A 61,399-nucleotide genomic window follows, 5' to 3' on the forward strand; every position below is an offset into this window, starting at 1 on the left:
TCGCTTGCTATCAATCCTTTACTTATCTCTAAAATAAGGGCAGCAGTGTTTTTTGACTAACCAATAATTTAGGTTAAAAAATTATAGTACAGACACTAAAATGGAATAGAAATACGTACAAGCCTATACAAAGAAAGAAAAAAAATCAAGAGTATTCAATCACATGAGGCCCATAATTCTGATCTCAATCTTGATTTCGACATTTGAACCAAACACCTCCTAAATGGTAAAAGAAGAGAAGACTGAAGACTTATTCATGTTTTTTAATGCTCTAACTGTCTCATACCACAAGGGGCCCTAATTTGTCTAAGCATACTATTATGTGGAAAGAAAAAAGTGTCACCAAAGAACTTCTGACTCAGTCTCAAGTCAAGAATTGGCGCATTATTCATTTATTTGTGCTATTTCCTTTCAAGAAAGACCGCAATCTGAGAAGAGAAGCCATTAAAAAAGTTTGTATTTTCAAATTGACTCAAAAGGCATTAGACTAGAATAATCTTGTATGAATCCAGTTCATGTTTCACCTATTAATTTGGTCCAGCGAAGAAGAATATAAATTCTTCATGTTACCAGAATTTCCTCAAATGCTTGAAAAATCTTACATTCGCTTTTCTGAGTTCATTTGAAACAGAATTAGTGCGAACGTCTTTTGAGAAGTATTGTACGTAAACCATGTTGTTTAAACAAGCATGGGATTGATTGCAGTTTATACCTCTAGAAAGTCTATCTTTTTCATTGCACACTTTCATTGTGTTATTTCAGTTAATTTGTAGCCTAAAATTATTTTTTTTCATATGTTTCAGTTTTGGCCAATAAGTTTACACAGTTGACAAGAATTCATTGTAAAACTATCAATACCTTTGCCAAAATTAACAAAATAGAAGTATTACTAAACACCACCAAAATCCATTGAGAGAATCCTTTACAAAATACTAAAGCACTGAATGGGCTCACTTGAATTCTATAACACGAACGTTTCTAAGTAACAAACAAGAAATCAACCATTCATAGATCCATGGCCCATCCATGCATCAGGCATCAAATACCAGTTGTGTCATGGACTCTATAGATTTAAGTCATGAGTCCCAAAACTGAAAATTAAATCTTACAGAAATGCAATGAATAAAAACTTATCCTATATTCCTGACAGGTGTCCAACCTGTGTAATAATAATAATAAAACCCAACTACCATCAAAAGCAGTCAATAATCAATTCTAGGTACTGGAGCAGGGACTCTAGGTGTGTAATGGGTTCCTTGATTCACCCTGTTCCCGAAGAGTTTGCTTAATCCGATATACCAGAATTAATTAGCTGACTAAATTTACTAACTAGTAGACAGTGGCAAGCAGGGTCGTCTCCTCAGGGACTAGGGAGAATTCGTTTCTTCCAGAGTTCAGAATAAGGGGGATTTTTAGAAAATGTAAAATAACTAATTAACCAACTAATAAAATAACTAATAGAAATAAATAGAAATTAATCAATAACTAATACAACTCTAGCCAAAGGTACAATTTTTTAGACACGGTCCATTCAACTGATCATCGATGCAAAAATAATTCAATTACTCGTTACTAGATTGGTTATAGCTATCAACAAGCTTTGATAACCAACTTTTTCTTACTTTATCGATAGCCAAGGTACGACCGTTGACTATTTCTTTAATTAAGAAACAACCCTAGGTACGACTGTAGGATTTAATTCCTCGATTGCATTAATAATTAGAAAAGCCCAACCCTAACCAACAAACATGCTAGGAGGGTTTGTTTGAGTTAGATCATACTTTTCCCTAGCATGAAACCAATCACGCTAGTCGCCACTGGTATTAATCAATTAAATAATTACGGATTTAATCAATTAATTTGGCATTAGATCATCAGGTTAATTTGAATATCGGGTCCTTAACATAACAAGCACAAGCAATTAAATCAGGAAACGTACAAATACTAATGAATAAAAGAAATAAACAAAATTAATTCGATCTCACAAATATTTTGAACCGCGCCTTCAAGTTGGCCTTCGACTAGAAGTAGAAATCTAGTTCATCTTCGTTAAGAAAATCCCATACAAAATAGTCTAGCTCTTTACATGGATGAACTCCCTGCAAGTGATATATATATTCGAAGTACATCAAAAGAAAAATGTAGCAACAATGTTCTAATTGTTCCCCTCGGCTTAGGCCCGAAATAAATTAAAAGAAATAACCTACTACTCACTGTCCCTTTCCAAACGTGAAAGAAGGAATAAAAAAATAGACTAGCTTCCTTTTTTCTTTCCTAAGAAGTAGTAATCAAACGGGAGCTGGCCTTTTCTTTTCCTATTTTCTAGTTTCCCAAATACATTAAACTTCCTAATTTTCCTAAGAAGAAGATATTTCCTCATAATCTAAGATGTTTCCCAATTGTATTTGAAAACATGCTTCGTAAGTCTTCGGCTTGAATTAGGAAACTGCCATGCGTGAATCCCGTCATCTCTAGACTTGACAGTAATTCTTGGAAAATTACCCCTTTTATCACATTTTGTTCATTTTCCTACAATTGGCACCATTATACCAAATATAAGTAGAATCAATCAATTAAAATAATATTTGGCTAAAATCAAGGGAAAAATGATTATTAATTTAGCAACAAATTATGACCTATCAATTCCTATTACTGTCTACTTCAAGGCGTGATATCTTTGATAAACTGAAGTTTGATCTTCTGCAATGCTCTTAGAACTTCTTTCAAGTTTATTCTCTACTCAGGAGCATCTGTCGTGCAACTTAAACTAAGTTGCAAGATAGATGATATGCATTCAATCTTCATTTGTGCCGTTTTATCTTCTGGATGAAGCAAGTCTGCGTCTATAACCTGAATCACAGAATCTGGTGAGCATTCTTGTATCCAACGCCTGAGGTTTAATTCTTCTGTAAACATCTCATCCTTAGGCTTTCTTTTTGTAAATACCTCCATCAATATAATCCCAAAGCTGTAAACATCACTACTTGTTGAAATCAACCCTTCTAGTCCATACTCTAGCATCAAAAAATTTGAAACAAGTTGTTAAAATCAAGTACTAGTTCACCAATTTTACATTTTTTAAAAATTTTTAAATTTCACATACTGTACTAGCCATTAAAAGTTGAAACTTTAATTTGAATGACATAAAAAATTTGAAATTGGAATCAAGAAAAGTCACCTGGGGCAATATATCCAAATGTAGCAAGAGTCTTTGTTTGTATCACAGATTCTCCGTCTCCCAACAACTTTGCAATTCCAAAATCGCAAATATGTCCAACCATGTCTTCATCTAGGAGAATATTGCTAGGCTTCAAGTCACAGTGAACTATAGGAGTTGAATAACCATAATGGAGATATTCCAAACCACAAGCCACATTTATCATAACATCCAATCGTTGCTTGATGTTTAAGAAATGAGGGTTTGAATGAAGCCATTTCCCAAGGCTTCCATTGGGCATGTATTCGAGCACCAAAGCCTTAAAGTCAAGGCTACAGCAAGCAGTAATTACTCTAGTTAAATTTTGATGACGAAGGCAGCTTAAGACTTCACATTCTCGATCAAAGCTTTTAAATGCACCTTCTAGCTGCAAATCGAATACCTTTATGGCCCAAACCATCCCATTTTCGCGAATTCCCTTGTAAACTGAACCAAAGCTCCCCGAGCCAAGTAAGTTACTCTGGCTGAATCCATTTGTTATTTGTCTAAGTTCATGGAAGGATGCCCTTTCAAATGTCGGCATGGGACTCAAGTTCTGAGTCGGAGCTAGAGTTTTCTTTCTCAACTTTAAGCGCATCAAAAAAATTGAAATCACCAAGGCTAATATGACAGAACCTGATGCCAACAGAACAATCATGACTATCTTTTTTGTCCCTGATTCTTGTTGAAATGTACTTGCACAAGGTTGGAGCCAAGGAACGCCACACAATGCTTCATTTGAGAGGAAAGACAGGCTCGTGAAATTTGCGAACGGCCCTTCGTGAGGAATCGGTCCTCTCAATCTGTTGTAAGACACATTAAAGTATTGGAGATCTGATAGTACCTGCAATGAGTTGGGAATTTCACCTTCCAGATTGTTAAAAGATAGATCCAAATGCCGTAACTGCAACATATTCTTGATGGAATCTGGTATCAATCCTTGCAGTTTGTTATGTTCCAAAGAGAGTTCTTGCAAACCCTGTATTGCTCCAATAGTGCTGGGTATCCCACCCAAGAATTGATTATTTGAAAGGTTCAAATAGACTAATGCCTTGAAGGTTCCAATTTCAGCAGGCAAAGAACCTGTCAAATAATTTCCTGACATGTCCAGCTCCAAAATATCTCTAAGGCTCCAAAAGCTTGTTGGTGTCATAGAACTTAAACTGTTAGAATTGAGATAAACATATCTGAGTGTTGTAACGTTTCCTAAACAAGAAGGCACCATACCAGAGAACATATTTTGCCCAAGTCTTATTTCTCCTAAGTTCAGCAAATTACAAAACTCACTTGGAATAGCACCTAGTATTTGATTGTCGCTTAGATCTATCCTCTGAAGCTTCAAGAACCATTTGATTGTAGTTGGAATTAACCCTGTCAAACTATTGTTGTCAAAGAACAGGTCTACTAAGTTGCTCAAATTTCCAAACGAACTTGGAATTTCACTTATGATTCCACAATTACTGGCAGAAATGGATTCGAGTGAGCTAGAAAGATTTCCAATAGACTTTGGGAGGAAGCCATTCAGAGGATTCTCAGCTATCCACAAACTTCTTAAATGTTTGCAGTTTGATAGGGAAATGATGAAGCTCAACTCTTTGGATAGCGAGGCCTCAGAAAAATCATTTCCCGATATACCTAAATGTTCCAGTAATCTCAAGTTTCCCAGAGAATAAGGAATTGCACCAGTAAAATAGTTCGCATCAAGGTCTAGGATTCTGAGCCTAGAAGCATTTGAGATAGATGTTAGTATAGTTCCAGTGAATTCATTTATTCCAAGGTAGAGTTCCTCAAGATTGGGTAAGAAAGCACCTATAGTTGATGGAAGCTCGCCTGATAAATCATTGTCCGCGAGAGAAATAACTCGTACAGTTGAACTATTGAAAAGTTTCAGCGGGATGGGACCTCTCAACCTATTCAACCCCAACTTAAGTACTTCCAATTTGCTAAGATTACCAATCTCTTGAGGTATTATACCTGACAAATCAAATTGGTAAGAAAAAAAATGTGAAGATTGTTTGTTGTCCTACTTCTAGAATAGACAATGAGAAGTTATATATTGTATTTACACCTATTAAAAAATATTCTTAATTGTATCTCTATATAGTTTAGTCAATATGAATATTTGATTTCAAGCATGTGTACATTAGTACGAATACCAATAGCATTACTAGATAAAGGGCACATTCAATTTACGTGCAATTTAAAAAAAAAAATCACGTTTTATATGGAAGAAATTTGTATAAAATTTTAATAAACAAAAAAACTTTGATCTTTTAAAAGCTTTTTTAATATTATTTTAATGAATTTGGTAATTATATTGTTTGTGGTTAGTTATTGGTGAAAGTTTGCTGTGCTATTGGTTGACAATACATAGACAACATGTTAATCAGATGATAAAAAGTATAATTAAGTGATTGTGATGATAATGTTGAAATTTTAAAAGTGAAAAATATGATCTAATTAAATTTCCCCTATATGCACTCTGGTTATTATGTCATCAATTCATTTGCATTAATTTGGTCTAATACCATTACAAATGCAGTTTTTAAAAATTTCTTTATGTTATACCTGCAAATATAATGAACAATCATGCAATAACGTCATATCATTTCTTCAACAAATATTCCATCTCAACTAATTAATTAACCATTCGTTTGCCCCTTATTAATTTAATAATTAATAATCATTCCTCCTACCCGTGATTGGTTTAATTGTCCTCTGTTTTAACCACTAACGAGTTACACTTTCCCCTCTTCAAGCATTCACTCTTTCTATCTCTTTGTACCCCCTCTCTAAGTGCTTCCTCATCTTCCTATTTCCCATTGTATCATCTATTAGCCCCCTATCACTATCTCTATTTTTTAAGTGCAATCAATTGGAATTTGAAATTGAGTTATAGATGTAGGCTGTAGCATATTGAGATCAAGCTGATCAAAATCGTTTTGGCTTATGCAGTGCACTAGTATGACTGACCAATTGACGTATGGAAAAGAGTCCAAATTCTAATGATGGAATAATGAAATAGATCTCATGCCAAAATGTATCAAGATTTTTACCTGTCACATTAGCACTTATTATGCCTAGTTCCTCCAAATTATAGAGATTGTCAATGGCTTTTGGAATTTCACCTGCTCAAAAATCACGGCATCATGATAAATATAATTCACGGCACGGCATAATTATATGTATATAATATATATACATTTCAGAATTCTAAGGATCTTCAGTTTAGTTTCAAACAATATCATGTAAATCTCTCATAAATATTGGCAAAATGACGATTACATAAACTCCCAAAAATTGGTGGCAATCTATATGCGTATGTCAATGGATTTTTAAATGTATGCATAAATTAGAAATAAAATTGATATAAAATCTAAATATGCATATTGAAATTAATACATTTTACATTTTCTTTCATAGACTGTAAAGCCATGAAATTTCAAACGTCCAAAAATATTAAGGGGGAATTACTCAAAACCACCCATGTGGCTTGAAAATATACTTTTAGCATCCTTATGCTTTGGATTCAAAGGCAAGAGAGATGTAATCCATCAAAACCAATGGTTTTGTACAAAAAGACAACTTACATCCTCCTTTCACAATTTTATTTCTTACATCAAACAAAATTGTGTGTTTGGCATGGTCATTAATCCCGGCCTAGACATCAACCCGACAAGGCCATTCGTGTAACAAGTTAGCGGCTTAACCATAGATTTACTGATCCAACTATTTCCTTCCTCATTCAGTCCAACTACTAATCCAAGATCACTAAGTTGACCAATTGAACCATTGGGTTAGGTGAGGTTGGGTTTAGTAACTCTGTGTTGGCCATGCTTTGAGTTTTTTTATTTCCTAACTTTTATCTTTATTTTGTTGAAAACAAAAACTTCTTTATTCACACGAAGTTTGCACCAATACTTAAGCAGTTAGCAATCATCAGAAATGGTGTATGTGATGTAAATTTTTCATGCAATTATGATTCTAGTCTCAAAATCCTTTAAACCCAATGAAAATTTCTCAATGGGTTAAAAAGGATTTTGAACAATTTTCATTGGGTTATGATGGATTTTCAGTCTTAATTTGTACTCTACACAATAAACTTACATAAATTAGTCTTGGATGACAATTGCCGGCTATAACTAATTATTACTTTATAATGTTGTTGCAAATTTTGATTGATTAAGGAAGAATATTTTAAATTTTACTTTTTTTGACAAAATAAAGATGAAAAAGTTGCAAACTAACAAATAACAATTCAGTTTGAAACAAATAAAGATAACGTACAGAATCTGTGATCTATTGGTGCTTGAAGTTGGCAGCTTACCTGTCAGGTCATTCTCACCCAAACCTATTGCTTTAAGCGTGGTTAGATTCCAAACTCCATTTGGTATATATCCTCGGAATTTGTTGTAAGACAAGGATAAAACTTGGAGTCCTGAGCATTCTCCAATGCCTGATGGAATTTCACCTTCAAAGTAATTCCGTGATAAGTAAAGCCCTTGGAGTTGTGGGAGATAATCGCAGATACGTGCTGGAAGGTAACCCGATAAGCTATTACCCGTAAAACCAATCTTTTGCAATGAGGAGAGGTTAAACAGTGCCTGTGGCAGAGGGCCTGCAAGTTGGGTATATTCAATTTCCAAAAGTTTCAATTTTGGTAGAGCGCTGAATTCTTCTGAAAGACTTCCCGTAAAGAAGTTAACACCCAACCTGATGGTCTCTAACTTTGTGAAGTTAGAGAGCCTGCCTGATAATGAACCGGAAAATCTGTTGTATTGGAAGTTGATGTACCAGAGTGCACTCAAACATCCCAACCATGACGGAAGTTCCCCTTCAAAGGTATTACCTTCCAAGTTGATGTACTTCACTCGGCGCAGACGAGATAGCTCGGTTGAAAGGTGGCCATGAAAGCTGTTATTTCTAACATTTAGCCAGACTAGGAAAGAAAGATTTCCCAGTTCTGGAGGTATGGTTCCCGCAATTCCCATGTAAGAAAGGTCAATGGCTGCGACTCTGTGATGACAAGCATTACAAGTGATTCCAATCCAGTTGTAAACAGAGGTAGAAGTGGACCAGTTGGTTGGGATGATCCTTTGGGGATCGAAAATTGTGGATTTGAAGGCTAGAAGTGCATTCAGATCAATTGTGTTGTTTTGGTTGTTGGCAACACTTGCGCCAGCTGAGCTAGTTGTTATAAAGTGCAACAGTACCAAGGCTCCAGCGAAGAGAAAATAAGTTGTCTGCATTGCTTATAGAGGCAAATAAAACTTGAGGAATGCCAAAAAGGTAAATAAAACATGAGCATACATTGTGACATTGAGTTAAAATGTTTCCACGAGGAAGTGACAAGGTTTTGACAAATTGAAGATCTCACGGTATAAGTGGGTTAATCACGTTTAATCACATTTTGTCAAAGGCCGCCTTTCCTCTCGTGCGCATTCAATTCAAAACTGCCACACTATTACACAACCTTCCGGTCAATTGGGTCTGTTTCAATGGTGAAGATGATGACGAGAGGACTTCCGTTGTGCACTGAGTTTTAGGGCTTTTTTTAATTGATAATTGTGATTTTGTGGGGCAGTTATTATTTTAATCGGTTTTGGTCTGCAGAGATTAAAGGTTTTTTGCCCAGTTAATCGATTAATCAGTTTAACATGGTTCGGGTTGGGTTGTTTGAGAGTTTGGTTTATCAAGGGACACTTGGCAAGATTAGAAGAGGTGGGATAGGATTTGGTACAGGATTTGGGACAGAAGATCCGTTGCGGTATAAGTGGGTTAATCACGTTTATCTTTTGGTTAAATGACCAAATGAGCCCTTCGGTTGACCAAATTACATTTACCCCCATATGTGATTGTGCTCAAGCCCAAGTCACGGAATCAAATAAAGCGAAAAATGCACTATTAATCATCAATGTTCGGTTCGCGTACCAAATTGGTCCTAATATTTCAACTAAAACAAATTAGATTCTCAATGTTTCTGATTTTACCAATAGTAATAACCAAATTGCCATTAGTCATCAGTTTTGACTTTTCAATTTTGGTCTATAATAATTCGAATTTGGATCATTATAGTACCTCAAGTTATAAATACTAAAACTAAGAATTTTAAAATGAAATGATTTGCAAATTAGATTGAAATTGTGTTAGATGTGTAGTAGGAATTCTGTAATAGAAAACATGCAAAAACTGATTAAACTTATTTTTCTTCTTTTTCTCTCACTTTTTATTTCATTTATTCATCCCGTTAGTTTGTTACAGGCTTCTTAAATTTTTCATAGCTGTTCTCAAATTTCGCATAATATTCAAATTTATTATTTTGCACCATGAATAATTAATGTCTAAAATGTTCTATTTATTTATTTATTTATTACTTGTATTAATAATTAAACAATTTAAAATAAAATAAATATGTGAATAAATGGGATTTTGGCACCGTAGTACTTTCTTAGTACCTTCTGCCCATTTTGTCTTAAAAGGAATTTAGCCCAAGCAACCAACTAATAAGAAAACTTGGTTTAACTCGTACTGGGTATTCGTCAGCTTTGATCACTATCAATTGAAATGCAACAATTCTTGGATTAAATAATTAATTATAGGCCATCTAAGGTATTCCACCGAGATGATGCCAAAGTCTTTATTTTGGACGAAAGACTTCAACAATAATACTGAGGACTTGAAAACGTGGAATTTATAGTACATTGCATGACCTCAGTCTATTGTATGATCAGTGCGTTTAGGTTAATTAGACTACACTAGAGCCAGTTTCATTATATTTATTTTCGATTTCAGATTTAGAAGGTTATCAGTGGAGGATGAATCAAAGAAAAGAGAGGGGATAAAAACAATGAAATTCTACCTAAAACTAGAAAAATAAACTGTCAAAGAATCAAATAAGTGCATAACGAACCAATTGCTTTTAACTGTAGAGTTAGGTAATGACATTTTTAGAATAATTATTATGACACTTTCTTATGGCATGATGTACGTGAAAAAAATAATGATTGAGATAACAAAAAAATTATTAAAAAGTTTATTTGTGATTCAAGTAAAAAAAATTTCAAATAATAATGAATCGAAACATGCTTGTATGTGTATGCAGCGACTAGCAAGAAATAACCTACAGCCAGTGCTATCTATTGATATATCTTAAAGAAAGAAATCGACCAAAATAAATTTCTGTTTATAAATTAATTTGCTCAGAGTCTACGTGCATTTCAATCATTTACTTGCTAGACATTACCTGCCTACCAAGGAAGATTTTTTCCACATGTTGGACTTCGTGGTAAGCGGGTTCTTCTTTCCAGATAGTGATATAAAGTTATGGAGAAATTTAAACCCCTTTTCTTATCATTTGAGTCTATGTTCCCCTAATCTGAGGTGATAGTGATATTAAAGTCACCTAATATTGCCATCTTGACGAAGACTACAAGGGTCGAAATCTATGTCTCTTCTTTTCATCCAATTATTCTAAAGTGAAGTGTGGAGAAAGATAAGTAATTATTTGAGTTATCTTGACTTAGACCCGCAGCAATTATTTTCTTTTTTCTTATATCCTTCCTGTTAATTGGATGGAAAGAAGCGAGAAATAGATTCGAGACTTTGACCCAAGACCTAGACCTGCTACAGGTGTTCCCCTCCCTCCCCCACCACCCCCTCGGCACACAAAAAAAAAAAAAAAAAAAAATCTACGCTGTAGTTATTATCTTTTTTCTTACATGCCTCTGCAATTTCAAGTTCCAATTGCACCATGAGCTCTCTAGCATCACTTGTGTTTTTACCCCCTGCATGCACCCTTATTTCTTTCTCTTTGTAACCATACTTGGTTTTGATACATGTCGAATCACCAATACACGAGCTTTAGGATAATCTTATTGTAGTGAATGACTATGTCTAAAAAGAAATCGTAACAGCTGTTCTTGCTTTTACATCAAATGCAGTCATTTCTTTTTCTTCGAATTTTCTTTAAATGCACTATGCCCCCTAAAGTTTGGAATGTTTTACAACATAGTCTATAACAATAATTTTGTGACATTTTAGTCATTCTGTAATCCAACTTTGTCTTTGAGTAGTTGGTGTTTTTAGAATTTCATAATCAGGTCTATTTTCAAATGTTCGAATCTTCAGACAAATATAACGTTACTTTCTATTTGAAAACTCATTTTTTCCTCTCGTTTAGTCATTCTTCTCTTAGCTTGAGTAATCAATATATCTTTCAATTTTTTGTCTCATACCACAAAGGGCCATAATTTGTCTAAGCATACTATTATGTGGAAAGAAAAAAGTGGCACCGAAGAACTTCTGACTCAGTCTCAAGCCAAGAATTGGCGCATTATTTATTTATTTGTGCTATTTCCTTTCAAGAAAGACTGCAATCTGAGAAGAGGAGCCTTTAAAAAAGTTTGTATTTTCAAATATTGACTCAAAAGGCACTAGACTAGAGCAATCTTGTATGAATCCAGTTCATGTTTCACGTATTAATGCGGTCCAACGAAGAAGAATATCAATTCATCATGCCACTAGAATTTCCTCAACTGGACTTTAGTTATCTTCTGTACCTTACAAATGCATCAAAAATCTAACATTCGCTTTTCTGAGTTCATTTGAAACAGAATTAGTGCGAACGTCTTTTGAGAAGTATTGTACGTAAACCATGTTGTTTAAGCATTCAAGAGTATTGTACGTCTTTTGATTGCAGTTTATACCTCTAGAAAGTCTATCTTTTTCATTTGTAGCCTAAAATTATTTGTTCATATGTTTCAGTTTTGGCCAATAAGTTTACACAGTCGACAAGAATTTATTGTAATACTATCAACACCTTTGCCAAAATTAGCAAAATAGAGGTATTACTAAACAACACCAAAATCCATTGAGAGAATCCTTTACAAAATATTAAAGCACAGAATGGGCTCACTTGAATCTATAACCGAAACGTTTCCAAGTAACAAACAGGAAATCAACCATTCATGGATCCATGGCCCATCCATCCACCAGGCATCAAATACAGAAATGCCTGGACTCTATAGATTTAAGTCACAAGTCCCAAAACTGAAAATTAAATCTTACCGAAATGCTATGAATAAAAACTTATCCTATTTTCCTATTACTATCTATTTTAAGGCGTGATATCTTTGATAAACTGAAGTTTGATCTTCTGCAATGCTCCTAGAACTTCTTTCATGTTTATTCTCTCCTCAGGAGCATCTGTCGTGCAACTTAAACTAAGTTGCAAGATAGACGATATGCATTTAATCTTCCTTTGTACCGTTTTATCTTCAGGATGAAACAAGTCTGCGTCTATAACCTGAATCACAGAATCTGGTGAGCATTCTTGTATCCAACGCCTGAGGTTTAATTCTTCTGTAAACATCTCATCCTTAGGCTTTCTTTTTGTAAATGTCTCCATCAATATAATCCCAAAGCTATAAACATCACTACTTGTTGAAATCAATCCTTCCAGTCCATACTCTAGCATCAAAAAATTTGAAACTAGTTGTTAAAGTCAAGTACTAGTACCAGTTCACCAATTTTACATATTTTCAAAAATTTTAAATTTCACATACTGTACTAGCCATTAAAGTTGAAACTTTAATTTGAATGACATAAAAAATTTGAAATTGGAATCAAGAAAAGTCACCTGGGGCAATATATCCAAATGTAGCAAGAGTCTTTGTTTGTACCACAGATTCTCCATCTCCCAACAACTTCGCAATTCCAAAATCGCAAATATGTCCAACCATGTCTTCATCTAGGAGAATATTGCTAGGCTTCAAGTCACAGTGAACTATAGGCATTGAATAGCCATAGTGGAGATATTCCAAACCACAAGCCACATCTATCATGATACCCAACCTTTGCCTGATACTTAGGACATGACGGTTTACATGAAGCCATTTCTCAAGGCTTCCATTGGGCATGTATTCGAGCACCAAAGCCTTAAAGTCAAGGCTAGAGCAAGCAGTAATTACTCTAGTTAAATTTCGATGACGAAGGCAGCTTAAGACTTCACATTCTCGATCAAAGCTTTTAAATGCACCTTCTAGCTGCAAATCGAATACCTTTATGGCCCAAACCATCCCATTTTCGCGAATTCCCTTGTAAACTGAACCAAAGCTCCCCGAGCCAAGTAAGTTACTCTCGCTGAATCCATTTGTTATTTGTCTAAGTTCATAGAAGGATGCCCTTTCAAATGTCGCCATGGGAAGCAAGTTCTGATTCGGAGCTAGAGTTTTCTTTCTCAACTTTAGCCTCATCAAAAAAATTGAAATCACCAAGGCTAATATGACAGATCCTGATGTCAACAGAACAATCATGACTATCCTTTTTGTCCTTGATTCATGCTCAAATGTACTTGCACAAGGTTGGAGCCAAGGACCGCCACACAATGCTTCATTTGAGAGAAAAGATAGGTTCGTGAAATTTGCAAACGGCCCTCCATGAGGAATCGGTCCTCTCAATCTGTTGTAGGACACATTAAAGTATTGGAGATCTGGCAGTACCTGTAATGAGTTGGGAATTTCACCTTCCAGATTGTTAAAAGATAGATCCAAATGCCGTAACTGCAACATATTCTTCATGGAATCTGGTATCAATCCTTGTAGCTTGTTACGTTCCAAGGAGAGTTCTTGCAAATCCTGTAGTGCTCCAATAGTGCTGGGTATCCTACCCAAGTATTGATTATTTGAAAGGTTCAAATAGACTAATGCCTTGAAGTTTCCAATTTCAGCAGGCAAAGAACCTGTCAAATAATTTCCTGACATGTCTAGCTCCAAAATATATCTGAGGCTCCAAAAGCTTTTTGGTATCATAGAACTTAAATTGTTAGAATTGAGATAAACATATCTGAGTGTTGTAACGTTTCCTAAACAAGAAGGCACCATACCAGAGAACATATTTTGTCCAAGTCTTAATTCTCCTAAGTTCAGCAAATTACAAAACTCACTTGGAATAGCACCTAGTATTTGATTGTCGCTTAGATCTATCCTCTGAAGCTTCAAGAACCATTTGATTGTAGTGGGAATTAACCCTGTCAAACTATTGTTTTCAAAGAACAGTTCTACTAAGTTGCTCAAATTACCAATCGAACTTGGAATTTCACTTTTGATTCCACAACTACTTGCATGAAAGGATTGGAGTGAGCTAGAAAGATTTCCGATAGACTTTGGAAGGAAGCCATTCAGAGGATTCTTACCTATCCACAACCTTCTTAAGTGTTTGCAGTTTGATATGGATATGATGAAGCTCAACTCTTTGGATAGCGAGTCCTCAGAAAAATTATTTTGCCATATAGCAAACTGTTCCAGTAATCTCATGTTTCCAAGAGAATGAGGAATTGCACCAGTAAAATGGTTCATACCAAGGTGTAGCATTCTGAGCCTAGAAGCATTTGAGATGGACGTTAGTATAGTTCCAGTGAATTCATTTCCCTCAAGGTAGAGTTCCTCAAGATTGGGTAAGAAAGCACCTATAGTTGATGGAAGCTCGCCTGATAAATCATTCTCCGTGAGAGCAATAAGTTGTACAGTTGAACTATTGAAAAGTTTCAGCGGGATGGGACCTCTTAACCTATTCTCTCCCATGTGTAGTACTTCCAACTTGCTAAGATTACCAACCTCTTGAGGTATTATACCTGATAAATCAAATTGGTAAGAAAAAATGTGAAGATTTTAGAATAGACAATGAGGAGTTATATTTTTGTATTTACACCTATTAAAAAGTATTCTTAACTGTATCACTATATAGTCTAATCAATACGAATATGTGATTTCAAGCATGTATACATTAGTACGAATACCATTAGCATTACTAGTGATAAAGGGCACACTCAATTTACGTGCAATTTAAAAAAATCATTTTTTATATGGAAGAAATCAGTAAAAAAATTTAATAAATGAAAAAACTTTGATCTTTTAAAAGATTTTTTAATATTATTTTAACAAATTTGGTAATTATAATGTTTGTGGTTGGTTAGCGGTGAAAGTTAGTTGTGCTATTGGTGGACAATACACAGGCAACATGTTGATCAAATGATAAAAATATAATGAAGTGATCGTGATGATAATGTTGAAAATTTAAAAGTGACAAATATGGTCTAATTAAATTTCACCTATATGCACACCAGTTATTATGTCATCAACTCATTCGCATTAATTTGGTATAATACTATTACAAATGCTTTTTTTTTAAAAAATTTCTTTATGTTATGCCCACAAATATAATGAACAATCATGCAACAACATATCATTTCTCCTACAAATATTCTGATAAGTGCTTGTTTTGCATATTTATGTATGGTTACCTATGTGTATTTTAGTGTGTTTTCATTCAAGTTCAAGTCGAATAACTAGGTTTTTGCATTTTGGTGGTTAAGTGAGAAAATTTGCATTTCTATGGACTTAAGTGCGGAACTTTCATGTTTTTATAGATTTTGATAATTCAATCATCAATTGAAGGGAAGTGAGAAGATACTTGCATGATTGTTGATGATTTTAAGTGGAGATCATGTGACATGAAGGAGCAAGGGATGAAATGCAATCAAGAAACAAGAAGAAAAGCATTGGCAGCAAAGATGTATTTTGGTACATTGGCTATAGCTTGAGTTACAAAACTTGAATTGAGATGATTTTTAAATCATTTTAAAGCTAAGAGGAAGGACTACAATTCTTATGCGAACTACAAGATCCAGTTCTCATGTTTTCATAGCGAAAAATCCGAATTACTGAAGTGCTTTTCTCATATAATGATATCTAACCAATCATTAGTATTTTCATCATAATTCAGTTCCCAAATCTCAAAATGACTTGATTCTTGAGTCATTGGAAAACTATCAAAAAGGGCTACAAATTTGCTTTTTTAAACAAAAGCTAATTGAGCTTTATTCAAGTAGAAATTTCCACATGAACCTGGGCTCGGATTCCTGCAGAATGAATTGCAGGCAGAGGGCAAAAGACTAATGAAGAACAGAGCAAAAGGATGGATCTGTGAACGGATCCGTGGACCTCAGGTCCATGGATCACCTCGTGGAACCACTTTGGAAGTATTTTTCCTGCAATTTTTCAGCATAAACAAGGGAGCAATCTAGCCGACTCCAACAATCTGTGCACGGATTGTCGGCCGGATTTGAGTCAGAAAAGCAGCACAACTTGAACGACTTGCATAATAATTGAGCCTTTCCTTTTCCCTATTTGAGTAAGTTATTTAGTACTTTTGATTCTTATAATCAGGATTAATTGGCTATTAGTTGTGATTATTTAAAGATATTGGATTATCAATAAAAGTTGTAATTCAATGTTAGTTCAAGAAAGTACTAAATTTAAAAAATATACTTACGAGAGTAGATGTCTACCTTTATGACTTGCTTTATAGTAATTTCATAGAAGCTCATGAAATTGTAACGAATTTCACAACCACAAGAGTAGATATAGATTGGTTATAAGTATAGTTGATTCACTACAAAAATAGATTTCACGTGCATAAGGAAATTAAGTCATAACTAACCAAGGTACTAGTGTTCAATTGCCCAAGTAATATTGCTAGCTAAAAATGGTTATGAATTCCATTCCCTAGGAGCTTTATATTATTGATTTATTTCCTTTTTATTATATGTTTGTATTAGTGAGCGTCTAAATAATAAAGGAGTTCATCTTCTATCGTTTCCGGAAAAAAAAATAATAATAAAGGAGTTCGAATAGTATCGATAATTGATCACTCTTATTTGTGTGATCGATTCTTAATATCATATACTCAAATATGATCTGTATACTTACAGTTGTGTATGAGGTATTTAGAAAGTTACAAATTTAAAACTTGAGGTTGAGATTATTTATATATACACACCCCACGCGTATCATATTCCATTTCAACTAATTAATTAACCATTCGTTTACTCATTTACAATTTATTAATTTAATAATTAATAATCATCTCTCCTATGATTGGTTTAATTAATTGTACATATTAATTTACGATCATTTTCCTCCTACCCATGACTGGTTTAATTGTCCTCGTCAAGTGCTTCAACGACTAACAAGTTATCTTTTTAATTCCCCAACTCTGCCCACCATACTTAAAGCCCTGCACTTTCAGTTCTTTCAATCATCTTTATGTTCAATCAATTTGGGCCCCACAACCCTATCACAACAGCACCTTGGTACTCTTAACTTGTACTGAGCCTTATGTCTCTCGATAAAATTTACAGCTCGTGTGCCTGATCGAAACCACTTTGACATCAGTAATTGTATTTGTGTCTTCCATGTACTTGATCCGTACTCATTGGTACAAACTGCTATACCATTTTGTAGAATTTTTGCCTAGATGAGTAGTAACCAAAGCATGACAACATGGCAAAACTTTTGTATCTCACATATCTAAAGTCAAGTAGCTAAATTTAATGAAAGAGGAAGCATGCCAACTAATTCAGGGGTAAAGACTGGAAAGCAAGTGGTATAATTCATTGACAATTTTGGAAATGACAAAACATTTTGAGACAATGTTGCAAACGAAATAACATGACATTGTCAAAAGGGGCAAACGAAATCCAGACCAGTTGACCCTGTTGAACCTCGACCATGTGTACCCTCTCTCTAAGTACTTCCTCATCTTCCTTTTTCCCATTGTATAATCTGTTAGCCCCCTATCAGTATCTCTATTTTTGAAGTGCAATCAATTGAAATTTGAAGTTGAGTTATAGATGTAGGCTGTAGCATATTGAGATCAAGCTGATCAAAATCGTTTTGGCTTATGCAGTGCACTAGTATGACTGACCAATTGACGTATGAAAAAGAGTCCATTCGTTTTGGCTCAAATTCAAGTTTGAGAAAAGTATTCTAATGATGGAATAATTAAATAGATCTCATGCCAAAATGTATCAAGATTTTTACCTGTCACATTAGCACGCTCCATGGCTAGTATCTCCAAATTATAGAGATTGTCAATGGCTTTTGGAATTTCACCTGCTCAAAAGTCATGGCATCATGATAAATATAATTCACGGCATGGCATAATTATATGTATATAACATATATGCATTTCAGAATTCTAAGGATCTTCAGTTTAGTTTCAAACAGTATCATGTAAATCTCTCATAAATATTGGCAAAATGACGATTACATACACTTCCAAAAATTGGAGGTCATTTTGGTGCCAATCTCTATGCGTATGTCAATGGATTTTTAAATGTGTGCATAAATTAGAAATAAAATTGATATAAAATCTAAATATGAATATCGAAATTAATACTTTTTACATTTTCTTTCATAGACGGTAAAGCCATGAAGTTTCAAATGTCCAAAAATTTTAAGGGGAAATTACTCAAAACCACCCATGTGGCTTGAAAATATACTTTTAACATCCTTATGCTTTGGATTCAAAGGCAAGAGAGATGTAATCCATCAGAACCAATGGTTTTGTACAAAAAGACTACTCTACCCCATTAGTATACATATTGTTAATTGATCCTTCTTTCACAATTTTATTTCTTACATCAAACAAAATTGTGTGTTTGGCATAGTCATTAATCCCGGCCTAGACATCAACCCGGCAAGGCCATTGGTGTAACAAGTTAGCGGCTTAACCAAAATATTTCAAACATCCCCATGTAATCATTGATGAACAAAGAATGCAAAAAGAAGGAACCTTTGCTTATATTCAGTCTGCTTAAACATTTAAGTTTGAACTTAATCTACTTAAACATTAAGTGTTTCTCCACACCCTGCAAGCATTTAAATCTGTGATCAATTGGTGCTCGAAATACACAAGAATTTTTCCCACCCAAAACAAAGTCAAGTCGGCACTTACCTGTCAGGTCGTTCCCACCCAAAATTATTTGTGTAAGAGTGGTTAGATTCCAAATTTCTTTTGGTATATATCCTCGGAATTTGTTGTAAGACAAGGATAAAACTTGGAGTATTGAACATTCTCCGATGCCTGATGGAATTTCACCTTCAAAGTAATTCCATGATAAGTAAAGCCCTTTAAGTTGTGGGAGATGATCGCAGATATGTGCTGGAAGGTAACCCAATAAGCTATTATTCGTAAAACTAATAATTTGCAATGAGGAGAGGTTAAACAAATCCCATGGTAGAGGGCCAACAAGTTGGTTATGTTGAATGTCCAAAACTGTCAATTTCGGTAGAGCGCTGAATTCTTCTGAAAGATTTCCAGTAAAAAAGTTGAAACCCAACCTGATGGTCTCTAAATTTGTGAAATTAGAGAGCCTGCCTGATAATGAACCTGAAAATCCGTTATCTCGGAAGGATAAGTATTGGAGTGCAGTTAAACCTCCCAACCATGACGGTAGTTCTCCTTCAAAGGCATTATCTTCCAAGTTGATGTACTTCAATCGGCGTAGACGAGATAGCTCGGTTGGAAGATGTCCATGAAAGCTGTTATTCATAACATTCAACCTGACGAGAAAAGAAAGATTACCCAACTGTGGAGGTATAGTTCCTGCAATTCCCATGTAAGAAAGGTCAATGGCTGCAACTCTATGATGACGAGCATTACAAGTGATACCAATCCAGTTGCAAACAGAGGTAGAAGTGGACCAGTTGGTTGGGATGATCCTTTGAGGATCGAAAATTGTGGATTTGAAGGCTAGAAGTGCATTCAGATCGATAGTGTTGTTCTGGTTGTTGGCAACACTTGCGCTAGCTGAGCTTGTTGTTATAAAGTGCAACAGTAGCAAGGCTGCAACGAAAAGAAAATAAGTTCTCTGCATTGCTTATATAGAGGTAAATAAAACTTGAGGAATGCCAAACAAATATAGAACATGAGTACATTGTGACCTTGGGCAGCACTTATATAGGCACATACTTGCGGTTGACTTAATATTTTTCCACAACATGTCGTCGTCGTATTTCAATTGCAAAACTGGATAACCAGGTTGAATAAAAAATATAGCCTTGACTCTATCTCTGAGACATATGTTTTCAATTTTTCACAATTTAAAACTAAGTTAAATACCAACTATTGACTCGTAAGTGTGAAATTGTCATTTGTACCCCACGGCTGACAATTGTCATGGTAGATTTTCAAGTGTATTCTCGATCTCTTTCATTTAGCATTGATGGAATGTAACCCAAGCAACCAATTCAAGTGTATTCTCGATCTCTTTGGGTCTTTCCCAGTATTTTTGGACAATTTAAGCAGCTTGTCTTGATGAAGACCACATTCACTAAGGACGCTGTCTTGATGAAGACCTGCTGCTCTATTCTCTGGATACTGATGTTTTGTTGTCCCTTACTTGCTAGGAATTAAATGCCCACTGGGGGAAGATTAATTCCTCTCTTTGGACATCATTGGGTTAGTTCCAAATAGTAGTAATAATGGGTATGGAGAATTCTAAATTGCTTGTCTTGTCACGTTAGTGCATGCTCTCCTAGTCTATTGGTGATAATCACATATCATTACAATCACTACCTTTAACAAGACTTGGTCAACCTTGAGGATGCTATCTTGACAGAGAACCATGAGAGTCCAAGTCTCAAATCTATTGGGTGTGTTTATTGAAAAATATATTTGTTTATGGTTTGTAGTTGATCCACCTTGAGGATGCGATAAATACAAATTCGTTTCTAGGTTTCAAGTCATTAATAACAATGAACTAACAAAATAGAGGGATAGGAAGTTGTGCAGTGTTAGACTAAATACAGAATTGCCAGGCATGTATTCTAGATGATTTACTTCAATACTTTCAAAATTAGTTATATTATTTACAGACTAAGGTCTTGTTAAATTTTATCATTTGATTGTAGATTATTACAGAATGCTTTTCCAAGTATTAAAAACACACTTTAATTACTGCCCAAGATTACAAATTCTCATTTATCATCCTATCCTATTTTTAGTAACATTCTCAATTTTAACCTTCTCAATTTCCTCAGACTAGTTTTTATGTATTTTTCTTCAACTTTCGTTGTTATGTTTTGTAGAGTAATTGATATGACAAGCAATTCCAGTGTTTCACCATTCTCTGTGGCATTTTGAGTATAACAATTTTCAAGGAATGATAAAAGGTATATACTACTCCAAGCCAAGCTAAAATTATTATGTCTCTGAAAACTTCAATAAGAGAAAGAAGAGCTAAAAGCTTGTTGTCCCTTCATTATTTTGTGGACGGACAATTTTATTCCTTTATTCCATTAGTTCAAACTGCAAAAATTGATAGAAAGTCCAAAAGTTTACACGTTAAATTGTTTGGTGACTTAAATGGTACATATTATAGCTCGGGAGCTAAAAGTGTATAAAAATGACATCTTAGGGAGTTAAGAATTATGTGACTTTATCACATCCACACAATTGAATAGAGTTTTTGTATCATAAATTATGTGATAGGGTGTTAATTGTTAGTTATTTTATTATTAATTTTCCCTTTGTTCTTGCCAAATAGTATTTTAAATTGTTGATATATACTTATATTTGGTATTTGGACCTATCTACAGGAAAGCAATTTGAAAAGTGCTAAAAAAGGGACCTGCAGAAGGAAATTGCCCCACACGTAAAAGAGTCTAAAAAGCCTCACAAAACTGGCCTGCATGAAGCTACAACGGATGGCATTTCTTTTGGCTGATTAGAAGAATTGCTGACTAGGACTCTTACTAGGAAGTCTTTGCCTAGCAATAGGAAACAAGAAGGAGAAAAAGTCGGCAGGGCTTCAGTTCACGGACGAGGGCCTGGACGGTTGTCAGAGACAACCGTTCCAGGCAGTTCACGGCTTGTACTCTTTTACTTCAATTTCGGCAGGGACCACGCGGAAAAGATTGATCATTAGTGATTCTTTGGAAAAGAAACGTACAGGGATACCTTTATGGTAGGAACGCGTTGACCGTGCCTATGGTAGGAAGGCCTCCAGAGGCCGACACGTGTTGCAGGTGGATGGATTGCAAACGGAGATGTTAAATTGTTGGAGAACGCGTGAAGAGCAAATCTCAAATTTTGGTCTTTGGCCAGAAGCAAAAAAAGCACAAGTTCGGACTTCCGTTTTCCAAATCAGTAGGTTGGGGCAGGGAAGGGTAATTACACGTCAGAACCACTGGCATTTATGCATTTGCAGTTGTACCCGTTAGGAACGGAAAAATATTGGAAATGCCTTGGACAAAGAAATATGCGTAAAGAAGGTACTTAAGTTTTAACAAATAATAAATGTAAATGTCACACGTGTCAGGGATAATAACTTGAAAGAAGGAAAAGTGGAGCAGAGGTAAACGTAGTAGTTCAACAGCAACGCGAAACACAAAGATATTGAAGCCTTCAATATATTTATATACACATATAAATTTAGTACCCAAGTGTTCAGCTTAAGCATCCGGTAAAATGGTCTCATAACTATCGTTACGGTAAACAAAATAGTTTTAGACATGATGTAATTGGTTATAAAAATTTTAGCGATCATTTGATAACCCGTTAGACCTATCCACTTGAATAGGATAATAGGTAAAAATAAGGGATTAAATTTCTCATCTAAAATAGTAAGTTAACGTAATAAATTAGTAAGTTTTGCAATCGAAAAGGTAAATTGTAAGTAATATGAAACATACTTTTTAAAGAGATAAATTACAAAAGTATATCGCAAATATACTTTTGACTTTTGAGGGTGTAAGTTTATTTGAAGTAAAAGTTTGTTTGTATACATAAATAGTGATTTTTACTGATAACATAGTTAATTTGATTAATGACAAAAATATGCTAATGTATGGCTAAAATATTGTATTATGCTTAAAAAACTTATACGAAGGCCATATTTTAGTGTTATTTGAAATAACACTAAAATGTATTATTAATGATTAAAACTGAGTACCTTACTTAGTATGTACTGTTAATATACTTGTATACATACTTGATCGTATGTGAATAAATAAGTATTTTTGAAATTTGTAGGGAAATTAATTTTTTCTTTTGGAGTTTTAAAAGAAACAAAGTGAAAACATTTTTCCTCAGAGCACAAAAATCCACAAGTTAAAGTAGTTGGTATAAAAGGGAAAGAAACATTCTGAATATCATTATTTAAAGTACTAAATAAATGAGATGTAAAATGGTCGTTAAAAACAGGTGCATTGACATATAATAAAGGAAAGCCATAAAGAGCTAGCCATTTACAGGAAAAGTTATCATTCATAAAAATAGCAACGCTTCACGGTTTTCTTATCAGTCTTGCAACATATGAGCAAAGTGACAATAATTAAAATAGTATTTTTTTTCGATTTGTACATATTTAATTAATATTTTTTGCTTTTTAAAAAAATGAATGAAAATGTTCTACGAGAAAGCACATAAGTCAAAAGGAATGGTCTAAAAGGGAAAATAATAGTAGATACGTACAATACTTGTAGTTCATGTTTGAAGGACTATAGTGCTGTTTTTAAAAAAATATCCCGAAAAATATCTAATCCAAACGGAACCGATTCTTCACTATTTAAAATGTCAAATCTATGATTGTGTTTGAACTGTTATCCATTGGTATCGTAAAGTATCATTTTTTCATCAAATACCACCTCTTTAACACCAATTTTCACATAAACAAATTTATTTATCGGATAAAAAGCATAAAAATTCGTTTTTGAATAAAACACTAGCTCTTTATGGCTTTCCTCTATTATAAGAACAGATTACCCATTTTTGCATAAACAAATTTATTTATCAGATGAAATAAAAATAAATCAATTTTTCAGTAAAACAGTAACTCATTATGGGTTTCCTCTATTATAAAAACAGAGTACCCATTTTAGTCCCTCTAAAATAAAATGTTGGCTTTGTCACTGACTGAAATGTTTGTAACTGAGATTTATCTATGGTGAATGTATGAAACATAATTTTTTCACTGTATTGAATTTATATGATGAAAAATGAAATGGGTGAATTGGATTAGTGAGCATCAGTTTTGTAAATGATTGTGAGAGTAAACTATATTATGACTATAAAATACGTTGAATTGTGAAAATTATAATTGAAACATGCTCCTAAATTTTGGATATGTGACTTTCCTAGTTACGAATTTCTTAAATTAACAGTTAGTTATTACTATGAGTATTGTGATAAGTGTAAGATGTGAATGTCAGTAATAACTGTTAGTTATTAGTCTCAGTAAAATCAGCAGTAAATGTGAGACATTAATTGAAATTTGCAGATATCATTTTACATGGGTGGTTATTATCTGTTAGTTAAAATTTAGGAGTTTTAATTTATGGGTTAGAAGGGAAAACATGAGGGAAATGTGGGACAAACATGAGCATGATTATAGGATTTGTACGACCAGTTATAGGATTAGTTGTCAGGTAAACATTTCTTAATTTTAGAAATGTAAAATTGTAATAAAATAGTATTCATACAACATGACAATTTGGAAAGCTCCTTATCCAAAATTCCTTCTGCAATACATATATATTAGTATTTTGACCCGTGCTATGCACGGGATTATATTTCAAATTAAAATAATATTGTATATATTTATATATTGTATATATTTATATATTGTGGTACAGAATAATATATATATATAGATTAAAAAGTTTAAAGAAGTGCATGTTTAACATGTTGAAAAAATTTTAATTTATAATGATTTACATGATAGAGAAATTGTTAACGCATTTAAGGAGAGGGTTAGGTTGGGTGGTAAGGTGAGAAGAGTTTTCTAAAAAAAATCAATTTATCAGTACCCAACAAAACATATTATGTCATACTCATATATCAAAACTTATAATATAAAAAAATAAATTATAGCCAATTTATTTTCTTCCATTTTTAGAAAAAAAAATCTTTCTCCTGTCTTGTACCTCTAAAATTGTTGATTGCATTTAGATTAGCATTTTTTTTATAAACTTTAACGTATATTTAAAAATGTTAGGAAATTGGTTTAATTTCTTTTAGGTAGAATTCTTATTTTGTGTGAAAGTAACTAGTTTTCTAATTGGTTTTAGTTACTTGAAGTAGTAGTCAAGAAATATTCTATTTAGTTTAGGATTAGAAGTTATTCTATGCAAGTTTAGGAAATAGTATTGGTTTCCAATTGTTATTTGATTTTTTGGCAGTAATGTTCCCTATAAATAGATGGGTTGGCATACTACACAGAGAAACACACAAAAGAAACACACAAGGAGACACAAGGGGCATCATATAGCCTTATACATGGGGTGTGAGAGAGAGTTCTTGGGAGATGAGAGATGGTATACAAGGGTTGGGCTTGGTTCAAGTTGTATTCTTGTATAGGGTTTTCCTCTCATAATAAAGAACAGGTTTCTCTCCGTAGACGTAGGCTCAATGGTGGAGCCGAACCACGTTAAATATTGTGTGTCGTTTATCTTTCATGCTTGTGACTTATTTGCCATTAAATTATTGTGCACTTGATATCTCAATAGTTATTTATTCCGTGTTTGGATCCTAACAAAAAAAATCTCTGTAATATATATTTTAGAGTTCTCAAAATTATGGACTATCTCATATTCGTGAACTATCTGCAGAAAAAAAAAATTCTGGACTATACTAATTTTGTTATACCAACTCTATTATTCTTATTAGTGTATTAATTGTTACGCTATTTCTCTCATTTTGTTGGGTCTACATTAATACAAGTGTAATTGTTATTATGTCTCGTGTCCCAGAAAATACATAATATCCTATTCAGGTGGATACGTGCAACAGATAATCAAATTGATAGTAAAAATTTAGAATGAATAAGTTACTTTTGCATAACGGTTGTAAAGGTTTCTTGAGACTTTATGAATTAGGTGTCTTGCGTTTGCAAAAAGAATTTCAGAAGATTTTTTGTATTGGAAATGGAGTTAAAACTTGCTATAGGTTACTTTCCTGTATTTCAATCTTATCGTAAAGGGTAATTTGCTGTTGAACCTAATTTTTTTTCTGATTATATCCAGCTAATAAATTAACTTAAGAAAATAGATAATTTATGGAGGAAAGCTATAAGTAACTGGTGCTTATTTTGAAAAATAGATTTATTTTTATTTTATCCAATAAATAAATTAGTTTATGAAAAATGGGTACTCTGTTCTTATAATAGAGGAAAGCCATAAAGAGCTAGTGTTTTATTCAAAAATGATCTATTTTTATTTTATCTGATAAATAAAATTTTTGTATGCAAAAATGGGTACTCTATTCTTATAATGGAGGAAAGTCAAAGAGAGCTAGTATTTTATAGAAAAATGTGTTTATTTTTAGTTTAGCCGATAAATAAAATTTTTTATTTATAGAAAAATGGGTACGCTGTTCTTATAATGGAAAAAAATCATAAAGAACTAGTGTTTTATTGGAAAACGGGTTTATTTTTATTTGATCCGATAAATAAAATTTTTTATGAGAAAAACGGGCACTGTGTTCTTATAATGGAGGAAAGTCATAAAGAGCTAGTGTTTTATTGAAAAATGGGTTTATGCAGAATTTTATTTTATCCATAAATTTTTTTTATGGAAAAATGTGTACTCTATTCTTATAATGGCGGAAAGTCATAAAGAGCTAGTGTTGTATTCAAAAACAGGTTTATTTTTTTTTATCCGATAAATAAATTTTTGTATGGATGTCTAGATAAAATTTATTGATCAGATCAAAAGAAAATTTATTTTAACACTCATTTTTCCAAAAACAAATTTTCTTTTCGAAAAAAAAAAAGAAAATAAGCCCGTTTTCTAATAAAACAGTCGCTGTTTATGGCTTTCCTGCATTATAAGGAAAGAGTAACCATTTTCTCAAAAACAAATTTATTTATCGAAATAAAATAAACATAAAGGCGTTTTACAGTTAACCACCCACTATTTACGGCTTGCCTCCATAAATTATCCACTTCACTATTTTTCATAAGTTAATTTACTAGTTTGATAAAATTGGAATAAAATTAGGTTGAACAGCAAATTACCCTTTAGGATAAAATTGAAATACAGGAAAGTAACCTATAGCAAGTTTTAACTCCGTTTCCCCTACAAAAAATCTTCTGCAATTGTTTTTGCAAATGCAAGAAGAATAATTCATAAAGTCTCGAGAAACCTTTACAACCGTTATGCAAAAGCAACTTATTCATTCTAAAATTTTAGCATCAATTTGATTACCTATTGGACGTATCAACGTCAATAAGATAATATGTATTTTCTGATACACGAGACATAATAAGAATTAAACTTGTATTAATGTAGACCTAACAAAATAAGAAAAGTGGCGTAACAAATAATACAATAATAAGAATAACATGTTTGGTATAACAAATTTAGTATAGTCTAAAATTTTATTTTTTTTCTGCAGATAGTTCACGAATATAAGGTGCAACCACTAAAAAGAATGACATGCATATGTCATGTAAAAATGAATATAAAATGAATGTAGTTACATTGTGCCATCCGGTATTCGGGTCCATAGTGGAAGCCGAACTTCAATAATGGAAAGCCAAAGTTGAAGCTTACTTCAGACGCTATGGGGAAGAAGTGGGGTCACCAAATATTTGGTACAAAGGAAAGACTTGCAATAACATAGTACGGAAGTCAGTCTGCTGTTTGCTTTCATCCGTACACGCTTCTACTTGATTCCCTATGCACGCGCTCTCCAACAATTTAACGTCTCCGTTTGGACCGTTTTGCCCCCAACACGTGTCGCTCTCTGCCGGCATTCCTACCATAGGCAGGTTCCTACCATAAAGGTTTCCACGGACCACGGGACTAGATAGCATTAGTCATCTTTGGCTTTAAAAGAGAAAGGGGTGTACAGAGAGCTAGGATCAATAGTTCTAGCTTAGCTTTTGGCATAGTTTAGTTTTTATTCTTTCTGGGTTCCTTTGATGGCCTGGATCTCAGTTAAATTACGTGGAGATTTTCTCATGAAACGTGGCTAAGTTTTTCATCTAGTCGAAGGTCAACTTAAAGACTCGATTCCAAATATCTGTGAGATCGAATTATTTTACTTATTTCTTTTATTCATTGGTATTCGTACGTTTTCTGGTTTAATTGCTTATGATTATTTTGTTATTTGAATGTTAAGGGTCCGATATTCAAATTAACCTAATAATCTACTGTCATATTAATTGATTGAATCCGTAATTGTTCTGTTGATTAATACCAGTGGCGACTAGCGTGATTGATTTCATATTAGGGAAACGTATGATCTAACTTAAACAAATCCTCGTAGCGTGTTTGTTGGTTAGGGTTGGGTTTTTTTAATTATTAATGCAATCGAGTAATCAAATCATACGGTCGTACCTAGGGTTATTTATTGGTTAGGGAAATTGTTAACGGTCGTACCTTAACTATCGAGAAATTAAGGAAATGTTGGTTGTTCATCGCGTGTATGACAACTATAACCAATCTATTAATGAGTAATTGAATTATCTTTGCATCGATGATCAGTTGCATGGACCGTGTCTGAAAAGTTGAACCTTTGGCTAGAGTCGTATCGGTTATTGATTAATTTCTATTTATTTCTAGTAGTTGTTTTATTAGGTAGTTAATTAGTTATTTTATATTCTCCAAAAACCCCCATACTTCGGACTCTGAAAGAAATAAGTTATCCCCAATCCCTATGGATTCGACCCTACTCACCGCTATATACAAAATTTGTATTTTTCTTAAGTAGGTAATTATTATTGTACAGGTTCGACACCCTATCATTGTGGATCCAGATTCACTTGTGGAAAAAAAATTACACTAAGAATATATGATATATTAATTCATAGTTATGATTATAAAAAGTAATATACATTCCAGAATACATGCATATAGAAACTAAAAAATAAGCTACAATGGGAGCTTTGGTCTACCATATTGGGAGAGAAAGGACTAGTCGAATTTTTTGCTCGTAAGGCTGTTGCTGGTCGTGAAGGATATTGGTGGCAATGTGAGGGCTAATTCCTTAAATTAAAACTAAAAAAAATATTGATCAAATGTTGCTCTGACAAGAATAGTGTACCAAACTATATCCGCTGTGGTAAGGCAATTTCTCTTTTTTTTTTCTATATGGCTGACACTATTGTGCTAAGTCAAAACAAAAAAGGGTCTGACAGATTCTTTTCTGGCAGAAGCTGTCATAGTTGTTTGACTGGATTTAAAAAAAAAAAAATTGTCCCCCGCCGAGTTGACTTTGCTAGGCAGGGGTGTTTTTTTTATTATTATGAGCAGGTCAGATGTTGAAGAGGGTGGAGAAACCGTTTTGGAGGTTATTCCAGTATGTATTGAACTGTAGTTCTGATGGCAGTAGGACTCAACCGGTTTTCAAGTGCTTGTCTTTTTTCTTTTTTTCCTTCTTCTTGTACTACATTGAATGATTGCCATTTTTAACATCATTCTCATATCATGAGTTATTAGATGTGTAAATTGTTTATGAGTCTTCTGGTGTGCTTCTGTAGGCGGTTGCCCTGGTTGTTAGAGGGAAAAAGTGGTCATCAACAAAGTGGATGCGAGTCCATGAGTACAAGGTGTAATTTACTGGGCACATAGTTATTGGTATATGCATTTGACTCTTTTCACACAGTCCACATAGTTCACTGCATTTAATTTAAATACAGATTTCTGCATTCTAGTAAAGCAATTTCTGTTGAAGCTCTTATATATTGCCCATGCTCATCCGTCTCCTAGTTGCAAATGGATAGACATACCTGGCAGATGGTTTATCATAGTTCCAAAATTGTCTGCTTGTATTCTTCTTTCAAGTTTCATTTGGTATACAAAGTCTTTGATACTGTCAGTTCATGGTCATAGTTCAAAGCACTTGAATGTTTAAGCAGTCATTCTGTGCATTCTTCTTATTTAATTCATTTCACTTTGTTATGTCTATCGCCCTCCTCTTTACATAGTTTCAGTCTGCATTAACTCTATTATCCCCTAATCTTTGCTTTGTATTCTTTGCTATAGCATAACTGGATAAATAGTCATACTTCTTGGCGAAAAGTGTATAATGAGTTCTTCTGAATTGAAAGAGCATAAATTGCATGGGAGGGCGGGTCCTAGTCCAAAAGTTGCAGAAGGTTTTGTTCATAGTACAAACTACAAATGGAGATGTTGAATTGAAATGTTAATGGGCAAATTCAAAATTTATGGAAACCAAAGGAGCTAGTTTTTCTGATGTTTAGCATCAACTCTTTCTAATGCCTTTTAGTCAGCACTACATGACAGGTTGTCGAAGCCTGTGCAATAATAAAATTTGCTCAAATTAAAAGTAATTTCTGTAGATAGTGGTGAGTAGGGTCGAATCCATAGAGACTGGGAGTAACTGTTTCTTTTCAAATTCACAGTGACAAAGGGAGTGTTTTTATATCAAGGGGTGACAATTAAAGGAATTCAACTACAAGTAAAATAATAAAAATAAAATAGCCAACTAGAAATTAAATAACAATTTACTAAAATCAAACGAGTGATAATTAAGAATCTAGCCAAGGAATAACTTTAGCAATGGTTCACCTAATTGATCATTGAAACAAAGGCAATTCTAATTATTTACTAATAAATAGGTTATAACTACCAAACAAGCGATGACAGTCAACCCCTCCTTACTGTGTCGGTGATTAAGGTACGCCCGTTAATCACTACTCTAATTGAGAAATAATCTTAGGTACGCCCGTAAGATTTAATTTCTCAATTGCCTTACGTATTAGAGGAGTCCTATTCTAATCAAATAACGCACTACCAGAATTATTTTAGATTAGCCCGCGTATCCCTCTGACACAAATCTAATCATGCCAGTTGTCACTATCTTGAGACAATTAAACAATTACGGATTTAACGTCCCAATTAACAATAGATTATCAAATTAACTAATTATCCAGATCCAAGACAATCAATTAATTAAACAATCATAAGCACTGCAACCAAGAGATATGCGAATACCAATAAATAAAAGAAAAAAATAAAATTAAATCGATCTCACAAATTTAGACGAACCAATGCCTTCGCTGTTCCTTGACTAGAGTAAGGAAATTATTTCATGTTCGTTGCAAAAAATCCATGTAAAGCTGAAGCAATAGTCGCGGCCATCATGCGGCGAGAGGAATCCACCACAGACCACAAGGAAAAGTCAAAAGAAAAAAACTACAAGGAATCTTTCAATCATAGTTATTAAACCCAACCGGGAAGGAACCAATGTTTTCAGAACCGGACCGGACCGGCCGGTTCAACCGGTTGGACCGCGAACCGGACAGGCCAACGGTCCGGTCCAGAGCTAAACCCGGAGAGTAGTCAAGAACCGCTGCAAACCGGATGACTCGGACGAACCGGAAAAACCCGCTTAGACCGTGAACCGGCGGTTTTTGAAACATTTCAAAATGGATTTCAAAATTGTAGCCGCCAAGAGTCGAACACCAAACCTTGTGTTTGTCATAAGAAGCCCTTACCACTAAACCATAGGCAGCGGACATGATTATTTTGTGCAGATATCTACTTAACTTATTAAATGAAAAACTAAAAACACCCTAAACCTAAGATACATCAAACTTATTTCTTTGTATATAAAACATATATAAATGCAAAGATAGTAATAATTGTTAGTATATGTATATATATAATAAATTAGGTGTATTAAATGTGTTAGGACAACCGTTAAAAAAATCCTTTAATAAAATAGCTTTTTCAAATTATTTTTTAAATTTTTGTAGAAAAATGTACGACAACGATTTAATATGTGTAGAATAAAAATAATCAAGAAATAAATTTGTGAAAAAATAAAAAATTTTAAAAAATGACAATCCAAACAAGATCTAATTTGGTAACTAAATTGAATTGTTTAGATAAGTTATTGTTTTCAAAAATTTTAATTACATCAGAAACACTTGTGCTTTACATCATAAATATATTGTTGGTATATCTATGTTTGTTAATGTACTCCCCTTGATTATTAATGTAATCCCCTTGATTTTTTAATTTGTGAAAATAAATAAAAATACTTAGACTTTTAATTTCAGTTACAATCTCACAATAAAATAATGGTTGAAATGCAATAATAGATAAAAAGATTGAGTAGGGATATTCTTGCTCAATTGACATTGTAGACAAGTATTTAGGAAAAAAATTGATAAGTAATTATTATTTTAAAAAATATTTATAATTACATTGTACACATTACATCATGACTCCTTGATTTTTTTTTTAATTTGTGTGAATAAACAAAATACTTAAAAATTTTAATTTCAATTACAATCTCAAAACAATATCGTAGGTAGTAACATTGAATAAGGATATTGTTACCTAACTGACTGGTAAATAAATATTAAATAAGGGAACATTGATAAATAATTGGGCGCTAATAACAATTTTCTAATGGACAAAAAATGTGAATATGGAGAATTTTTTTCTTTCCAATGAATATGGACTAAGTGAGAAAGTCAAATGGCCGAATTGAAAACACAAATTTGAAAAAAGTTAAAAAAGAATTATTTTTTTTAACCCAAATTATTTAATGCTACAACCACTCACTTTTATCTCATTTTTTGTTTCTTATCAAGTTTGCATTTCTATTTTCGATTCTCTTGACTTCCTTCGAACTCCAAACTTTCTTTTTTAAATTGCAATATCTAAATCCCAAAGGCATAAATTAAAATTTAAGTTTACAATGTCAAATCCTCATAGACGTGAATTTTGTATAATTTCAAAATATTGTGATATTTTTGGGATAGATTTAAGATTATTTTGGTAGATATAATTGAAATTGAAATGAAATTTATTTGTTTTAACTTATAATTTAAAAAATTTATTTTTGAAAATCCAAGTTATTCAAAAATAGTAAACTTTTCATCATATAAAGTTTTAAATTAGTCTATTGCATGTCTTATTTTGTGCATATATATATTTATATAAATTATTTTTAAAAAAATTCATTGAACCGAGGTTGAACCGGTCCGACCGTTTGAATCTCGACCCTTTCACTTCACCGGTTCAATTGACGGTCCGGGTTTTAAAACATTGGAAGGAACCCGGCGAAGGAGGTGGGTCAACGGGTTACTGGTTGAACCGGTGGGTGAGTGGTTGAACCGATGGGTCACTACATATATTTAAATATTATATTTCATAATTATTTATATAAGATATATGATATAAATTGTAATAAATAATGCCATAACAAAAGCTCATTTAATTTAATTTGTTATAAAATAATTAATTCATATAAGAATCAATCAAATATAAAGTTATTTATTAATATACCAAACTTCAAGTGTAAAATTTTATCTATATTTAGTGTAATTATCTAGCTTATTTATGAATTTTAAGTGTAAAAAATTATTAAAATAATATTTGTCTTTAAATGAATCATGTAATATGTTATTTTTGGAATCCATTTTATAACTTATAGAGTTTGGAGGGTAATAAATTTTTATTAAAAGATTCCAAATAAATTTGTTTTAGAGAAAAAAAGATAGAATTGAAAAACCATTTATATATCATAATAAAGCTACTATATCAACATATTTGGAAGTAGTTTGGTGGTAAGCAGGCGGTAGTGTTGGGGCAGAGGTCCGAAGTTTGAGTTCCAACAATAGCAATATAATTTTTCCACAAAATCCGGTTAGTGACAAAACCGGCCAAAACCGGCCGGGTTTCCGGTTTAATCCGGTTCGACCGCCGGGTCGTTGACTAAGTCAACGGTCTCTTTGCACAAACGATCTGATTCCAAACCCGGCCCGGTCTAATGACCGGTCCACCGGTTCGACCGCCGGGTCGGGCCGGGTTTAATAACTATGCTTTCAATTGCTCTTATTTGCCTCTTACATACGTGAGCTAAGCTACTAAGAACCAAAAGAGAAGTCAAAGCTATAAACTAAAGGTAAAGGAGAGAAAACCCTCTGCTCCTATTTTCTATTTATTCCTATCTAGTTCCTACTCTAAATTGCCTCCTGCTTTGCGGCTGCCCCCTTTTATTGATATCCTTTGCGGCAGCTCTCCCCTTCCGGGAAGACTTCGGCCAAAATGACTAAAAAGGCCTCGCGTCTCTTTTGTTTCAAAAATGTTTTTGGGTGCCTTCTTTTTGAATTCTTTTCCGATGATTGTCAAATTGGCATTAGTTGTGGCATTTTCATTCTACTCCCTGAAATAAATATAAATTACGAAAAGTGAGTAGAATCTAATAATTAATCAACATCGGGTCATGTAATAGGGGAAATTAATAATAAAATAAATGATAAAATTGCACCCTATCACTACACAATTCTTGGCTATCGTGCTTAGTCAGCACGAAAGCTTTGGCCTTTAAAAAAAAAAAAAAGAGTGAAGTACCCTATCGGACTTCGTCAGCATGACAGGGGTATGATTCGGTACACCATCTTTATCAAAGTAACATTTGGCCGACTTTTTTTTAAAAACTATAATCTAAGGAATTAGCTGTGTGTGACCAATTGGAGGAACGGTCACAAACCAGGGGAAAATCTATGCCACGTGTTGGACTTCGTCTCAGATGTGCAGGTTATTTTCAAATGATAAATGATAGTAATAGTTATGGAGAATTCTAAATCGCTTGTCTTATCATTTTAGTGCATCGTTTCCTAGTCTATTAGTGATAATCACGTATCATTGCACTCACTGCCTTTATCAAGACCCGTTCAACCTTGAATGCTGCTATCTTGACGAAGAAGCACGAGGGTCAAATTTTCTATTTCCCTGTTTTTTTTTTTTTTTCCAATCCAAATCAAAGGAAGAGTAGGACAAGAGAGAATAATTACAGGTCTTGGCCAAGATAGTGTGATTGTAATGTTTCGGTAAACGGATTAGCTGCAGATTAATGCTTAGGCTTTGAAAAATATTTTTGCTTATGTAGTTATAACTAACACACCTTGCTGGAATAAATATAAACTCGTTGCCAGGTTACAAGTCATTAATTACAATGAACTCACAAAATTGTACATTGTACATAGTGGGATAAAAAATTGTACATTGTCACACAAAATATATGAGCAAGCTATAATATGCATTGTTTAAGCTCTTAAACAAGGCAATGCGTAAGTCTTTTGCTCTTTTGTCAATTTGTGCTGTTTGATCTAATGGAATGGAGGGGCAAAATTGTCCTTTAATAAAAAGACAAATGTGGAGAAGATGAATGAAAAGGATCAAACCACTCTATCTATCGTCATTCATATAGAATCTCATAAAAATTAGGACTAAAGGATGGGAGAATGCGCGAGAAATAAGAGAAAGAAGAGTTAAAAATCTGTCATCCCTTCATTTATTTTGTGGATGAACAATTTTATTCCTTTTTTCCATTAGCTCAAATAGCAAAAGTTGATAGAAAGGTCAGAAGCTTGCACATTACACATTAAATTGTTTAAGAACTTAAATGATACATATTATAGCTTAGGGGCCAAAAGTGTATAACGATAATAGTTTAGGAGCCAGCTGAACAATTTGCTCAATATACAATTGCGATTCATGTATTCCGGATGTTTTTCCCTTTAATCTCAACCTTGTTTATTCGCAGGCTTTTATTAGACTTCATATGACCATAGACGCACATCATAAAGGACTCTAATTTGTGTATGGCATTCATTGGGTGGAAAGACGAGTTGCGGTCAAGAACCTTTCCTGTCTTAGTCCACGGACTGGAGAGTGGAGAGTCAACTCTTGACTTAGTCCACAGACTGGAGAGTCAAGAATTGGAGCTATTCACACAATTGTGTTTGTTTCCCTTCCAGAAAGACATCAACCTGCTTGAATTGCTATTTTTAGAATTTTTTATAAAATAATGTAGTGCAGCGTTTTGATATATGTGAGGTGATAAATGTGTTTATGAAAAAAGCAAAAATTTTTCTGAAAAAAATCACAATCCAAACAAAATCTAAAAACTCTAAGTGATGTATTCAAACGGAACTAGTGGAAACTCGTAGAATGATGCAAATGCCCGGTATTCAAAGTACATTATCTCTCTTGATGTTTGTCCGAATTACACACAGATCTATATTTTTCCTATATGATGTGAAGTTCTATATTTGTTTGTTTCCTTGATAAATATTGTACTGATTTAGTTTACACGTAAGAATGGAGATGCCCTAAAAACTTTGTGGTTAGAGGCTTACATAGTGAATAAAAGTTAAATTGCCTGTTGCGTTTTACAAAGTTTAATATGCTTATATTCACCATATTTCGTTTAGATTCCTATGATCCCATTCTATCGTTCGATCATGTAAACATGGTAGTCAAATTGTGCGTTTCTTGTCCAATTTTCCCAAGTTTAGTCAATAACTGAATGATTATTTTTATGGTTGGTGCATCAGAAATGAGAAACACAAGAAATGAGTATCAAGACTCACCATCATCTTAAACGCTTTGAACAGAGCACACTTAGAAAACGATAAGTTGACATAGACTGATTTTTCAAAAGGTTGGCAACAAAACTTTTCGTGCCCGAGGCTCCTTCCGCCAAGTCTCCTTTGGAATCTTTTGGAATATTGATGAGGATTTGAATGTGACAATTAAACCCAAGAATTTAGACTTTATTAGCTCATGCCTTTATGGACGCAAGATATGGGCTATTATTGGAAAGTTCAAGTTCAATTGACTTGGAATTGAGAATTTTGTAAAGAGTCTTCAAAATTGATAACAAGAAATGAATAAGTAGATAAATAGGCGCCATGACTCCACTAGTAAAAAAAAAAAAAAAAAAAATAGTTAACGTTACCATGAAATCCGCTTAGACCAAATCTTCATCAGGCAACTTGATGAATTCTTATTAGATAATGATTTTGTGTTTATCAGAAACTTTTTTTTTTTTGGAGAAATTCTTATTGAACAATGAAAAAATGAGGATGCCTTGCATCCTAGCTGCTTATGTCATTTATTTATGAATTGTATATATATGTATCGATCCATCCAGCTCTAGGTATATGTACTCCATTTTAAAGTACTTGCGCTTAAAGAGTACAGCGAGTGGCGATAATCTTGAAACTTTTTGTATTTATTCCTTAATTGTTCATTTAAACCTCTAAATACAATACAAAATTTTTTAAATCATTGCCCCTTATAACTATAATTTAATGCACTAATATACATGATTTGGTGTAATTTAAGAAAAATTGTTTGAATCTTTCTTAAATATATATTGTTATAGGTAAAAAGTTTTAGTTTATATCAATTCTTTCTACATGTTGAAGCAATGTCCTCAACGCTCTTCAAATTTAATGCCCTATTCCCGATTTAATTATTTGAGAAAAATACAAAATTTTTAAGGTACTAGGTTTTCTGTCTTATTAAATGTTAAGGAAGAAAAATGACTCCATTAAATTGAAGTAAAAGGTCTCTCTATCTCTCTCTCTTAAACATTGATTTACTTTACATGGAATATTTTAACGTACTAGGTCAAGATAATTTGCTTAATATATTACCTTTTTACTTCAAATTTTGCATAAAGCATTTGTGTCTCGTGCAATTTGGTGATATGCATGTAAAACGATTGAGTATGTATGAAAACTAAAAAATGCATAAAAAAAAAGGGAACTGATGCAAGAGTTTGTGGTTTCTATATGAAGTGGAAATTGGAGCAGCAAACCAATCAACATATCTCAATGAAGTAGTATCTACTCTTGAAATTATATTGTTGAAAACAGTCTTCACATATGACAGGTTGTCGAGCCTATGCAATAATAAATATCTGTTCAAACAAAATATAATTTCTGTAGATAGTGATAAGCAGGATCGAATTCACAAGAACTGAGGTTATTTGTCTCTTTTGAATTCAAACTAACAAAGGGGGTTTTTTTATAGAACTGGTAATAATTAAACTGTTCGAATAAAAGTAAATAGCCAACTAACAATTAAATGACAAATTATTACAATCAAATTAATAATAGCTAAGCTCTAATCAAGAAATAACTTCAGCAATGGTTCAACTAATTGATCATCGATGCAGAGATAATTCCAATTATTAACTAATAAATAGGTTATAACTGTTAAACAAGCGATGACAGTCAACTCCTCCTTACTGTGTCGATGATTGAGGTACGCCCGTCAATCACTACTCTAATTGAGAAATAATTTTAGATACGCCGGTAAGATTTAATCCCCAATTGCCTTACGTATTAGAGGAGCCCTATTCTAACCAAATAACACACTACCGGGGTTATTTTATATTAGCCTGCGTATTCCCCTGACACGAATCTAATCGTGCCAGTTGCCACTATTTTAGAGCAATTAAACAATTACGGATTTAACGCTCTAATTGACATCAGGTTACTAAATTAATTCAACGTCCGGACCCAGGATATTCAATTAACAAAATAACCATAAATATTACAAACAGAAAATATGCAAATACCAACAAATAAGAGGAATAAATAAAATTAATTTGATCTTACAATTTTTAGATGAACCAAACCTTCCGTTGTTCCTTGACTAGAAAAAGGGATTTAATTCATCATTGATGAGAAAAACCCACATAAATTTGTAGAAATAGTTGCGGCCATTGTCATCGAAATTGAGATGAGAAAACGATAGAATAAGAATAATCGAAAATTACTGAGTCCAAAGATGATTAATTGTTTCTACCTAAGTGTCTAACATACGTGGACTCCAGGCCACTAAAAGACGAAATTATCCAAAGCCAAAAAGGAGTCAGAATTGACTGCTACTTTTTCTCCTTATTTTCCTACTATACGGCTACAGGAGCCAACATAAGGAAAGAGTCCTACTGCTACTAGTCTGCCATACTTTCCTTATCAGATAAGGAAACAATCTTCAATTTTGTCTTCAATTGGTCTCGTGTCTCCTGTTACCATTCAAACTCTTCTGCTAGCTACCGTCAAATAGGCACCTTTTTATGATATTTTGTTCCACTCCCTACAATAATTACAAATTTTTAAAAGTGAATAGAATCTGAAAATTAATCCACATTTGATAAGGTAATAGGGGAAATTAATTACAAAATAAATAGCAAAATTGCAACCTATCAATTCCCCCCACACTTAGACTATGCTTGTCCTCAAGCATGAGAGCAAAAACCAAACACCAATTCCTGACAATGGCTATAGCTCCATCTACCTTATTGCCAATATATCAAGAAAAACAGCTATCAAGCCTCAATGCTCAAGATCCAAGAAACATCACCTCGGCTAGCTTCTAAACCTCGGACTCCTCCAATTTATGACTAACTACTCTAAGAAAAAGGAATGGTCGATCAACATTTATCAGCAAATGGTCCAACTATTAACCAAAATCTCAATATAAAGCCCATAGATCAGAAGGCCAACTTTAGGCACACATTTACACAACTTACACACTTGTTTTTGTTTTTGTGCTCTTTTTTTTCTTTTTTTTTTCTTTTGGAGTAATAATAGGTTTAGTCTCTAGCCATCAGAGCCTTTTAACGTGAATTCCAACATTTGTCAGATGAAAAAACCCGGTTATTTAGCTCCTATCGCTACACAATCATGTACTCATAGAAATTACTACTTTTTGACGCAAAAATCAACACTTTTGATGAAGATCCCCGGTTACTCAGTAGTAATAACTAGTAGAGTACAGTCAACTTTTATTCACAACCAGGCAACAAAGTAACTCAAAATATCACATTAAATAGCAACAGCTAGCCTCATTTCTTCAAGCATGGAGAACTAAAGTTAATAATTGGATAAATTCACATGAAAATGCCGAACAGTTATTCCTTATGCCTAGAAAAGGTAACCAGAAATTATAAGTCATAAAATTATTGATATTCACCAAAGAGATATATGTTTGGATTCAACCGAATTAACTTGATACACTTTTATTACTAAAACTTGACAATAGGCAGATTTAGAGTCAACAACCATCATCAATCCTTGGTAGTTACAGAAGAGCTAATCACTAATAAAAGTAGAAAGAAAATAAACGAAAAATAGGCAGATAATAAAGAAAAAAGAAAAAAATAAAGGAAAAACAACAAAAAACTAAAAACTAGAAATACTAGTACCACCGCTGTCCCCCCCACCTAAATCCGACATTGTCCTCAATGGATATCATAAAGCAAAGAAAGCAAATAGGACAACGAAACTTTCCTGAGTACGTGGTGGAGGGTTTCGAGCGGTTGTGGTGGCCCCTCTGGTGGAGTAATGGCGGCCAGGAGCGACAGGGGCGGCTGACGTCGAGCGGGGCTACGGAGTGCGACGGAGGAAGGAAAGGGACGGCGAAGGTGATGGCGGTTGAGACGGGCGGTGCTTGTGGAGGTTGAGGCAACGGCGGCGAAGAGAGAGAGAGAGAGAGAGAGTTGCGGCGCGAGTTGGTAGGGTTTCGGCCGAAAGGGAAAGACAAGGGAAACAGGGAGGAAGAAAGAAAGAAAAGAGAAAGAAAGAAAAAGAAAGAAAGAAAGAGTGAAAAAGAAAGGAAGAAAGAGAAAAAGAAAATAGGTTTCGGGTTTTTTTTTTTGTACATACCTTCACGTCATGTTTGAGGCAAAAACCCTTCTGACGAAGGAGTTAAGATTTGAAAGTTATAGCGCATCTCCTTGACGCGGGCGCGTCATGAGGGTGAGAACCCTTCTGGTGAACACTTTGAGAATTGCATATGACCACGTGTCCAGGTGATGCGAGCGCGTCATGAGGGTAAGAACCTTCTGATGAGGATTTTGAATTAAAAGTTACCATGCGCCTTGTTGACGCGGGCGTGTTATGACGGCTAGTCCTCTCCAGGATCGAAGAAGAGCTCTCCAGGTGACTTGATGCGAGCGCGTCATGACGGCGGAAATCCTTCTGATGAGGAACCTGGGAGTTGCACTTTACCACGCGCCCTATTGACGGGGCGTATCATGTCAGGGGGACACCTACTAATTATCAAAAATGAAAAATTAAATCAGAAATCTGGAAAAACTCTAAGAAAATATATTGAAACTATCAAATAAAACTGAACAAATAACTAAAAGAAATTGGATTGCCTCCCAATAAGTGCTTTTCTTTAACATCTTTGACTAGACATTAAACACCACTATTTAATCTGGATGTAATTCAATTTTTCTTGTAATCTGTGGCCTTCTTTCGGGATCCAAATAGCTATTGAGTGCAGCCTTCTTTCTTAATTTTCTGTTCTTTTTCATCTCATAAATTCATTTCATCCTCTGATACTTGTTCGTAGCAACTTTGAATTGACTCCTACAAGCAAACTCAGAAAATTCTTGCATAGAAAGATTAATAGCATGAATAGCAAATACAGAGTAAGAGTTAACAGAATATTTCATTGTATCAAAAATATTAAAATGAACTATTTCTCCATCAAATTTCATTGTGAGAGTACCCTTACTAACATCAATCTTAGTTTGGACAGTACACAAGAATAACATTCCTAATATAATGGGTGATGGATTTGCGGCACTTTCATCATCCATGTAAAGTACATAAAAATCAGCAGAAAAAATTAGTCTATCTACCTGCACTAAAACATTCTCAACTACCCCATCCGGATAAGCAAATGTACGATCAGCCAATTGAATTATTATCCCTGTTTCTTTTAAAGGTCCTAAATTTAGGAAATCATAGATTGATTTAGGCATCACATTAATAGAAACCCCTAAATCTAGCACGGTATTTTTGATATTAGAATATCCAATCTTATAGGGGATAGTAAACATACCTGGATCTCCACATTTAGGTGGTAGTTTCCTTTGTAAAATCGCTGAAACGTTCTTACCTACCACAATCTACTCATCCCCCCTCAACTTCTTCTTGTTGACACACAAGTTTTTCAAGCATTTAGCGTATTTTGGCACTTGCTTGATCGCGTCTAACAAAGGGATTTTGATTGCCACCTTTCGAAACACCTCTAGAATCTGCTTTTCTTTATCTTGCTTCTTTAGTTTCTCTAACCTGCTCGAAAAAAATGGTAAGTTAGTTCCAACTTTAATTATAGAATCAGGAATTACCTTTGGATTTGCATTTCTTATTCTTTCCTCCTCAAGCTCTTTTTCAATTCGATCTTTATTTTTATACTTCAGAATCACAAGTTCGTGTTTCTGAATTTCCTTCCCGCTCCTTAAGATCATTGCACTTACATTCTTCAGGTTCAGTTCAGGTTGAGACGGCAATTTTCCATAAACTTAGGATTCCAAACGATTGATTGCTATTGCCATCTGATTCATCTGATTTTGCATTGCTTGTATCTGGCTCATTTGATTTCTTATGTTCTGCAGTTTGGAGTTCATCTTTTTCTGATGTTACGCAGTACTAGCCATCAATTGTTTCATCATTTCTTCCAAAGATGGACTGGAGCTCGGCGAATGAGGTAGTGGTCGAGATTGATACTGCTGCTGATACCCTTGTTGTCTATTTGGCACAAAATTGGATTGCCTATTTCCTCCATAACTGAGGTTGGGATGGTCCCCCAACCAGGATTGTAAGTGTTCGAATACGGGTCATATTGTTTTCTTGGCGCGGGCGCGTAGCCAGCCATATTTATTTGTTCTGCATTTTTTTCTTGAATCAGCGGACACATCTCTGTAGAATGACCCGTGGCAGTACAAATTTCACACACCTTGGCCTGCGGCGCATTTCCTACAGCCAATTTCCTAACAAAAGATGTTAACTTCGTCAATTGCTGTTGGATAGATGATGTTTCTACTTCATTCACTCTGCGTGTCGGGACATCCTCTCCTGTACCAAACTACTGCGAATTCTCGACCATTCCTTCAATTAACTCCTACGCTTCTCGAGGAGTCTTGTTCACCAACGCCTCTCCAATTGCAGCATCAATTATACTCCTATTTCTGAAAAGTAGCCTCTCGTAAAAATATTGGATGAACAATTGCTCACTTATTTGGTGTTGAGGGTATTTGATGCACAACTTCTTGAATCGCTCCCAGTAATCATAGAGCGACTCTCTTAGGTGTTGCTGGATACCGCATATCTCCTTCCTTAAACTTGCAGCTCGAGACGCAGGAAAATATTTGTTTAAGAATTTTTTCTTCAGCTGGTCCCAAGTTGTGATGCTACTTGGTGGTAGGTAGTACAACCAGTGTTTCGCGAAGTCTTTCAAAGAGAAGGGGAATGCCCTCATTTTTATCTGTTCTTCTGTAATTTCCGGAGGTTTCATACTGTTACAAATAACATCGAACTCTTGCAAGTGTTTATAAGACTTCTCACTTGGTAAACCATAAAAGATGGTAAAAGATGAATTATACCAGATTTTAGGTCAAATGGGGTGTTATCATTCAAACTTGAAAAAGTAATGCATAATAGCTGCTGATTTAAATCAAGGACAGTCAACTCCCTTAGTGTTCGTGCATTAGCCATAGTAATTTCTTATCGATTCGAGTCACTCGAAGTATCACCAAGTGAATGCGTCGCTTCAACTTCCAGATCAAGTCTCTGATATGCAGCACTAGATTGCTCCTCTTTAAGCTGTCTGGTCTCTTTTCGTGTCCTCCGCGCGGTCTTCTCTACCTCAGGGTCAAAGATCAATTCACCTGCACTAGATGAACGAGACATATATTAGAAAAAAATATCAGAAAATTAAAACAAGAATGAACTTAAAAAGAAACAAATTAACTAACGCCAGTCCCCGGCAACGGTGCAAAAAATTGACAGGTTGTCGAGCCTGTGCAATAATAAATACCTGCTCAAATAAAATATAATTTGTATAGATAGTGATAAGTAGGGTCGAATCCACAGGAATTGGGGTTATTTGTCTCTTTTGAAATTCAAACTAACAAAGGGGGGTTTTTATAGAACTGGTAACAATTAAACTGTTCGAATAAAAGTAAATAGCCAACTAACAATTAAATGACAAATTATTACAATCAAATTAATAATAGCCAAGCTCTAGTCAAGCAATAACTTCAGCAATGGTTCAACTAATTGATCATCGATGCAGAGATAATTCCAATTATTAACTAATAAATAGGTTATAATTGTCAAACAAGCGATGACAGTCAACTCCTCCTTACTGTGTTGATGATTGAGGTACGCCTGTCAATCACTACTCTAATTGAGAAATAATCTTAGGTACGCCCGTAAGATTTACTGTGTCGATGACTGCTATTTTTTCTCCTTATTTTCCTACTATACGGCTACAGGAACCAACAAAAGGAAAGAGTCCTACTGCTACTACTCTGCCGTACTTTCCTTATCGGATAAGGAAACAATCTTCAATTTTGTCTTCAATTGGTCTCGTGTCTCCTGTTACCACTCAAACTCTTCTGGTAGCTACCGTCAAATTGACACCTTTTTATGGTATTTTGTTCCACTCCCTATAATAATTATAAATTTTCAAAAGTGAGTAGAATTTGACAATTAATCCACATTTTGTAAGGTAATAAGGAAAATTAATTATAAAATAAATGGAAAAATTGCAACCTATCGACATATTAATTTGGTCATGAATTTACTTACCTACCTAGGAAGATTTATGTCTCACATTGGTGATATTGGACCTTCTCATGCATGAACTATATTTTTTTAATTTATTTTTCTTTTGGGTTTCATAAGATATTTTTAATAGGCTATTGTTTAAAGGCTATTATTCGAAGTTCAATAAAAAAAAATAACGGTAGACTGGTCACACCACTCTTGTTTTTTAATCCAACTTGGCTTGATTTTTAAATTGTTCTAGGAATCAAAAGTTTAAAGTAGTTGATTGTAGAAATTAGAACTTTAATGTGCGAACTCCGATCACGCAATAGTTGGGGGTGCAAACTGCAATTAGCCCTTCATTACAGTACTTTTTTTTTCTTATTTATTGTTCTCAGATTGAAAGGCAATATTATTAACTGTTCTCATATATATTTATGAGACGTTAAAAAATCATCAACAGTCTAATGAAGAGGTCCATTAAGAGTAAACTCACAAACTAGAGCTATTTAACAAATGTTCCCTCCATTTCGTAGCATGACGGATGGAGATGGTAGGTCATTGGCTCTGTTTGATAGGGGTGTTCAAAAAGAATCCGAAAAAAGAGTTACCGAGAAAGCTGAATTGATTCAAATAAAAAAATTGGGTAATCAACTTATAGTTTTTAAAATAGTTAAGTTACCAAACCTACTTAAAAATTTAGATTAGAGCATGATTTTCGATTTTTAAAAATTGAAGTGACTACATTTTGATTATTATCACCCAAGCGTTGAGACTTTTAGGACTTGCCGTTTCGAAAGACAATATTCATGAGATTGCATAGGCTATCAAGTTCTTATGATAAATGAGTTGTCCACGAAGGCAAGAAATTACTGAACTGAAATCTATTCTACTGCCCTGCATTCATGCCTTGTTTATGCTGTCTTACATGCATCTCGACTCTCGCTCTTCCTAAAATGAGTTACAGACATTTTCACTGAAGATCATTTTCATAGGATATGATTTGCAAGCTCAAGATAACATGCACAAGATACAGCGACATAACCATGTAGCAAAATTAAGCACCAACATATATCTTCGGAGGAAAATGCAAATTGTTGATGACATTGCGAGCAAACCACTGTTAAAAAGCTACCTGAATCAGCAATGCCGCATCAGAAAATACAGAAATTAACATCCTTTCTGACCCCCAAAAAAAAAAATTCTTGCTCCTGTCTTGAACTTGGAGCATTTGGTTGGTGTGCACGGAGTCAAAGGAAAGGATTCACCACAATTACACCATACGCCTCTGCCATATATTCAAAACAGAAGATACTTAAAAGTAATGCATCAACAAATACTTTCTTTTTTTTTTGAATAATTGCCTGATATGTCATAAATTTCAAAAAGAAAATTGCAATTTTTAGTTATCTTTATATAACAGTTATATACCTGCTTCAAAGGTTTGAGCCCCTCAGAGAATTGAAGTTTAATCTTCTGGAGTGCTTTTAGGACATCTTTCATGTTCATTTCCTTAGAAGCGTCTGCCGTACAACATAAAGCAAGTTCCAGGATAGATGATATGCATGCTATCTTATTCTTGACTGGTTCATCTTCAAGATGAACTAAGTTCATGTCCATAAGCTGAATCACAGAATCTGGTAAGCATTCTTGTACCCAATGCTGCAGGCTTAACTCTTCAGCAATCTCATCCTTAGGCCTCCTTTTAGTAAATGTCTCCATCAATGTGATCCCAAAGCTATATACATCACAACTTGTTGAAACCAGTCCTTCTAGTCCATACTCTAGCATCAATATTGAATTAAATTCGTTTGCTAAATTCAATTAATAACGTGAATTCAGAACTTCGGTACTGAATAAAAAATATTTTAATTAGTTAAAAGTCAAAACATCATTTGACTGACATCAAAAATTGGAATTGCAATCAAGAAGAGTTACCTGGGGCAATATTTCCGAATGTAGCGAGTCTTTGTTTGTACCACACTTTCTCCATCTCCCAACAGCTTAGCAATTCCAAAGTCACAAACATGACCAACCATATCTTGATCTAGTAGGATATTGCTGGGCTTCAAATCACAGTGAATCACAGCAGTTGAATAACCATAGTGGAGATATTCCAACCACAGGTTATATCTATCATAATGTCTAGTCTTTGCATGATGTTCAAGATTTGAGTGCCTGAATAAAGCCATTTCTCAAGGCTTCCATTGGGCATGTATTCAAGTATCAAAGCTTTAAAGTCAGGATTTGAGCAAGCACTGATGACGTTAGTCAAATTACGATGACGAAGATGCCGTAAGACTTCACATTCCCTGTCGAAGCTTTCAAATGCACCATCGAGCTGCAAATCGAAAACCTTTATAGCCCAAGCCATCCCATTTTCTCGTGTTTCTTTGTAAACAGAACCAAAGGTTCCGGAGCCAAGTAATGCACCCTCATTGAACCCGTTCGTTATTTGTCTGAATTCGTGGAATGATACCCTCTCAAATGTTGTATCTGGATCTAAGTTAGATGGAGACACAATTTTTCTTCTCTACTTTCTTATCACCAAAACCGAAACTACCATGGTTACAACTGCTGATCCAAGTGCCTATAAGATTTTCAAGATCCCAATATCAGATATTTGAATATAACTAGAATATAAATGCGGAAGCGTACTTGGATTCATATCGACAAATTGATATATGAATCTCCAAAGGTATTGGGGTGGTCTTTCAGGTCAACACGTATTTGCTGATCCTTGAGAGAACCCTTTAGTATCTCTCTGGTATCTTTCCTGACGATGAGATATCAGGGAATAGTTATATTTTGTGGTACTAGAAAATACAACAAAAATAGAATCTGTGTGACCTGGGGACCATGACCCTATTTATAGGTAACATTTCTGTTACACTTTGGAACCCTATTTCAACCCATCATAAAAATAGGAGCCTTTAACTCTCTACACATTAAAATCTCACACCTTATTAGTTACATTAATTACAAACTATATTTGATCATTTTAATTGGATTTAACCTTAATTGATAGTTTGCAACACATAATTATTCACATATAAATCCAATGTTGGATTAAGAATCCAACAATTTCCTACTTGACCTATATGTGTAACCTTATAATTATGTTTCGCAATTAACCGTATGAGCTCAATTTTACTGTCATTATCATAATGTATCTGTAACCAATTCGGTCCATCAATCATACCAATATAGGATCAAAGCGCTTTGTTACAAATTCGTAACCCGACCCATTAATGGTCACATATATTGATATAATTGAATGGCATGAATAATGATATGGATGTGTAGCATCGAAATTTCATGTAATGTAATCAAAACATGCCTATTTCCAACTAGTCCATCTTAAATTTTCACGAGATCAAACCATACCAAAGTCAGAGTGTAAATGAATCCAAACTTTATTTATGCATAAAATATCGTTAAATCATTAATAACCGAAAAAGTATCATAAGAGCATTTAAAATATCAAACTCCCACTAAAACTGTACATCATTTAATAACATGACACCCATACGAGCAGTATGCTCATGAAACATTTTGGGTGGCAATCCCTTAGTAAGCGGATCCGCAACCATGGAGTTTGTCCCGATATGCTCCATCGATAACTGTCCACTCTGTTCTCTTTCTTTAACAGTTAGGAATTTGATATCTATATGTTTAGATTTCGTCGAACTCCTGTTATTATTGGAATATAGGACTACTGATTTATTGTCACAAAATAATTTGAGTGGTCTTTCAATACTATCCACTACACATAATTCTGTGACGAAGTTTTGCAATCAAATTCTTTGATTGGATGTCTCATAACAAGTTATAAACTATGCAACCATAGTAGAAGATACTATCAGGGACTGTTTAGTACTCTTCCAGAATGTGGCACCTCCAACCAACAAATAGATATATCCTGACATTGATTTCATAGTATCTTGGCATCCAACATAATCGGAATCATTATACTCAATGATCTCGAACTCATCTGACTTCCGATACGTAAGCATTTAATCTTTTATTTTCTGTAGATACTGTAAGACCCGTTTGGTTGCTTTTCAATGATCTAATTCAGGATTAATCAAATATTTATCCAGTATTCTAGTAATGTACGCAATATCCGGACGCGTACATACTTGAGCATACATTAGACTCTCTACTGCTGATGTTCCTCAAAAGCATTCTTAGGACACTATTCAAGACTAAATTTGTCTCCTTTAGCCACAAGGGTGTCACATGATTTACAATTTTGCATGTCATATCTTTTAAGAATCTTTTCGATATAGCTCTTTTGTGATAGTTCTAAAATACCCCGAGAGTGATTCCGGTGTATCTGTATGCCTAACACAAAAGATGCATCACCAAGATCTTTCATCTCAAAATTTTTAGTTAGAAATTTCTTAGTTTCATGCAATAGATCAATATCGTTGCTGGCAAGTAAAATGTCATCAACGTACAATACCAGAAAAATATACTTGCTCCCACAGAACTTATGGTATATACAATCATCTACTAAATTCATCTTAAAATAAAATGAGATGATCACTTGATGAAATTTAAAATACCATTGTCGAGACGCTTGTTTGAACCCATAGATGGATTTTTTAAATTTGCAAATCATATTTTTTGGATTTCCTGATACAAAATTTTCTGGTTGCACCATATAAATCGTTTCATCAATGTTACCATTGAAAAACGCTGTCGTTACAACCATCTGATATAGCTCAAGATTGAAATGCGCCACTAATGTCTTGATAATTCTCAAAGAGTCCTATGAAGAGACTGGAGAGAAGGTTTCTTTGTAGTCGATACATTCTTTTGTGTAAATTCCTTGACGACAAGACGAGTTTTGTATCTTTTCACATTGTCTTTCGAATCCCTTTTGATTTTAACTGTCCATTTACAACCAATGGATTTCGCTCCTTCTAACAATGAAACAAAATTCCAAATATCATTGTCTTTCATGGATTTAATCTCCTCATTCATAGCATCAATCCACTTTTAAAAATTTGAACTGTTCATGGCTTGACAGAAGTTGATTGGATCATCTTCCATCAATCTAAAGTCATTCTCATGTTCTTAGAGAAAAATAATGTAATCATCTGACAATACACTTCTCCTTTCTCTAGTGGATCTTCTTAATGGCACTGGTTTTTAGAGAAAAAGAGTTTGTTCTTCTATAACAGTTTACTCTTCGACATTGTCTTGATTTGTCATATCATGATCAAGATCAGGAATAGGATCTTGAGCAAGATCAATGACACCGTGGGAATATTAATATATTCCTCTTTAAAGATAATGTCTCTTACTGTATTTTTTCCCCCAAACTCGATATCCTCAAAGAACCGGGCATTTCCTGTCTCAAAAATTGATTTAGTTATGGGATTATAAAACTTATAACCTCTGGATCTTTTAGAGTGTCCAATAAAATAACAACTAACTGTTTTTGAGTCCAATTTCTTTTCATTTGGCCTGTAAGGCTTTGTCTCAACTGGATACCCCCAAACATACAGATGCTTTTAACTGAGTTTTTTCCCTATCCAAATCTCATAAGGGGTTTTGATAGTTGCTTTAGTTGGAACTCTATTAATAATATATGCTGCAGTCTTAAGTGTTTCACCCCAAAGTGACTCTGGTAAAGTAGAATGACATATCATACTCCTTACCATATCTTTAAGCGTTCTATTTCGTCTTTCAGCTACACCATTCGTAGTGGGTGAATCTAGTATAGTGTATTGTGGGACGATACTGCATTACTCTAGGTATTTAGCAAATGGTCCTGGACGTTGATCACCTGAACCGTCATATCTACCATAGTACTCACCACCACGGTCAGATCTGACGCTTTTAATTCTTTTATTGAGTTAATTCTCAACTTCGATTTTAAAAATTTTGAACACGTCCAGTGACTGTGATTTTTCAGAAATGAGATATTTGTAGACATATCTTGAAAAAATCATCTATGAACGTTATAAAATATTGTTGATCATTCCATGCAGATGTAGAAAATTGCCCACAAATATCCGTATGTACAAGTTCTAAGACGTCTAAGGACCTATTGATTTCAAATCTTCTTTTATTGGTTTGTTTCCCCTTTATACAGTTAATACAATCATCAAAATTTGTAAAATTTAAAGAGTCGAGAATTTCATTTGACACAAGTCTTTCTATTCTCCGTTTGGAGATATGTCACAATCTCTTGTGCCATAATGCAACTGAATTCTCATTGGTTAATTTTCTCTTTACTCCTCTAGTACTCAAATGCAGAGATTCATTAAATGAGACAATTGTATCAATTAAATATAGATTATCGTAGTGCATTAAAGAACTAGAACCAACCAATTTTAATCATGAAACAATTCAAATTTTTCATTTTCAATGAACAAGAATCCAAATTTGTCCAAAGCAGAAATAAAAATTAAATTTCGTCAAAAAGACAGTACAACAAATGTCTCATTGAGATCCAAATAAAATCTGGTGTTTAACAATAATATAAAAAAACTCCAATTGCCTCAACTTGAACTGTTTTGCCATCGCCCACATAGATACATCTTTCATTATCATTAGGCATTCGTCAATTCAGGTAACCCTGCATAGACACACTGATATGAGTTGTTGCACCAGAATCTAACCATCATGTGTGTCTAGGTACCGAAATTAAATTAACCTCAGAACAAACCAAATTAAGAAGCATACCTTTCTTAGCACGCCAAGCGTGATAGTTGGTGCAATACTTCTTTTTATGCCCTTCAATTTCACAGAAGAAACAATTATTCTTTCCCTGATTATCTGATTTCTTTTGTTGTTTCTTTTGTGGCGCTGTACTTGCAGTTCCTTTTCCTTCTTTCTCTTAAGTCCCTTACTTTTATTATAAGTGGTTGATACCAGATGGACACTTTCTGTCTAATCTTGTTTCAACCTTTTCTCTTCCTCTACACAGTGTGAAATGAATTTATTTAGAAATCAAGTCTCCTTTTGACAGTTATAACTCACCTTAAACTGACTAAACTGTGTAGGAAAAAATATTAAAATCAAATGCACCAGTAACTCTTCGGAGAGTTGGGGGGGAGGGATGGGTTGGGTGGTACGGAGGGAGGGAGTGTAAGCAAGAGATTTCGGGTTCGAGTCCTCCAACTTACATTTAAAAAAAAAAAAAACTCTTCGGAGAGTTTCAATTTGAGTGCATTCAATTTTGAGGCAAGATGAGACATCTCCATAATGTACTCTCTGATATTACCGTTACTACTATATTTCATCGAAATTAGGCGTGTCAAGAGCGTACTAATTTCAGCCTTTTCGTTCTTGACAAATGTTTTGAAGGAACTCTTTAGCGGTTACTATCATTTCTGAAATTGTTCCCCTGAATGCTTTTGGAACGGCCTTTTTAATGATCATCAGACATAAGCGATTCGATCTCTCTCACCTTTCATTATTTTTCTTTTCATCAGAGGTACTTTGATCTGTAAGAGGTGGGGGAGAATCATCTCTTAACGCAAGATCGAGATCCATTACTCCAAGTACTATCAAGAGACATTCTTTCCAAGACTTGAAGTTTGTGCCATTCAACATAGAAATATTATTGATGTTGGAAGTAATATTTGTAAGATCATTCGCAACTGAACAAAAAATATAATATAATTAAAACAATCTCACATAAACCAAAACAATAATAAATTCAAATAATGGTAGTCCCATCTCAAGATACCGATGTTTCATTAATATTTTGTCTTTAGACAAAAATATTAACTTTTAAGTGATATCTTGATGCAGTAATAAATACTGATAATAATAACATATCCAAAAATAAATTTTTCTTTGGGCTAATTTATAAATCACATGTAAAAAATTCAAATAATTATCACGTATTTATTATCACAAGTGTACATGTAATGTTATTAAATATTGACCTTTCTTTGGATCGATCAATATTTATAAAATTACAAGTACCCAACTAGTTATATTTTAAAATAAATTAATTTTCATAATAGAGGTTACTTTTGTGGCATATTATTTCAATTAATTTATTCCAAAATATATGTAATCATACCAATATTCAAAAATTTTGATCAAAGTCACATTTGGTCAACTCTGATCAAAACGTGGTCAAACCTAATCAATTGGATCAAGACTTATTGGACCAAAGGTCCATACCCATAATTTGACCCAATTTATTATTCAAGCCCAATTTTTTTTTGAAGTCCTTAAATCCTTTATAAAACTATATATTTAGTGGGTCAAACATACGGACTTTATAGGACTTGAATGTCATATTTTAACTTTATTAGGGTTCACTTAAATTAAATAAACCCTAATTTTCTTAGCATATTAATATATGCATATTTATTCTTGAACATGAAAACAAGTCATAAAAGCTATATAAACAAGTTGTTTAATATGGAATCCACGGTAAACCACATAATCCATATGTCCTTATGCAATCATAAATGGTCCCCTTACTGTAAACATTCATTATTCACAAGATATCAATAAATAATAAATAAAATAAGAGAGCTTGAATCATCATTCTTGCTATCACAATTCATAAAGACATAACAAAGAGCCACAATCGTGACTTCCAAAAAAAGGACAAGAAGCCGTAAAGCCGAAAACATGACTAAAGAAGTCATGTAGAATTCGGCCCTATCATGACCTTTGCAACCAATCAGAAGACATAATTTCACAACAATATCATGACTTGTGTATCATGCAGGGGTCCACAGACTCATAGTCAGAATCAAACACAACTATTCACGAGTACAGTAACCATTGAATAGTCAAAATCGAGTACAATTGGCCATATTAGAATCAACGAGGAATCCGTGTACTCATGAATAAGACCAAATTAATTACCACCTTAAAAATTCAAATTTTGATATTGGGGAGGCTCTGATACCACTTGTAAGATTTTCAGGATCCCAATATCAGATATTTGAATATAACTGTAATATAAATGCGGAAGCATATCTGGATTCATATCGACAAACTGATATATGAATCTCCAAAGGTATTGGGGTGGCCTTCCAGGTCAACACGTATTTACCGATTCTTGAAAGAGCCCTTTAGTATCTCTCTGGTATCTTTCCTGACGATGGGATATCAGGAAAGAGCTATATTTTGTGGTACTAGAAAATACGACAAAAATAGAATCTGTGTGACCTGGGGATCATGACCTTATTTATAGGTAACATTCCTGTTATCCTTTGGAACCCTATTTCAACCCATCATGAAAATAGGAGCCCTTAGGTCTCTATACATTAAAGGTCCACACCCTATTAGATACATTAAGTCCAAACTATATTTGATCACTTTAATTGGGTTTAACCTTAATTGACAGTTTGCAACATATAATTATTGACATATAAGTCCAATGTTGGATTAAGGATCCAACAGTGCCAACAACACAAACAAGACTGTCTTTTTCCTTGAACTTTGTTCAAAAGTTTGACAAGGTTGGAGCCAAGGAGCATCACACAATGCTTCGTTTGAGAGAAAAGATAGCTTCGTAAAATTGGCAAAAGGTCCTCCATGTGGAATTGGTCCTCTAAATCTGTTGAAGGACACATTGAAGTATACAAGATTCTGGAGTACTTGCAGTGAACTGGGAATTTCACCAGTCAAATTGTTAAATGACAAATCCAGATACTGTAATTCCAACATATTCTTCATAGATTCCGGAATAAATCCTTGCAGCCTATTATGCTTCAAGGATAGTGCCTGTAAACTCTGTAGTGCTCCTATGGCAATGGGAATATCTCCAAAATAGTTATTGACAGACAGGTCCACAATCATTAGTGCCTTCAAATTTTTCAGAGGATAAAGAACCACTGAAAGAATTTGTGGACAAATTGAGCTCCAAGATATCCCTGAGTCTCCACAAATATGAGGGCAAGTTAAAACTTAAATTATTGGAGTCCAGATATAGATATCTTAAGGAAGTAATATTCCCTATGCAACTAGGAAGTCTACCAGAAAGCAGATTGCTGCTCAAACTTAATCGTCCTAAGTTCAATAAATAACATAATTCACTAGGACAGGGTCCTTGAAATTTGTTATATCCAAGATCCATTTCCTGAAGTTTCAATAGCCCTCCAAAGGTTGGTGGAATTGTCCCTTCCAGGGCATTCTGAGACAAATTCAGGTCTGCCAAGTTACTTAAATTTCCTATGGAACTTGGTATTTGTCCATAAAGTCCACAATCATTCATATAAAAAGATTCCAGATTACTAGAAAGATTTCCAACAGAAACTGGAAGAAACCCATTGAAAGGAATCTCATTTAGCCACAACACATTTAGATATTTGCAATTTGACAGGGAATTCAAAAAGCTTAATTCCCCATAATGAGATTCATAGGAAAAACTGTTGTTCGCAAGACACAAAATTTTTAGAAGTCTCAAGTCACCAAGAGAACGAGGAATTACACCTGTGAACTGGTTAGATGTAAGGTCTAAATGAGCAAGTCTTGAAGCATTGGAGATATATGTTAGTACGACTCCACTTAGTCTGTTTCCCCCAATATAAAGTTCTTCAAGATTGGCTAACATGGCACCCAAACTTGAGGGAAGACTGTCCGGAGATCATTTTCTGCCATGGATATTACTCGTAGCAAAGACACAGTAAACAGTTTGGATGGGATGGGACTTGTAAACCTATTCATGTCTAGTATTATTTCCTCCAACTTGTTAAGGTAACCAACCGCTTCAGGTATCTTGCCTGAAAAATCCAAGATTACAATTCACACGCTAGATGATAGAAGGAAATATACTGCAGTTGCTTATAGTGTGATATTGGATATTTTAGTCACTTCTCAACTATTTATTTTTTTATGGGTTATTATCACTTTACCCCCTTAAACTATATCACTACTATCAGTTTACCCCCTAACGTTATCTTTTCGTCAGTTTACCCCCATAAGTAATTCAACTCAACATATTAAGAAATTTTGGACAAAAATACCCTTTTTATTTTATAGCATTACTACATTGTTATTATCACTTTACTCGTTTAGATTATAGTGATACAATCACTTTAGTTCCTAACATTATTTTTTAGGCATTTTACCTCATCGTTAATCTAATTAGTATGGTCAAAAAATTTTAAATATATTTACCCTTTTTATATATAATTAAAAATAAAAAAGTTGGAATGGTTATTCTTCTTCTTTTTTTCACTTTAAGAGATCAAAAAACATAAAAATAAAAGAATTTTCTCAAATTTCTTTTTTTCACACTTATTAATACTCAAAAAAAGAAAAAGAGATAGGAAAGAAGGAGAGAGAAAATTAGATTTTGCAAAGAAAGAAAATAAAGAAAAGTATAGCATTATCATATTACTTTAAGGTTGTCCAGATTAGGATTGAAATTTGGTAGTAAACAGAAAAGTGAAATAATTTTATAATAATAAAAGTATTCAATTCTTTCTTATTTGTAATTTTTTTAAAAAAAATTGAGCTCTCTCTCTCCGTCTCCCTTTCCCCTCTCCATCTTTCTATTTTTTTCAATATTAATAAGATTGCCAAGAAGAAAGAAATGAATTTTTTGACTTTTTTTTCTTGATACTAAAAAGGAGAAGAGCCACTTTAAATTTTTTATTATTTTTATTATGCAAAGAGGAGGATATTTGCTTCTAAAGTTTTTTAACTTGTTAAGTTGGTTTAATGGTAAGATAAATTGTCTAAAAAATAACTCTAGAGGGTAAATTGATAATGAGACTATAGTTTATGGGGGTAAAGTGATAATCATTTTAAGAGTTAAACATGTCTTTTCACTTTAATTAACAAACTCCATTAAATTTGACAGCTAGTTTTGGGGGTAAAGTGACTAAAAGATAACGTTAAGGGGGAAATTGATAGTGACACCAAACGTTAAGGGGGTAAAGTGATTATAATCCTTTTTTTTATAGGACTAAATTACTTGTTTAACTTTTCAAAACCTGCACTATTTTATTTCTTCTTTTTTGGGTAGATTCAAAATCAACACTTCTCTTTCTCCTATTTCTAAATTTAGGCACATGATATACCCCTACACAATTATAAAGAATGTTTGGATTGCAAATTTATCTCAAATTAGGTATAGAAAAAAAAATTTAGATTCCAATAAGCCATTTTCATTAATTTTAATGGATACCATCACCTTTACAATTTAGTTCAAAGTATGAGATGTCGTTTTATACGTTTTGAAGCCACCGGGGGGGGGAGGGGGGGTTTCTATATATTAGATTTACCACAAGGGATTTTTTTATTTTTTACCCTTTTTAAAATAATCTTCTATTAAACACATTCAAAGTTTAAGGGATAGTGAAGTTGAATGCTTTAACTAGGGAAGTAAAAGGTAATGTGCTCTAACAAACTTACATCACAAGAAGTTATCTTTTTATCTCATATATATTACATCATAAAAAGTACTATAGATCATTGTAAATTTTTTTAAAATAATCTTCTATCTAATTAAATTCACTCAAAGTTTAAGGGATAGTGAAGTCGAATACTTTACTTAGGGAGGTAAAAGGTAATATGCTCAAAATTTTTAAAAAAATAATCTTCTATTAAACAGACTCAAAGTTTAAGGGATAGTAAAGTTGAATGCTTTAACCAGAAAGGTAAAAGGTAATATGCTTTGATAGACTGATGTTAGACTTTCTCTTTTTTTTTTTTTTTTTTTTTTTGTGTAAGTTGGAGGTTTTGAATTCGAAACTTCTCACTGACACTCTCTTCCCCTTACAATCCAATCCATCCTCTCCCCTTAGAATTTCTCCTTGCAATAATAAAAGGTATATGTGTGTATATATTTCACACAAACCATGATTATTATTATGATACATATTTTTAATTTCTTAAAACATAAGGTGAATGTAGATAACACTCTTACCATTCATGTTAGCTCTTGCCATCCAGAATCTCCTCATGCCTTGAAGATTACCAATATCTTTTGGAATTTGACCTGTACAAAATATATATCACGACTACCATGATTATTTAGAAAACTGTACTTAAAAAAGATAATTTGTCCACTTTTCTTATTTATCACTCTTAGGGTACTATAAAAGAACTACGATGGCACTTCCATTTAACTTTTTTGAATTCTAAAGGTAAATGCAAACTTTAGCTCGTATATGTGCAATTTCCTTTTTGATTTAGAAAATGTACTTTAACAAAAATATTCTATTAAGTTTTTTTTGGAGGTATTAAACCAAAAATATCATACTTACAATCCCTCCCATCTTACTACCTAACCCAACCCTCCCCCTAGCAAAAACATTCCATTAATATCATAGTTTGAACATTATAACGGATAGAGCCTCTTCTCAATTAATTCGCATTTTGTAAACGTTGATTCTTCAAAATTCCAAATTAGAATTCAAATTTTAGAATTATTGGAAAAAGTAGACATCTTGTAGCTTCTGATTTTAGTTTTTCTTTTACTTTTCAAAAGCCAAAAGCTGAAAGAAAAAGAAGTTGAGAACATTACATGATATATATTTTAATATCATTTGAGGAATGCCAAACAATTAATAAAACATGAGCATAAATCGTGACATTGGGCAGGACTTATATAGGCATATACTTGGGGTTGAGTTAAAATTTTTCCACAACGTATCGTAGTTGTGTTTCCATTGTAAAACTGGATTGTGTTTACACACGTGAATTAGTAAATTTCTGTTACCCATTGTCCATGAGGAAGTGATATATTACCACATTGTAGAAATAAGTGTGTGGCAAAAAAAATGAAAAAAAGAAAATACTCATCCACAAATGTGGTATACCACATGGTTGATGATTCCCTTGGACGTTGATAAATTGAAGTTCCTCATCTGTTCACCAAGTTTCCATTCCGATATATGTTTGCTACTTTATTGTTTTCTTCTATCAGATTGCTACATATTACCCTAGCACAACAGAAAATAACTTATAGGAAATCTATTGCTCAATTTGGTGAATCTATTGCGTGGGGAAGCTTTGTACCTCAACTTGGACTGGGGTTCTTTCCCAATAGCGTTTTGGATGCTGACGTTTTGTTGTCCTTTACTTGCTAGGAATTAAATGCCTACTGGGGGAATTCTAATTTGCTTGTCTTGTTGCTTTAGTCTATTAGTGACAATCACATAACATTGCAATCACATCCTTTAACAAAGAACCCCAGTCTCAAAATTGCAATTGATGGACTACTTCTATGCTTTCAAAATTAGTTATTTACAGACTAAGGCCTTGTTAGATTTTATCATTTGATTGTAGATTACTACAGAACCCTTCTCCAAGTATCAAAAAGACAGCTTAATTACTTTCAAAATTACAAACCTTATTTATCATCCTGTCCTATTTTTAGTTATATTTTCAATTCTAAATTTCTTGGGGTCCTCGATTGGCTGTCAAGATTTCCTCAGACTAGCTTTTTATGTATTTTCTTCAGCTTCCGCTGTTGAGTTTTTGTAGAGTAATTGATATCACAAGCAATTCCGGTGCTTTAGCATTCTTTGTGGCATTTCGAGTATAACAATTTTCCAGGAATGATAGAAGGTATATTACTCCAAGCCCAGCTAAAATTATTTGTCTTTGAAAACTTCTATACAAAAATAAATTTGAAGAATAAAAGAAGGGAGGATGCAGAGAAGTGTCCTAATCCTCCATGGCCCTATTTTGTCTAAGGCATTCATTGTGTGGAAAGACAAGTTATTTATTGGTCAAGAACTACTCCTGTCTAAGTCCCTACACTCCAGATTCTGTGTTTGTTGTCCTCCAAGTAACATGGCAAACTAAGAAGTGAAGCCATTAATACAGTCCTTTTAACACGAAGGAAAGGCAGTTGACTGGACAGATTAAGTGGGAACGTTCAGACCCAACTACCAAAACTCGGACAATGACATAAATTCCCTATATTCAGAGCACATGATCTCTTTACTCTTACCTAGAGTCCGGGGGTGGAGGGAGAGGCCAACAGGATCTAGAGAAATCGACGAGGACTGAACAGTCTGAACCAACATCGGACCAGAAAAGGTGCGCTATGCACCCATATGGATTTAGAAGAAACCACATATAGTGACATATTGATGGGAGGTAAAATTTGAACGTTTGACTTTTCACCCCCATCAAGACCTAAAATCTTTGATAGTGGTCAACTGCCCAAAGGTAATTAGTTAGAGCACATGATCTCTCTCAATATTTGTCCAACTTACACAAGAAATCTTGAAGTTTAACAAAAATGTAACTTAAACATCTGAGCCCTTTTTTATTTTCATTTTTTGTGCTTATCTCTATCGCTATCTTATCTCCAAATCCACTTTATCAGCATAACAATTATCCATTATGCTTGAATTAAGAAAATCTAGCTAAAATATGTAGCATGGAAAGTTGGTATTTCGATTCACAAAATTTTTTTTGTCAATAATTTTAAGTTGAATTTTTCTGTTGCTATTATATCAAAATATTAGGTAATTACTCAATGGCAAAGGGAGAAATAAATAAGGTAGAGAAAGTGATTATTGAGGCATTAGTCAAGAATCTCTGATATCAGTTATTGTAGTCCCAGGGTAGAGTGATATCTGTTTCTAAACTTGCCCTCAAAAATTTAAAATTCAAATTTGAATATAACTTGACATACAACTAAAGATAGGGACAATATTGAAAAAAGTGATAAAAAACAACCTTAATTTTATTAAGATGACAAATATTTTGAAATATCCTAAAATGAAAAACACAACATTAAAAAAAAAAAAGAATTCCCTCATTTATTCACCAAGTTTCTATGAGGAAGTCTCTTTGCTACCAAGTTCAGGATTTGATTCCTAAATTTGGCAGTTTGGGATTTGGAAGGAAATAAGGAGGGGTGGGAAGGTTAAACCAAAATCTTTGTTCTTGCCATTTTAGTGTATTTTCTCCTAGTCTATTGGTGATAATTAATTTATCATCATGTCCTATGTTTAGTAACATTCTCAATTTTAACTTTACTTTCTTAAAAAAATTGATTCTTGGTCCTCGATGGGCGACTAGATTTTGTCGGACTAGCTTTTTTATGTATTGTCCCGCTTTCGAGTAATTGGTAACACAAGCAATTCCGGTGCTTTAGCATTCTATGTGGCAAAATTGAATTTTGGGTATAACATAATGTTCCAAGAATGATGAAAGGATACTACTCCAAGCCAATCTAAAATCAAGTGTCTGAAAATTTGAAGGTGGATGGCACCAATCTCAGTACCTCCTCCTCAGTTAGTCTTAAAAAGGAATTCAACCCAAGCAACCAACTAACTTGGTTTAATTCGTACAGGGTATTCATCAGCTTAGATCACAATTAATTGAGATGCAATAATTCTTGGATTAAATAATTAATCATAGGCTATTCAAGATATTCCACTGTGATGGCGCCCAAGTTTTTTTTTATTCTCGACAAAAGACTTCAACAGTAATACTGAAGACTTGAAAACGCGGAATATGAAGTCCATAACATGACCTGAGAGAAGTTTACGATAAAGGCATTTAGGTTAATTAGACTACGGCAGAGCCATTTTCATTATGTTTATTTTCTATTTTAGATTTAGAAGGTGAGTGAAGGATGAAGCAGAGAAAAGAAGGTGGATAAAGAGAATCAAATTCTACCTAAGACCGGACAAATATACTGTCAAAGAATTAATAAGTGGATAACGAACCAATTGTTAAATTCAAAGCTAGGGATTGACATTATTAGAATAATTGTTGTGACACTTTTTATAGTTTGATGTATGTGAAATAAAATGGTGGTTGGAATGATAAAAAGGTAATTAAAAAATGTATTTGTGATTCAAGTGAAAATATTTTTTCCAAACAATAAAGCATCAGCCATATTAATTTGCGTGAATACACATGCATGTTAGAGGACTAATATGCATGATAGTGATATATAGTTCGGAGAATTTTAGGCACCTTTTCTTGTCATTTGAGTCTATATGCCCCTAATCCAGGGTGATACTGGAGTCAAGTAATATTGCAATCACTATCTCTAGTTCAAATCTCAGTCTTTTCATTTACCCTTCCCTTTG

General features: G+C 33.8%; 3 protein-coding genes and 1 non-coding gene across 4 annotated transcripts; 1 reads left to right on the forward strand and 3 right to left on the reverse strand.

Annotated features, from left to right (window-relative positions):
- Positions 1 to 2,736: 2,736 nt before the first annotated feature.
- Positions 2,737 to 8,445, reverse strand: LOC113752479 (receptor kinase-like protein Xa21). Its single transcript, XM_027296589.1, has 4 exons — positions 7,524 to 8,445; positions 6,253 to 6,324; positions 3,179 to 5,170; positions 2,737 to 3,014 (listed from the first exon to the last, which is right to left on the reverse strand). The coding sequence occupies exons 1-4, from the start codon at positions 8,443 to 8,445 to the stop codon at positions 2,737 to 2,739; spliced, it is 3,264 nt and encodes a 1,087-aa protein (XP_027152390.1).
- A 4,520-nt stretch (positions 8,446 to 12,965) lies between these two features.
- LOC113752480 (probable LRR receptor-like serine/threonine-protein kinase At3g47570) lies at positions 12,966 to 19,913 on the reverse strand. Its single transcript, XM_027296590.1, has 4 exons — positions 18,992 to 19,913; positions 18,076 to 18,147; positions 13,081 to 14,825; positions 12,966 to 12,980 (listed from the first exon to the last, which is right to left on the reverse strand). The coding sequence occupies exons 1-4, from the start codon at positions 19,911 to 19,913 to the stop codon at positions 12,966 to 12,968; spliced, it is 2,754 nt and encodes a 917-aa protein (XP_027152391.1).
- A 22,943-nt stretch (positions 19,914 to 42,856) lies between these two features.
- LOC113754569 lies at positions 42,857 to 42,963 on the forward strand. Its single transcript, XR_003465252.1, has one exon. It is a non-coding gene; the product is annotated as a small nucleolar RNA R71 (small nucleolar RNA).
- Positions 42,964 to 53,771: 10,808 nt separating this feature from the next.
- Positions 53,772 to 54,939, reverse strand: LOC113752481 (probable LRR receptor-like serine/threonine-protein kinase At4g36180). The gene is made up of 2 exons (XM_027296591.1): positions 54,363 to 54,939; positions 53,772 to 54,220 (listed from the first exon to the last, which is right to left on the reverse strand). Exons 1-2 carry the CDS (start codon positions 54,937 to 54,939, stop codon positions 53,772 to 53,774), a joined length of 1,026 nt encoding a protein of 341 aa, XP_027152392.1.
- Between the last annotated feature and the right edge of the window lie 6,460 nt (positions 54,940 to 61,399).

Source organism: Coffea eugenioides, chromosome 11 (assembly GCF_003713205.1).
Source record: "Coffea eugenioides isolate CCC68of chromosome 11, Ceug_1.0, whole genome shotgun sequence".
Classification (NCBI taxonomy): domain Eukaryota; kingdom Viridiplantae; phylum Streptophyta; class Magnoliopsida; order Gentianales; family Rubiaceae; genus Coffea; species Coffea eugenioides.

Coding starts and splice junctions, on each gene's coding strand:
- LOC113752479 (XM_027296589.1), bottom strand. CDS start 8,445: ATGCAGACAACTTATTTTCTCTTCGCTGGAGCCTTGGTACTGTTGCAC. Junction 6,325..7,523: donor GGGTGAGAATGACCTGACAG/GTAAGCTGCCAA, acceptor ATTTTTGAGCAG/GTGAAATTCCAAAAGCCATT. Junction 5,171..6,252: donor AATAAGTGCTAATGTGACAG/GTAAAAATCTTG, acceptor TTGATTTGTCAG/GTATAATACCTCAAGAGATT.
- LOC113752480 (XM_027296590.1), bottom strand. CDS start 19,913: ATGCAGAGAACTTATTTTCTTTTCGTTGCAGCCTTGCTACTGTTGCAC. Junction 18,148..18,991: donor GGGTGGGAACGACCTGACAG/GTAAGTGCCGAC, acceptor ACTTTTGAGCAG/GTGAAATTCCAAAAGCCATT. Junction 14,826..18,075: donor GGAGCGTGCTAATGTGACAG/GTAAAAATCTTG, acceptor TTGATTTATCAG/GTATAATACCTCAAGAGGTT.
- LOC113752481 (XM_027296591.1), bottom strand. CDS start 54,939: ATGTTAGCCAATCTTGAAGAACTTTATATTGGGGGAAACAGACTAAGT. Junction 54,221..54,362: donor GAGCAGCAATCTGCTTTCTG/GTAGACTTCCTA, acceptor AAATTCTTTCAG/TGGTTCTTTATCCTCTGAAA.